The sequence below is a fragment of the Leuresthes tenuis genome, unplaced genomic scaffold (assembly GCF_036924035.1).
Source record: "Leuresthes tenuis unplaced genomic scaffold, fLeuTen1.0.hap1 SCAF_20, whole genome shotgun sequence".
NCBI classification, from domain to species: domain Eukaryota; kingdom Metazoa; phylum Chordata; class Actinopteri; order Atheriniformes; family Atherinopsidae; genus Leuresthes; species Leuresthes tenuis.
Genome location: NW_027325374.1, coordinates 5,735,161 through 5,792,313, shown reverse-complemented (window position 1 = coordinate 5,792,313; position 57,153 = coordinate 5,735,161). Strand labels below are relative to the sequence as shown.

Below are 57,153 nucleotides of genomic sequence, written 5' to 3'. Positions count from 1 at the left end.
GGAACACGAAGTCCTCACAAGTCAGCTGATGAAGAAACAACAACACTGCTCAATAGAGGTGCTGCATTCGTTGTTACTCGTATATATAACTGTCGCTTCCAACTTCCACTGCGGCACCGCTGTTTCTGCTCTGGTAAATGGTGTTAATTCAGGTAGTATGGACACAAATATACTGCTTTCATGGTAAAGTATATGCTTGAAAGGTAGGGCCAGTGATTGTCCCTCTTTAATCAGATATAAATCTCAAATAACGCTGCTCCCACTAGAATTTTCTGTGTGTTACTGATTGAGTAAAGGTACAGACCAGTTTGTGCTATGAGAAAATAAACGAAAAGGCAGAAAATGAGCAGAGCAAGCATGAAACTGATAAACATGTTTGTTGTCCGTAAATTGTCGTGAGATGTCACTTTTACTATATTCAAGTTGGAACATGAATGCATCATGTGTCTTTATGACTTCCCGTGATGCACCAATCTTCAGTTGGACTCGCTTGTTGCTAATTTTGTGTTATTTGGATGTTTTGGAGGTCGTTGATGCAGAAGCAATGGAAAGCGACTGTACGGACTGACTTGTAGGAACTGAATTTACACAAATTCACAGACAACACTTGCTTCATTTTGGATAATAAAGACAGGTTAGCTAGCCTGTTTCGGTAAGTATGCTAACTATGTGATAAAGTAAGAGAGTGCATGTTAGCTGATAATACCACATTAAGGCTTTAAGTAATTGCGAGTGTCGTGTTCTGATCCTCTAAGATACCTGTTATGTAAGTCGTGGGGTTTTCACAGCCTATTTTTTTGTTTTCTGTGTGTAATATCACCATGAGTGTGTTGTCTCTGATTGAGATCAATGCACACACTCGTACCCAAGTCAGAAGCTAACATCTAAACTGACAGTTTAATAGCATGTACAGTAATTGTAGAGATGATATATTATTTTAAACTAACTGTGAGTGGTTTTGAATTAAACTTGAAAGATACAAAGACTGCGCCACTGGAGACTAACATTTAGTTAAGCCTATATTTAGCTATAGTTTGGTGTTAGCAGTATTAAAAGTAGTTATATCTGTGTGATGATGTGTGGAAACCTGTTGTTAGACTCCTGATTTGCTCTCACAAAGCTTGTTTTTATGAGGAAGTTGATTCTGAACCATTTGTAGCTACTTCCTCGCAGACACTCTCTTTAATCAGTGCCTCACATGACTCAGTTGCTTAGTGGTTACTCACAGAAACCATGAAAAAGCAAATATCTCACAGTGGAGAGTCTCGTGATGAGGAAAGATATAAGGCTTTGCTGGTTACCTGAAGTGAAGAAGCTGCAAATGCCATTTGTGAAGTGGAACAGAGGAGCTCAGTTTTGAACTGTCACCTATGTTTAGGGCTGTTTATTTCTTTTCCTAACCCAAGAGTAATTGTGCGTGTTTGTCAGCGTGCAATGTGGGAGTAGACCTTCCCAAGAGGTGCCATGCTTGCCACACAGATGCCAGACATGCCACCAGAGACTAAAGATTTCAAACAGGTAAGACACAGGGATCTTATTAACATCAGCTTCACTTCTGCCTTGTTGTTTACAGTATTTTTCCTTACTTAGTTTTGTTCCAATAGTATTTGGCCTGAAGCATTTAAAAAGACAGGATGAATCAGATATGATTGCAGAGCAACAGCAGCGAAGTAACAAGCATGAAAGAATATAAGCAGATGTCAGGTTGTTGATAATCGTGTAAAGACACTTGTGCAATTACAAGCTGTAGCTTTTAACAGGGTTTCCCACCAACTTTTTTCCACAACTAGATTTTTGTAGCTCGGTTTCCATTTAATGCAAAGCCAATCTGAAGCAATCTTTTGAAAAGCTGCTAAAAAGAATGTTTCCATGAAGCGACCTGAAACGAATAAACGAGGCTGCGCGGTGTCGTAAGAGCGCGGTGGTAAAGGCTACATTGCGAGTGATGGCATGTAGAAGTGGTTGTTTCTAACCGCAAACAAACCTCAAAGAGGAAAGAACAAGAACTGCGGTGGATATCTAGAGAAAGACGGGGATCTTCTTGAGGATGTGCTGTATTTTCTGGGTATATCTGGCCGGTCAGTCATGTGAGTTCCTTCTTTGACGGCTTAGATTGTGAACAGCTGGTGAGTTTTGTTTATTTTAATCTTTGCCAGGTCAGACACAATTTGCGTAGTTGTCATTCTATTTGCCCACGTATCAATGTTAGGAGGAAGTGGATGTTCTCTCTTAACATGCCTTTTCACAAAGCTGGTTTATTTTGCTGTCACATGATCTTGTGAAGCAAGGCTTTAAGTAACACGGGGCAAACTATGTCAGTGTAACAACAAACTGTTTTACACACAAGTGAAATTCTGTGCTGGGTGCTTTGCTTTCAAAGCTTTCCTTTAGGGGTTTATACTCAACCTCTCATCTTCTTTTATTTGAGGTCCATACACATCTAAACTCACATTGCCACACGTTTTCCCACAGCCTGGTGTTACAGAAGCGTCCTCCTGTTGTCATGTTGGTTGGCTAGTGGATTACCTGTTGCGACACGTTCTGGTGAAAGTTGCACATCGTCACTATAGTTGCACACTATCAGGTGTCATTTAAGATAAGATGAGCCTAAACTATTTGGTTTCTTGTAGTTTAATGACTTTTTAAATGCAAACCAAACCTGCAGTTATTATATTTAACTGATATAGCTTCTTTCAAAACACAGTTCCAAAGTGCTTTATAGAAGGAAATTGAAATAAAGTGGTCGAGTAATTAGAAAAATAAACGTGCAGATATGCTTATGCATGGCCATGTGCATTACATGCAAGTGCTTACACATAAATACGCATATATACATACTCATGCACTTACAGAAATAACATAGCAGCAAAATGACAGAAAGATACCCGTCAGCGATAGAGTGAAAGCACATTTCAAGTAGTGACTTTTTTTAAAGAGAAAAAGTCTGTTACATGCAGGTTAAACATTCATTGATGTACAAGTTAGGTTGACTGGCTGATACATCAGTATCACCACAAAGGACAGATAAGAGGAATTCATCATCTTTATCCTTATCTTGTTTTCAGTGAACTGCACACATGCTGTAATGTCAGTTAGATTCACTCAAACAGTGGTCTGAGTTAACAATTCAGAGTTCCTCTGAGTTTTTTTCCGCTCAGCACTAGTTTTCTGCCATCAAAATGCTGCAGTTCCATCAGTGCATCAGTCCTTGTCTAGTTTGTGCTTTGATAGTGTTTCACGCTGAAAAGCTGCAAACGTGAAAGTTTGCTCATGACTGTTAAAAGGAATACATGTTTATTTCTATGCAACATGTCTTTCAGAAACAGAGCATCTTAAACATGCTGATTTGTCATCCAGTCATCAGAAACGTGTGACTGTTATGTCATAAATAACGATGGGATCTTTGTGTTAATTCTCCACCGTCTCACACGTGTGTGACATTTAAATCAAGATAACTAATCAGCAGCTCTGAAAAGGCAAAGACGTACTGTTTCTAAAATGGCTGAAATATTGCATTGAAATAAACATGTACTGCATACACAACATGATGATGATTTAATATATTTGCAGTGATGCTTTTAGTTCTAACTGTTAGTAACCCTTTTTTCTTTAAAACAGGTGTAAAATGTTGTTTTTTTTTTTGTTTGTGTGCATATCACTGGGCTTGCACTAAAATTCCAATATGATTGAATGCTGCAGATTTGTAGCATGAATGTGTGATTGGGAGCTGGGAGGACTAACAAGTAGCAGGTTTCTTTAGATGTTTTATTTGTTTTTAAGTTGTCTTGCCATGTCAAGCTGAGTAAAAAATGGTTTCTTCAGTGTTCATTGTCAAGACAGAAGTCCAAAGTTTTTTTTTATTCCTGTAAGTTATTGCTTAATGTAGCTTTGTTTGTTATGTGTTTATGTTCTGTTTTTCTCCATATCAGCTGACAGTGGGTGGCATGTGACAGTAGCTCTGTTTCATTAGAGTGTGGTCTCCTTTACCCTACCTACTCATCACACCAGGGTTCGGAAAAGAGGACATTTTCTGTCTGTTTTCTTACAGGACATGAAAATATGTCTTTTCTGTTGGCTGACAGGGTTATCCAACAGAAAAGACTTATTTTTGATCTCACTCCAAACCAAAACAATAAGAAAGCTGATGTTTATTTCCTTCTTCCACACATGGTCATGTAGATCAAAGAGAAGTTGGCCCAGTCACTCAAGGGCCTGCAGAAACGATATGTGACGTCCGACGCTGTGGTCACCAGTGAAGATGGGGATGCTAACCTCCTCTGCTGTGCCCTGGAGGCCGTCTTCATCCATGGGATCAAGAGCAAGTACATCCGCTCTGAAGCTGGAGGTCGGAACAGGAAGGCGGACCGAGGACCCCTCCCTCAGCCTTTTTTCTGGAGCCTCCTCAAGTCTGTCACCCACCGGTAAGTTGAAACAGGCAATAGGAATTATTTAGAGCTGAGGTGTGTATTTACAATTTGCTGCACTTTGCTGTCATGTGTCATGGTTAACTGATCATCTCTGGGTATCAATGTTGCAATTCGCAGTGATGTGATCACAGAGCTGGAGAAGATCAGCTTTGTGGGCACTGATGTGGGCCGCTGCCGAGCATGGCTGCGACTGGCCCTCAACCACGGCCTTCTGGAGTGCTACCTTGCATCGCTGTTTCGTGAAGACTCCAAGCTGCGGTCCTTCTATCAGCCCAATGCCTTGCTCCTGAATGGAGAGGAGCGAGAAGTTCTGCTCAGCTACCTCCAGGGTCTGGCCTCGCTCACATTCAGCCTGTCTTACAAGTCGGCTGTCCTCAACGAATGGACCACCACGCCTCTGGCTCTAGCTGGACTCTGCCCCCTCTCACAGGTAGACACACTTGACCTGCCACTCAATGGTGGAGACCTTCCCACCTCCAAGTCCACACGTAAGGAATCGTGGGATACCGTGTCCCAGTCGTCAGGCTCGTCGGACACATTGGATATGCAGAGAGGGTGCCCAGTGTTACTGAGCAGGGGGTCGGGTGTGTTACAAGGAGGAAGGACTGCGCTTAACTCATCTAATTTAAGCCTGGACACCACAGGGTCCTCACAGCTCTCCTCCAGCTTGAGCTCTGACAGCCTCCTGCAGGGGCAGGACCCCCGCAGCCCGGCAGGAGAGCAGTGGTCGTCAGGTGACCTGGACACACCCATCAGTGTTAACATCAGCACCAGGAGGCCGCAGAAAGAGTACGTTTGTGCTTTAACTTTGTTTGTGCTTATGTTGGAGCATGAGATAAAAGCAATTTAACAGAGAAGGTTGTTAATTTTCTGTGGGTTTTTTTTTTTTTTTTTTTTTGTCAACAAAACTCATCAACACACCAAACCAAAAAAGACAGTATTGCATTAAAACAATTGTTTTGTTTATTCAAAGCTTCACGTGCACCTTATTCCTCTGGGCTCCGGTTCAGTGAGCCACCGTGTTACACTGGTGATGCTGATGTGTTTCCTTTAATGAAAAGAAGGAATAAGTAAATTCACTAAAGGGGCCAGCGTGTATTAACCCATTAAAGACATAAAGTACTCTTTAATAGCTGCGTTTTAGTGCCAAAGTTTGGTTTGACAACAAACTGGCAGTATTGAGTCAAACCTCTAAAGTAGATGGCAACAATAAACACAGACTATTCAAGAGTTTTTGCTTATTTTGAATAGGATTGTCTTGGACCAAATGTTAAGCCAGAATTTCTATAAAGATATCATTGGTTGTGTGTCTGAGGTACAATGATATCAAGAAAAAAAGTGCTAATTTCACACCAGGAGTAAGAAAGAAAGGATGGAAACGTCACACCTGGTGTTATTGTTTTATTCCGATTTGTTGAACTTGACAGACTTACTGGAACATGTCTGTCCTCTCTACAGTGTGCTTGGTGATTTCCGGGAGAGTGGACACTGCAGTCAGGACTCCATGCGTGAAGACTCATTTGTCTCCAGCACAGGAGCAGATCAGCTCTCGGAGAATGCCACTTTCAGTGGTTCAGACAGTGAGGCCCAAGGCCCCGCTATGGCACCCCAAATCCCAAATTCTGATTCAGATCTCCCACCATCGTCCCTGGAGCTGCCCTCGTGTGACGAGCAACCTGATAACCAGCCCCCCCATGAAATCTGCAATAGTGACTCTTCTGAATTACAGTCAGAAACAGCCATTCTCTCCCCAGTCCGGGAGCCTGTGGAGCCTGCGGTGTCTGAGGGGGAAGCACATGTGACTGCTGTTGAGGACAGCAATGAGCCTCACCAGGAAATTAAGCAAACAGACAAGTCAGAAGAAAACAACCTGAAATCACAAGTGCACAAAGTTTCACAGCGTTCTGCTAGCATCCTCAGCAAGAGATCGTCCTCAGATTCCCTCTCAGTAAGTATGCTGGGTTTGCAGACAAATAGCTCTTGGTTGACAATGACAAACTAATGCAGCAAAGCAAACATTTCAAGGCCACCGTTCATAAAGTCTCATGATGTGAATTAAGTCTTTGCCTTATACACTCTCTGATCAGTTTGTAAAAGCTGTGGTTCCTGATTACAACTTATGAAGAAATACTGTGGAGTTTATGAATTGGAAACAGACAGAATGGTGCTTGCTCATGAATTGCTTTCTGGGTATTCCCATTGAGGAAATGACAGATAGGATGTTTGACACTAAATCCTTGGAACTAATTTGTCATGGTGGCAAATCATGAGGAGATCATGAGTAGTTAAATGAGTCTAACTGTGTCCCTGCTGCTGTGAAGGTCACGATGACCTGTCAGAATACCATCGCCAGGCAGAACAGAAATGAATCTGCTCTTCTGGCTGAATGTTGTGAATGAAATAAAACAGACAAAGTTGCTCTTCTTCACTGTCAGCTACCTGCTGTAAGATTAAAGTCCCGTTTCTTGTGTTAACATGTGATTTCCAAACAGCTGCGGGATATGTTGTAACCTTTTCCCCAACCCTCGCTGTTGTTGGCCATTCTGTTAGCATCAGCTCCGATGCACAGATATGTGCTTGTGTTTGTCAGAGTTTTAAGAAACTAACCCACAGACACATGATTTCACAGGAACAAATTTCACAAACTGCGGTCTGCTCGCTGAACAATGTCAGCTCTGTTGGGTTTTCTGTTTGTGAGTAAATATGATCTTTAAACCAGTGTTGGTTTGTATATGAATTATTTTCCAGCATTTTCTGAAACAGCTCTTGTCCTTTTTTGCAGCACTCACATTCTTGGATTTCTGAGGATGACATCTACAAGCCTCATCTGGAAGAGCTGCTGGACAATGATGACGTGTCTCCTCTTCCTCCCGCAGCTGAGCTCAGTGTCTCGCAGTCACCTCCCAGTGTCGTCCATCGCAGACAAATAGGTATTCCACGCAATCCCTTCAATTTAAGTGTAAAACTCAAAGGTCTTAAGAAAGTGTCTGCAAACTGACGGATTAAGACATTATTTTCCCTTACAGCGATGATTTTACATGTTCATATGCCCAGATTAACAGGACAGGCATTAACTACATTTCAGCGCCATGTTTACAAAACTGATCACGTTTTTCTGTGTTTGTACATTTTTTTCAGGCTCTTTCCATTTGCCAAACAACAAAAACTAATGAATAAGAAAAAGAAATGAGTAATAAAAAAAGCTTAATGGATCATTTGGACAATATGTTACATTTACACAGTTCAAAGGGAAGAAACAGACAGAAAAGGTTGGCAAAAGCCAGTTGAGTGACACGAAAATACTGAAAACGTTTCAATCAGTTGGCTCAGTTGTTTTAACACAGAAGCACAAACAAAGCGATAGATCGAGGCCGCCGGCACCTCACTCCTCAGCTGATGGACTCGTCTGTGCAGAACTTTTTACTCAAGCTATTAAACTTGACTGTGGATAGGAACTTCTAAGGACCCTACTTTAAAAAACACGAGAAAAAGGGCGATTATTCACACGGGACTCATACATGTTCAGTTGCTTCTAAATGATAGAAAACAGTGAAAGTTTGAAATGAGCTAAAAAGATTAAACAGAGAGATTCCATCTACCTATTTTCTACATTTATTTGTTTAAAATAACTTTTATTATGTTTTTAAATCATTTTACATTTGTGGGATGTTAACACCACTGTCATGAGACCAAAGCTCCATGTGAGTCCTTCATATTTAAAGCCAAACACATGAATTTGTTGTCATGTTGAATCAGCCACTGAGACGCCATCAAAAATGTTGAGGCAAAACGGTGTGGCGTGAGGCCGGAGACCAAAGTCATGAGCTGCTGTAGCTCAGCCCGGGAATGTGCATAACAGAAGTCAGTGTACTTCAAAGTAAGTCAAGTAGCACAGAGCGTTGTTTTAATAAAGAAAAGTGTCTGCTTACATTTAACATTAGTCATCAAGACATATTTGTTTCTTTGAACAAGTGAAATAACAGAATGGACTCAGTCCAACAGCTGTAGTGCACGAGGTTCACCGGGTTACCTTCAGTGCGAGCGCCTCACTGAATCCACTGAGGATTCACATAGGGAAACACATCATGGTGCATTAAGTGTCGGGCACAAAAAGAGGAACATTCCAGCATGATAAGAAACTCAGGAATGAGGCTCAAGCCACACCCTAAACGGAGTTATTCAAGCAGGTGATTTCCAGCAGGCGTCGAACAGCAAAAGCGCCCGTTGTTTCATGATTTCTCAGGTGTGGCCACGTTGCACTCGAATGTGATGGAAAATAGTTTTTCTTTCACAACGTCACCTGAGCCAGTTGGACACTTATTCAGCAGTAGAAACGAAGCTAGAAGAAATTTTAGTTGTATTGAGGAACATGCGGGAGTGTGTTATTATGAGGAAGTGGCTTGACTATAGATCCTTTGTTATGATGTTAAAAGAGCCCATATTTCAACAGCAGCTATTGTGTAATTTGAGAAATACTGAAATAAATGTTGAGCCTATGGGAATAATTTTCTGTGGTTTCTTGATTCCCTAAAAGTTGGTTCAGTTAATGAGAGACCGAAACATGTATGATGGCATAACATTTAGAAGGAAACAGTAAAAGTTTCTACTCTAAGTGTAATGAATGGCTTTATTTTTCTATGTTTTCTTTTTTTAATTAAACATAGTTAGAAATCATTGTTTTAAGCCATCTTAAAATGGAAATAAGCAAAGATCATGTCTGTGCCTGACTTTTTTCGTCTGTCAGGGCTGTCCAACCCCTTTCGAGGCTTGCTGAAGCTTGGCCACCTGGAACGACGGGGTGCGATGGGATTGTGGCGCGACTACTACTGCGAGCTTTCCCCCTTCGAGTTCCGCCTGTATCTGAATGCAGAGGAGAGGACGTGTTGTGACAACTGCTCCCTGCTGCGATGTGAAGATGCTCGCATCACCTCACCAGAGGGCCGCTTCGAGCTGACCTTTCCTGGAAAGAGATTTTACCTGCGAGCAGCCAATCACGATGAAGCGGAGGACTGGGTGGACCGAATTGTTGAGGCCGTCAACAAATGCCGACCAGCATCGTATGACGATCAGTGGGAGGTGCTGCGGCCACTCGGTGAGAATGGTGTGGATGAGCGCACAGTTTCATCTCCATCCTCTGCCCCTTCCAGCCCTGAGCGACGCCCATCTTCCTCTGATACAGAGACCAGCAGAGGTCAGGCGGAAATTCCTCCGCTGCAGGAATTCAACTGGACTCTGACTGGTGATTTGGAAACAGATGCTCTGAAAGAAGCTGTTTTGTACTTCTCTAAAGATCCCGAGGCCCGTACGTGGGCACCGCTGGTCTTCTCCCTCTCTTTGGAGGCCTTGAAAGGCTTTCAGGTACAAAAGGGAAGGAAATTATTGCAGCTAACCCACCCCATTGAGGAAATCCGGGATGTGGTTCCTGATGTCTCTCTGGGAGGACCGGACTTTTTCAAACTCCTGACTGTCAAGGAGACGCTAAGACTCAGGGCAGAGAACCAAGAGGAGGCTCGCACTTGGAGGACTTTGATCCGTGGAGCTCTGGACTCATACCTGGAAAGCGAGGATGGACTTTTGGAGGAGCCGGCTTCAATTTCGAGTTCCGGGCTGACAGGAAATCTGCACAGACTGGTGCAGCACAGACTGAAAGAAGATGGAGCACTTCTAATTCATCTTTCCACAGTTCCATCAGAGAGGGGGCTGGACACTCAGAGCTTCAGATGTGCAGGTCTGTATGTGACTTTGCACATTTCGCTTGCTGTAATTCTTTCTCTTCTCCATTATATGATCTCTTTTCAATACGCTGAAGGAGACACAATAGAATTCTGGCTCGACGTCTGAAGCAAAATATCATCTCTTTGGTCCATGCTTCATTCATAGTTTAATCCAACTGCAGCCCGCCAGAGGAAGCAGATCTCAATCTATTTACTTGGTTAACGCCAAGTTGTGCAGTGGAACATAAATGTGCTTTTACCTTTCAAACATGAAGCGACTCACATATCACTTCAGTCCTTACAAGACACACAAAATATGACCATTTTTAAGAAATATACTGATAAATAATAATGTTTGACCTCTCAAATAGTTTTTAGTTAATCTTTCTATTTCCTCCAGAGGGTGAGAAATGAAAGGTTTTGATGTTTCAGTTTCTCAGTAAACTCTCGTGTTTTAGAGGGCATTTTTAAACGAAAGTCAAAGGTTATTATAGTTCTGAGTTGATCTGAATCAGACTGAGATGTGTTAACTGTGTCATTGGCAGACTGTCCTCAGCAGATTGGTCCGTCCCGGGGCAGAGCCAGGTTATGTGAGTTCTCAGGCCAGCATTACTGTGACTCCTGCCACAAGGGTGACACCAGCATCATCCCGTCACGCATGGTGCACAACTGGGATCTCACTCAACGAGAGGTACAGACAGTACAAACAGTCAAACAGTTACTGAGCATATGATTGGATGCATTTGTCTATCGCAGTCTATCATGAGTAAACTCGTTCAAACTGAAAAGGGCGTCGTCACACCTGGAACCAGCCGTGTTGTATGCTTGGACGTAAGCGCCATCTTGTGAGGAATGCTCTCCTATTACCTCAGTTTAAGACCACTGTTGCCTGGTTATATTTGGTTTTGTTTGGCTAAAAACATGTGAATGTGGACCTTACTAAATCTCGTAAATGGGTTTTTGATATTGAAACTCATTAAAAATATGATTTTTCTTCTTTTTGTTTTTATTTACAGTGGAAATATATGTTTAATATTTGGTTATGAGGATCAGAAATGGACTGAGGTATGATTTTAGAGACTGTATACACAGTCTTAAAGTTAAAATTCAGGGTTTGTATAGACAAGCGTGCCTCAGAGGAAGTGAAAATCCAATATGGCGTCCAATCAAACTGACGCGTGGCTCTTTTTGGATGCTGATGATCTGAACTTTAAATATTTTGGCCACAAACATTTGCAAAATGAATTGTGTCATAAACCTGCTCTTGTGAATCTTGCAACAATCTAGCTGCCTGGAGAAGTAAAGAACCCCCCCCCCCACACACACACACACGTGCATGTACAACATAAGATGGGGGGGGGGGATTGTGTCAGTTGATATCTATGACTTTCTCAAACAGACCAAAATATGTTCTACTCACTTTTTATCATGTGGTTAGAACTGGTTAATTTTCAAAGAGTCAAATATTCATGACCTTTCCATCCTGTAGTGACAGTGTGAAGCTGCCATTTGAGACCATAATTCAGCCCTAACTCTTCAACCACTACATGTTCTGGTTTTCTACTCACTTCATATCATAAGAAGGCCCAATCAGACGTATCATCAGCGTCACACTTCCTCAGGCTGCGTGCTGTCCTCATTAGAGTTCTTATGTTTGTGTTTGTTCAGGTGTCAAAGAGAGCCATGCGTCTGCTGGCAAAAGTAGAGCACGAGCCTCTGCTGAACCTGGAGTTGTTGAACCCTGAGCTGGTAAAACATGCCGAGTCCATGGCTCAGGCCCACAGCCTGCGGCAGAGGCTGCGTCTGCTGGGTGACTACCTGCTCTCCTGCCGCAGCAGAGCGGTCAAGACACTCCAAGCCAGGTGTGTTTCTGTTTCATACAGTGTATCTGCAGGGAGTCTTTTTGGACCTTTTTCACATTAATGCGTTACATTTTTCCTTGTTTCTGTCTAGGATGGGGCAGCGACTGTACCTCCTGGAGTCGAGCCACCTGTACAGCGTCATGGACCTACGACAGGTATATCTCAGGCTTATCGACGCTGCACCAAACATCTGCCACCCTGAAACATCTAAATGTGTTTTGTTTTTGTTTTTCATAGATAGCAGAGGGCCAATATGCACCCTTCCTGATCAAACTGGTGCAGCATGCCTCTGACCACGTGTTGCACTGTGACCTGTGCACGCAGCGTGGCTTCATTTGCCAGATTTGCCATTCTGATGACATCCTTTTCCCCTTCCAGTTTGACAGCACCACCAGGTATGTTGACAAACCATCTCTAATGTCTGCTTGACAACAATTGTCACACCAACGACTCAAAACTGACGGCAGAACCGCCTGCAGTGTCTCCTCATGTTTGCTTTATCGGGTAAAAAAGAATTGAAAAGACAACCTCCAAATGCCATCTTCAACTTACAACATACGTGTGCACAAGAGGACGCAACTATTATTGTGCAGAATAATCCAGGAAGGGAAAAATCATTAGAAGTTCTGTTTTTACTACCCAACATGGTCTGAGCTCGGTTATAGGTTGTTTAAAAGTGTTCAGACACAAACCTTCAATTAAAACCGACTCATAATATGGATTATTTTGCACATGGATGCTTTTATTAAGCATTTAAGCTTACGCACTGACAAAACAACGTGGCTGAAGTCACATTAGAGTTCTACAGAGTTCAGTCACTGCTGAACATTCATTCACAGCGATCTCTCTGGCTGCCCGACCTCGTGTTGATTTAATATGTCAAAACAGCTGAAAAAACCCCTGAGGAGGTCTGACGGAGTTAATAGTGTGTTACACGCCAAAAAGACAAGAGACAGATGGTCACAGATGCTCCAGACGTTTCCGGTTCGAGTACGTAGGAGTAGCACATTCTGACTCCTCCGCTCTTCAGTGTATCCTCTGAGTAGGTTCAAACCAGCATTATCTTGCTCGCATCTCCCGTTGCCATGTCAACAAAAGGGGACTTAGGGCAAATACTCTGACATCAGACGGAAGAGATTATGGTGCACGTTTCAAGCCAAAAACCCCGGTTTTCCAGTCCACAGCTAAATGTTACAGTCGGCCAGTTTCAGTGCCCAAAACGGTTGACGGATGCAAATGTGTAGACGGATCTGCAGTTATTGAAATACAGAGCCTCAGCGAACACCTTGCGTCACGACTTGTAAGTGCATTTTTTATTTTTCATCTTTTTGTTGTCTCTGAACAAGGTGTAAAGATTGCAAAGCTGTATTCCACTTGGCCTGCAACTCTGTCGGGATGTTCTGTCCTCGCTGTCAGCGCATGAAGAAGTACCTGGAGAGGGATCTGCAGGACTGAGCGCCGCAGCCCATCACGAAGGTCGCCTCATTCAGGAAGCTGGACAACAAAAGTGAAACAATTTCTTGCTTACACATGAAGTAACCTCAAGTGCAATTAGGATTGCAATAGGCCTGTCTGAACTGACTTTTAGTCCTTCTAAAAGGAAGAGAAGGGGCTAAGAGCCTCAGTGCTGCAGTAGCTAAAGCGTTGCATTAATTTAGAGGTAAACATACTGACATAATGCAGCCAAATGTTACTGACGAGTGATTTTAATACCTCTGAATTCTGATTCAGCCACGCCATCAAAACCAGGACGGGACGGGAGTTTACGGCTGCTGTAAAACATTTTTACATTGTTTTTGTTTTTTTTTTTACTTCGTCTTGTGTCAAATAGAATATTTTTAACCATCAAGTTTACCAGACGAGCTCGACGCGCTGCGTTTGTGCGAGTTAAACATTCAAAATAACCAACGCAGTTCTTGAAATGTACCACTTAACAGAATTTGATTGTGCCTTCCCTTTGATTTGAGCTTTACACCATTTTCTCACCATGTGTCACTGTTTTAGGGCCAAAATGCATTACATATCTATTTTAAATGATCATTGCCATAAAAAGGAATTCCACTGATGCATTAGATGTTTGGATTTAGTGTAAATGTGAGAACTTTGAGGAATGTATTTTTGTTTTTCAAGCCGACAAACGGGCTCTGAAATGTGCGATTTAAGCTGTACAGCTCTGCTGTCCTGAAGTTTCAGAGGAGATTTAAAAGGATACTTGTTATGCTGCTTGTGTGTTGAGACACACTGAAATGATTCATAGATTTACAAATTACGAATAAATGTGTTTGCATTAAGATTTGGGGGTGAATCTGAAGTAAATATATATTTTGCTTATTTGCACTTAGCTCTGACTGTTAAATGGATATTTCAGCTAGAATGTAGCTGTTCTATCTCCTCACACATGACATGGTCCCTAATCTAACAAACCATGATACTCTCTTTAAGGAATTTCTCTATTTAATTTTCATCTCTTGAACTGTTGATTTTAATGAGTTTGGTGAGCAGAATAATCATTTATTCTTTCTTGAAGCTGCCACGAACCATTATTGACAAATGTTTACTTGTCGAGATCATTTTGATATATATGCAGAACATATCATGCAAGTGAACCATTCTGATTTCTGCAGTACTGTTTTTCTGGGTTTGTATTTATTTCATCCTATGTATAAATGGCCATACTGAAATAAATATCAGTGTGTGTTGGATTCTGTTCTTTTTTTATTTTTTATTTAAGGGTCCAGGCTTGTTCTTTCCATCAAACACAAACTATTTCACACGTGGAGATGAGCCTGCCTTTGAAAGCAGCCCATAGAGTCCGAGCTGCCTGCTGTAATCTGACAGAAGTGAGAGTCCAACAGAGGGTAGTTACAAAAGGAAAGTCAATGAAACCTACTGAGTAGAAAGGAAGTGAAATCGTGATTCACTTGTTCTAACCTGCAGCCCCACAGTCAGCCACTGTGTCTCTAAGTCTTTTTCAGCAGCAGTGGACAAGAAAAATGCACTTAAGTGTTCAAGAACAGTTGAGATAATTCAGTATTTGCATTTTATGCTCCTTTATGCCTTCACTTGACTACATTTCAGAGGAACATATTGGACTTTCTTGTCTACTTAACTTATCTGAAAGGCTTTAGTCACTTTTATGACAGTTTTGTACAACTGATAATATAAAAAGCTTTTAAATTACAACAAAAAGTTACTGGTTAAACCAGAGATTTTCACTTTGGCCTGAGATTTCTTACAGAAATTTCTATGTAGTGATCCATTTTACCATTTCATGAAAAATCTTTAATTTTTTTATGCTAATAACACGTCTCAGAAAGGTTGGGATGTGGGCAATGAAAAGCTGGAAAAGTAAGTGATACTAAAAGGAAACAGCTGGAGCAGTATATCTAAACTAATTACGTTAATTGGCGACAGATCAGTAACATAACTGGTTATTAAAAAGCTGGTTATTAAAAATCTGGACTAAAGATACAAAGGATCATCCAGCTTGTTATCAGCACTCAGCTCAAAAGCCTGCATATCTGATGGTATGGGGGGTGCATTAGTGTCTATGGAACTGGAAACCTGCACATCTGGAATGGCTTCATCAGTGCTGAACGGTATATCCAAGTTTTAGAGTGTTTAGACGTGTTTTTCAGGGAAAGCCTTGCATATTTCAACAGGACAAAGTTAAACCACGTGCTGCATCTATTCCAACGGCATGGCTTCGTAGTGGAAGAGTCCGAGTGCTTTCACCTATTAAAACATTCAGAGCATCATGAAACACAAAATACAACAAAAAGCTGTGCAACTAGATTCCTATATCAGACCAGAATGGGACAACATTCCTCTCCTATGGTCCAACAGCTGGTCTAATACAGTTCCAGATGTTAAAAGAAGGGGAGATGCTACACAGTGGGAAACGTGGACCTGTCCCAACTTTTATTGAGATGCGTTGCTGCGATCAACCTTTATTTATTTATTTATTTACAGTAAATGCTAAAAGTTCAACATTTGATAAGTTTTCTACATTTAATTACTAATAAAATACTGATTCGCGACTTGAAAATAAGTTTTGTCCGGTAACGTGGTTGAGATTAGCCTATCAGAGCATTTTGCCGTCAGAGCAGACAAAATCTATATTTTTAAATGTCTCTCATTAAGTTTTTTTTAACTTATAACTTTGACCTGATTTGTTACCTCTCATTAGAGAGGCTTCATATACAGTAGAGGAGTTTATGATCCTGATGGATGATTTCCCAACAAAACGAGCAACAAGAAGTCACAGGTGTGGCTGATTATATATAATCAGATTTATATATAATGTTACTGGTGTCCCCAGTTTCTAACATGTAGAAATTAAGAGTAATTATTAAGCAGAGAACAAGTAATGCTATACATACATATAACTTCTAATTGGCTTCAGAGCGGATAAATGTGATTTAAACTCTTAATTCTAAATTAACAAGGGTTCCCTCCCTCTGTGCCTCGTGGGTTGCACGCAGAGGTGAACTGGCTGATGGGAGGAGTAAGAAGGGACAGCTGCTTGAAAAACACGTTTGACAAACTCTCCAATCCAGTTGGCTCTCCTCTCCCAGTGGGACGACAGCTCGGTGCTTTTCGTGGAGCTATTTCTGCCTTCCTGCCCGCATCGATCCGCGCCTCAGGTGGACGTTGCTCTTATTTGAGCGGAGAGACTCAGGCAGGCAGGCGGACGGTCAGAGCCCGAGCGGTGGGGATGGATGCGGCTCTGATCAGCCGGCTGGAGAGGAGCAGCCACACGGCGTTCATCGACAACAACACGCTGTATGTGTGGGGAGGTTACCAGGTGAGCCGAGTCTGTGCGTGATTACTTCAGAGCAGGCAGATCTGCGAGGAGCCATGGCGCATAAACAAGCCGAGCAGATGTGTATTTCTTAGAAGATATCCAAGCGAATGCCTGAGATGACTCAAATCCAAACCTACCCCAGCTCTTATGCTTTAGATACGCATGTGTGTATTTAGATATTTACTTTTAAAAGGGTAAATAAAGGCGCTTCTAATCTGGAACCTTGGTTTTTATCTTTAGAGCCAGGGGATCTTTCTGAGAAAATTCCTCTGTAGTAAGTGCGCCTTGACAGGAAAACATCCCTAAAGCTTTTTTTAATTTGTTTTGTTGCTGTGGACATGGTATCTTTCTGTAGGAGCACAAAACAAGTCAGATGTTTACAGAAGAATGTTAAAACTTCTTACAGATTTGTGGTTTCAGCCACCAAAACACTAGTTGTTTTTTAAGTTTTTGCTGAAAATGGTGGTACAAGTGCACTGTTTTTTACTTCTCTGCTCTTCATTTCCTTGCAGGTAGTTGCCGGACAGGATGTCATGTTACCCAGTGATGAGATATGGCTCTGTGATTTAGACAGTGGGACCTGGTAAGATACAAGACTGTTTATCAGCTGAGATTAACCTTGTGTCAGCCTGACATTGAAGCTGTAATATGGGCCAGGAGCATGTCTGTCCTGATTTTTAAAAACTAGTTCTTAAAAAATGTGACAAAGATAAAGTGACTGCACAAGCTTGGTTAAGAATGTAGGGTGAGCTTGTTTAGAGTATTCTGGATCAGTTTTTTTTCTTTGGTTGTTTGGTTGAAACTCCAACTAGCCCTCACCAGTCATTACTTCACATTTGTCTTTATGATTTTACAGTGTTAAACTCGCTCTGTTACTCTTTTGGTTTGGGACTTTTCTTGTAAAACAGGGAGCAAAAGGAGCTCACCGGTGACGTCCCCCCAGAATTGTCAGGCTTCTGCGGATCTAATATTAAGAGCATGTTGTACATCTTTGGAGGGTGTGACCCTTCTGAATACTCAAACCAGGTGAGAATCCATGGACCAGCACAAGTTGGACTCCAAGTCACAGATGTTATCAGTTTTTTATTTTATGCTTTTAAGCGATACATTTTCCCATTGTTCTGTTGTCATTTCCAAAACCTTCAAATGCACAGAGCTGCTTTGAACAAGCTGGAACCCAAAGGCCCAATCCCAGATCCTCTCCTTTGCCCCACCACTTGACTCTACCCCTCTGCTTTGCAGAGATAAGGTGCCCTTTTTCTTTTAAGGGCCATCAAAATGACCTAGGATGCAGCAGATGACATGATCCTCAAAAGAAAAGGGGCCCCTTGTAAATCCAAAACTTAGGGTGGGGCTGATTAGAGGGGCCAAGGGGAGGAACTGGGAGTGGGCCAAAGCAGCATGTTGGAAAAGAAGCTGAATCTTTTTTTTAAATGTCCAACTGTATTATTTTAGTAAACAATGACTAAAGAGATGCATAATCCACTTACTTAATGTAATCTGGTGCTCAAACCTGTGAAATGGATGAAAATCTTGACTAGAATAATTTCAGTCATGCTAGCAGATGCTGATTTATTTTGTTGCAAACTCGACGGGTATCTCGACATCTATCAAACTAAATTTCCCCTAATCTGAATTTTATTACGCACCTGAGATGCTCTTAACTGACATTCTTGTTGCCATCAGCTGTAGTTTGTGGTTAGTGTTGCACAGCAAATTTTTATTTTTATTTTTTTGGAACACAAAGAGACTAAAGAGACTAAATGATGGCAAATATTATACTTGAATTTAATGTTCATGCTCCCTCACACAATATTATCTGTATAAATGAACCCACTGCCATCCTTCATCAGAAGTGCTCAAATTGCATCAAAGCCTCTCCTTTCACCCACAAACCTACAATTTTTATATATTTTTTTTCTACATAACAATTTGAGAAGGAGCTTGGTTCTTTTTCTGGTTCTTTATATGCATCCATGTTTTCCACTGATGTGAGAGAAGTTCTTTCATCTGTCTCATTACTGTGAAGAAGTGGTTTCAGGATTGTTTTTGGAATTTCTTCTAATTCGGCACAAACTTTCACCTGGACTTAAAGGTTAACTGACTAAATTTTCAACAGTCAAAGGTCAGGGTGATCTCTCAAGTGTGGGTTTTTTTTTTTTTGCCATCTGTCAAGAACTAAAGCAAATTACTTTGAATTTCAATTTGAAAATTGAAAACAATTTCAGGCCTTTTATTCAACATCATGAATCAGAATTAGAAGGCGAGGTTGTGACTTAATTTCAGATTTGGCTGAATCATGAATTTGTTTATCTCACCAACTTTGAAATAAGTTGCACACATTTTGTGTTTTTTTTTTTTTTTTGTTGTATTTAAGTATGGCTTTATATTAACTTAAACTGCAATTTGACAGCGGCGTATAAAAGGGAGATGGCAGTTGAAGGACCATGAATACCTGCAAGCATATATTGAATGGAAGTGGTAGTTGTTGAATTTAAACGTGCATTTGTGCTGTCTGATTAAAATGTAATTCAAACCAGCTCTTTTTGAGTGTAACTTTGTTTATTTTGCAGCAGAGGGGATGTTTTTCTGCTGCTAATGGCTTTTTCAAAGATTCACTGATATTTCTCTCTCAGGAAACGGGCTCACCTCTGTGAGTAGAGTGTCAGTCACTCAGAGGCACAAAATGGGACTACCCAGTGATAAAATGTATAGTCCCACCCCTTTTCCTGGCAGCTAGCATAGATATGAAAGTTTATCTAGAACTTGCTGTTTCAGCTAGACGCCGACGAAGTAACACAATTACCAGAGACGAATGTGGTGACACAAAATGTCACGTTGCAATGTTTGAAAAAGAGCTTTACAAGTCTGATTATTGAGACCGTGTTTCCAAATGAAGTTATTACAAGCACGGTGTTTGTAGTGTAGGGATGTGTGTTTTGTCAAGCTCATACCAGACTCTGTGGGCATGAGAGATTAACTATCTTGATCATCTGGACTGATGGCTCTTTAAAATGGGCAACAGCCCTTCCCGAGGTGGACTGGATGTTTGCAAAGAACTGCTTTGAACATTACTCAGATTTTTGTGATCATATATTGATAATAAGATGCAAATTAAATAATTGGTAGACGTGATGGTTCTCTTTGAGCATAAGGAATGGTTAAATGGCCCTCTCACTGGTCTGATATCTGTTTCTAGATGTTCAGCATTGACGTCTCTCAGCCGTGCTGCTCCTGGAAGAGGGTGACAGACACTAAGGGAACGACACCCTCACCACGTAACAAACACTCCTGCTGGGTACACAGAGACAGGTCTGTGGGAACATGCACCACATCACGTACACAAGCTGCCCGTGAAGAATAGTTGGATCAGCTTGTACAAACTGCTGAAAATGAGCCTCAGCTGAGCCCTTCAGCGGCTCTTCACACCCTGAAATTTGGGTCTTTTGTACATATTTAATTGAAAGTTGTAAGACCTTTTTGTTTTACGCCTCCAGCTGTCTTTAGTTTAACTTGTGAATGGATGGTTTTAAAAAAGAGCTACTGTCATTCTTGCAGATTAATCTATTTTGGTGGTTATGGATGTAAGACTATTGGGGAGGTACGAAACGCATCTTCGTCGAACTTCGTTGTGGAAGAGATGTCTTGGGTAAAAGCTAAGCTCCGCAGCGGGTTAATTTACTTTGATGCTAATGTTTAGTCTTGATATTTGAATTTTGCCTTTTAGACAACGATTGGAAACACTTTGTTTCGGTGCTGGGGATGGAACAATGAGGTCAATGTTTTTGACACTCACTCGGCTACGTGGAGCATGCCGGAGACCCAGGTGAGTAGAACATCCTTTTTAACTTTCAGACAGTGACTTAAATTTTATGTGACTCGTATTAACTTGATGCTGTTTCTGCATATGAAGGCATACAGTTGCCAGCAAATCATCATCCATGCAATAGTTTTAGTGGCATCTGAGCTGGTAATGCCTTTCAGTACCCAAATGAAAAGAACTATAGTCACTTGCTCTGGGGCCACTGAGGTTTTAAGCTTAATTTAGCTGTTTGGCTTTTCAGGGTGCAGCTTGGAGTAGAATTATCCAGCGTTGTCTTTATCTCAAAAGTGGGAGGTTAATCAACTTTACACATAAGCAATGGCTTTGAATGTTTCTCTAAAAGCTTCAGACAAAGAAATGCATCGATAGTGAAGCCTGGGGTTTGGGGGGGGGTATGAGATGGACTAATTATGGCACGATTTAAATGGACTACATTTAACCGTCTCCTTTTGCTGGCTGAGTTACTTCAGTCCCTCGATTTGTGACGCAGTGTTTTAACAACCCAAAGGATTGTGGCAGACCATAAACATTCATTGGAACGGTATCTCCCATCTGCAGAATTTTTAGGAACATGACAAGAGTTTATTTTGGCTTGTCCGAGATGTTTTGGAGCCTTGCAGGAGACCTACACAATATTAGTCGGGTGGTTTTAATGTTTTGGCTGATCAGTATGTGTTTTTGTTCAGGGCCCTGCTCCTACTCCCAGAGGCTGCCATGCCAGTGCCCTGCTGGGGAACAAAGGTTACATCACTGGTGGTGTGGTGAGCTGCTGAAAAACTCTAAATGGTTATAAGTGGTCAAAAGTGTGTGGACATCCCTGTCATTCTATCAAGCCTGAGATGTTTTAGTCAGTCCAGAGAGAAACCATGATATCTGACAGTGCTGTGCTTCCTACTTTGTGGTAACAATTTGGGTAAGGCCCTTTCCTGTTTCAACATCCCTTTCCTGTTGTGCCCACATGCAGTCAGATCCAGTTCATGTAAGACCCCAGCTGGCCTGTACAGAGCCCTTACCTTGACCTCCTCACCTCCATCATCTTTCAGATGAAGTAGTCCTTATCACTAAGCATCAGGCGGATGAGGACTCTGTTATCACAGTAGATTTATGTTGATCAGCAGTTGCATATGGTTGAGGTATCCCATACTTTTGGCCCTTTGTTGTACAGTTCTGCATACTGTAATGACGCACTATATACTTCCACGCTATAGACAAACTACCTCTGAACAATCTTTCCCTGTGTTTTGTTTGCAGGAAACAGCAGAGCTGGATATTTTCTGCTTGAACCTGGAGACCTGGACCTGGACTCGATTGTAAAACTTCCTCCGTGCATGCATCACTGCCTTTTTGTATACATTTTTATGCTTTTTTTGTTTGTTTGTTTTCAGTGGTTTACAAAGCACGCTTGCATTGTTCTGTTTTCCTCAGCGACGTCTCCCCCTCTGGTGCACCTCTGGGGCGCTCTCTGCACACCATGACTTCCATATCTGATCACATGCTCTTCATATACGGCGGCCTCGGCACAGATGGAAACACTCTAAGTAAGTCTGTGTCCCATAATGAGTACTGATGTCCAGCGGTGTGAGACAAAGTAATTCTAAAAGCAAATGGCCACTTCAAACAAATGTTAAGTCTCAACACATTCAGTTGACCCTCCTTCCTCTGTATGATAAATCTTAAAAGAAAATAATGTATTTTCTGCATGACTTTCATAACCGTTTATTTTAGATGATGCCTGGCAGTTTAACACAATGAAAAGAGAGTGGAGCAAGGTGACACACCAGCACAAAGACAAGCCCAGGTAACTAGTCTTATACAGTATCTTGCAGTGTGGAATTCTGCATATTTGACCAAACTTGTAGGTGTAACCATAACCACCATGGCATTATGTCACTGCTTAGAAAGTTCTGACTTTTGTGCCTCTAAAACACAAAACTTGATGCCTCATGTCTTGGAGTAAAACTTTCAGGTGATGTACCTGGTTGTGTTTTGAGTAAAAATGTCTGACTTCCATTAGAGTCTGTCACACAGCATCTCTGGGAAGTGACAGCGACGTCATGGTGTTTGGGGGAAGCAGCAACCTCTGCATCCTTGTGGATTCGGTATGTGATTAACAACTTTATTTCGCTTGTTTCACAGTAAGGTTAGAAGCTGAGTGTTGTGCAGTTCTTGCAAACTCTTCCCCCTGCAGACATGAGCAATAGACTGCAGCATTACAGTTTATCCTTTTTAAATATACCTTTAAACCTCATTACTTCTGTAAGGTCGTTTGTTGAGTGAACTAATTATAGCTCGGTGATTAAAACTGTTGCATAATTCCTTAGCTTAAGTGGTTTAAAGACTCAGGCTATGAAGTGCGCCTGTACTATGTGGTAATGATTTCACACGTGAAGCCAACAATGGGCTCTGAAATTTTTAATTTATCAGGTGTTTTCAATCAGAAAGCTAAACTTTAATGTTTAACCTGTTGATGGTCTGTTAAGATATCTTAAAAAAATGCTACACGAGGGCGTTAGGTGTGTAAACGACTTAAAACCATACAACAGGTGTTGAAACATTTCAGTCGTAATTCTCAAATGTTGGGTGCACTAAAAAAGGTTTTTTTTTAATTTTTTTTTTTTTAAAAACATTTTGTGATCAGGTGGCTGTTCTGAGAGCTCCATCAGAACATCACTGCAGCGACGTCCTCATCTTTCAGACCCAGCCGTACTCCCTCTTCAGGTACGAACAGCACATATCTGCATCCGCTTGAATACACAGCGTGGCTTTTGTGCTTTCCACCGCTTACTGGTCACATGCCGTGCTTGTTGCCATTGCATGCTGTGTACGTTCAGTCCCACGATTAAACCGTTTTAACGGAGGCCAGAGAGACCTTTTTAGACACTGAAGTTTTTGTTCAGACTGTGTCAAGCTAACTGCTTTGTTGAATATCTTCCTTTTTCAGGATCTGATCTTAAGTCTAAGAGGGAGTTCTTATAAAATTAGTCATTGAAATGCTTTTCTTTGAATTTTATCAAAAGGAGCACCTCTTTGTTGACTACATGGTTGCATTTCGTACTGAATTAAAGTGGAAACTGAAATTTTAGTGCCTTTGTAACACCTAAGGACCTTTTGTTAATGACACGTTGCTATTAAACTAAATACATCCATAGTGTACATGTCATAAATTTTCTATGGCAAGCTGAGAAACTGACGCTGCAAATGACGGCACAGAATTGCATGTCGGATATGAAACGTCTCGTCAGACAGAAGCAGTAACTTGATGAATAGAAACTGTGCGGGGAGTTGAGATCTGCACCTAAAACGAGGTGTGTTCCTTTTTATTTTACCAGACTGTGTGAGGATTTCATCGGACGAAACCCAGAACTGTTCAGGCAGCAACTCAACTGGCTGCCATCAAAGCTGCGCCATAAAATTAACAAGAGAGCGGCCTTCTTCTCTGCCATGAAACCGGTTCCTACGGCGTGATGAACTGTTTTTACAGTAACCAGATTCTGAGGCAGCCATGTGTGTTCATACTGTCTTAAAAAAAAAAACAAAAAAAAGAGTTGGTGCTAAAGCTTCATAGTTTTAAACTTAAACATAATTTGTAAATAAAGTCATTTGTCATTTTAAATACTCTTTAGATCAGGTTAAGTTTTACTCTGTGATTTGCTGTGATATCTATATTTTTATTTTATTTTTTTTGAATAAAGTTATTTCTAATGCTTTATATTTGTTCATTTACTTTATTTTACGTTCAAACATTTACATCGAGCATGTGTTTTAAGACTTGAATGAAGAAAACTACTGTGAAATCTTTGTTTTATTTGACATTAAGCCCAAAGCTGAGGCAGCACTTTACAGTTGGAAAAACGTGCACATAAAAGGTAAAGCTAGGGAAGTTAACAATTATGTATCTGTGAACTGTTTGAATCTGAAAAGTAAATGCTTTGATTCCTCACTTCCTCTTTGAGCTTATATACATCTCACCATGACCTGTACTTCTAAAATTTAAGCTTAAAAAAAACTTTCTGATCAAAGAAGTGAAGAAACAGGAGGAAAACTTACAATGTTTTTCTCCCCTAAATGGCATTTTTAATTTTGTAATAAGGTGATTTTTAGAAGCTCAACTGCAGCTTCACTTGGCAGGAGGACCATCTAATGTCTGTTCGGCAGGTCTCTGTTCATTTCACACAGGTCGGACGTAGTTTGCTGGAAGCATTCCCTTCTGTCCTGTGCGCTGGTTGCAGCCAAACATCCATCCCTCATCTATGGGCTCCACATCTAAGATCAGATCTCCCTCCTGCAGAGAGACTTCATCTGGTTCTGCTGCCATGTAGCTGTACAAGGCCTGGTAACGCTTCTGCATGTGTGGACACGCACACAGAGGAAATCACATGTAGGTGCATTGATGTACTATACAATGTAAGGTCTAATTGGTTTGTTTTGTAACTTCCCTCCTCATGTAACAAGTACATCCACATTCTGTACACAGACAATATGTTCACACCAAACAGAGAGGAAGGCACACATCTTTGGGCTACTTTTTTTTTTTTTTTTTTTTTTTTTTTTTTAAGGGGGGAAAAATACTTTTCTGACGTAAACCTGAGTTGTTTCAGATATCATTAATCAAAAAGACGCATAAAAGACTGAAAAACACTAAAATAAGAAATTTTGATTGTGACAAGCTAAAGAAATCACTAACGCCACACACGGATGCATGCAAAATGTTATGGCACAAAGTATGCATATTGCTTCTGTTTTACACTTGCATTCTTTTGACTTGGGCCTGCTTTGCAAGATTTGGACTAAATAGCTTAGTTTCAGCATAGATTAAGAATTTCAAACTATTCTACTGCCTGCAGGTCCTGAAACCTTTTTGCTCCAGTTTGTGGCAGTTTTTTTTTTTTTTTAGTATGGTCCAGTTCTTGCACACAATCAGCAATCTGCTCAGATTCAACCCACGATCATCAGTGCAGAACCTCACTGATGCTCTTGTGTTTGAATCTCTGCAGCCACTTTTTAAAGTCGAGTGGAGAGCCTTCGCAATAAATGAAGGCTAAAATGGCTGCAGAGTCATGTAATTTAAAGGAGAACCATCACATTGAGTGTAGGAGTTGCCACATTCTTGGAGTCATGGATTTCTGCTGAACCACAGGCGGCAGCTTCAGCCCAGCAGGACCTTCATTTGTCGTAATAGTTACTTCAGAGGAGTACGAATTAGCAAGAGTAAGAAAGAGTTCACGCTATTTAAAATGAGAATAAATTGCATATAAAAAGGTGCCTTCGGTGGCATTCTATTTAAACTTATTGCCATGATATCGCATGTGAACTTCATTGCATTCTTATACAATATGTTCTTGTAATAGCCTTACCCCTCCACCAGGTGGCGCTACAGTAGCGGGGCGAAATTGTCCAGCAGGCTGACTGCATCTTTCAGGGTTTGGTGGTTGCTCATCTTAGTTTCCACACAAACACGCACATGAGATGAACTCACATCTGCAAAATTAAATAGGTCATTGGATAATGAAGTCAGTATGTAAACATATTCCTCACCTTGTCTATTTTCAGGAGGAGGAGCATCACTTCGAATCTTGCTCTTCTCAAACTCTTCATGATACTTTATCTGCAAACACAGATACACGCACATTAAATCAATGTGAGGCCTATGAACCTCACATTGGACTGTTCTCCCTCAGCAGCTCACCATTTTAGGAGGTGCTGAAAGATGACTCGGCCAGAAACGCAAAAACTTCTCAGAAAAGACTTTAAAAGCTGCACAGATGTTTCTTTACAAAGTCAAACACATGATCAGCTGGTGATCTTTTAATCTAGAAGCTCATTTTAAGTAATTATACTAAAAGCATTAAATGTTATTTTTGCACGAATAAAAGTCTGAGTAGAACTTAAGATTGACAAAAGAATAAAATAATTGTAGCTTTATAAAATGTCTTCATAGAACTAAAAATTAAACTTGTCCATACATAAACATGTGAGGGTCTTTCATGCTGAACAAAGCTGAGCTTTCCCATTTATTGTCATTAAAAGAAGAGGTTCACTTGTTTTGTATATCATTATGACCCGGCTCGAAAGATCCAAAGTAAAATGGACTCTGAAACATGAACTTTAATAAAACAAGCCTATAATGCGACTTAAAGTAAATCTTAAAATCTAGGGAACGTATCGAGAAACAAGTTTACCTTTAGCAGCAAAAGACAGGTGATCATGTTTTTATCCACATCTCAAAGCCGATGGGGCCCACCTAATGACTTTTGAAGTGTTATTGTAAGGATATGTAAGATGGTTATCCGTGAAGGAAGGCCTGCTTCCTTCAGTCGTACTAAGTCATTCTTTAAAGGTTTGTTGTTTCTAAATGCACTCATCATGATGTCATAGCAAAAAATGTCTCTGTGATTTATATGAAATGCTTCTCCTGGAGAAAAAGGATTGTACCTCATATATCTAATGGAATAACGAGCTGGTGCACCACGGCTAACTGAGTAAGTCCTCCTCCTTCCTTATTTCCTCCAATATCGGTTTTCCACTGGCACCAGAACGGCTGCAGAGCATGATGCTGGCACCACTGTGATTATTAGTTTGTACTTAGTGTTGAATGCATTGCATTTACTCTTCCAAATCACAGCCAAACAACTACATTTTTGTCTCATTTGATCACAAAGTTTCAATCCAAGAAACTTTTTTTTTTTCTTTTTGTCTTGGCCATGTAGCTTCACATTTTTGTATTTTGAAGCAGGGGTCATCGCACTGTGTGCAGATCAGTCCTGTGAGTGTTGTAATCAGTAAGTCTCCAAAAGAAAGTTAACAGATTTGCAAATGAGACATTTTTGAAAGTGAGAGCGTTGACATTCCTGGGCTCATGCGTCATGTTAAGCCTGTGCCGATATAAGGAAAAACATCTAAACTTGTACACCAAATTCCTCTACTTTTCTATTAAATATGCTGCACAATCATTCTGCTTCAGGAGAAGAGCAATACCATGTCAATCATGTCCACACTTAATGTGGAAACTTTTAACCAGAGGCACAAAATTGTGCATAGTTTTATGAATAAAGTGTGTACACGCATTAATGCAGAAATGTGCAAACGTGCTATTTTCACCACATTTTATATAAATAAATCATCCTAAAATCTTATACATGTGCAAGATGTTGATTTTCACTTGCATTTTTTGTCATGAATGGATGTATACACACCCCTAATTGATCATTTGTGTATAAAAACAAAGTTTCCACCAGTGTGCGTTTTTGTTCAACACTGTCAAACTGTTTTATTTGGTGTCTCAGGTCTGGAATCATGAACATGACTACTTAATGGGGAAAAAGTAACAGAACTAACCAACACTGCTTTGCATGAAGATGACTGGGAGGGAGACAGATGTTCATGTTTTCTAAAAAAGAGAACATCTTACACATGGCATTTATGCATGGATGCAGTTATTTAGAGCACCTGCAACAAGAGAAGATCACTGCTACTATTCTAGTGAAAGAGTCTACTTTGTTTTAATTATTTTGCCTTCTTTTTCCACTCGACTATATTGGGTTAAAATGAAAAATGCACGAGGTGCACGCATTCTTATTGCACATTCTTCCTTTATTGTTCTGGTTTGTGTGAAGGAAAAGGCATATGCATGTTTTCTTTTGTCTTCACAGCATATACTGTCCACCAGGGGACACAAAGACATCAAGAATGTCTCAGCCTCTTTGGAATAAATCAAATGCAGTGGTTCTGGCTAACAGCTGGGGGAAGAGGAAAGTATTTGCAGGCAAAGGGGCATCCCCCCCGTGTCCCCAACAAACCTCAGGAGGAGTAAACTGAAACAGGACTGTGTGGGAAAAGGGCTGGTGGAAAAAAAAAAAAAACAGGAAGGAAGGAATTAAAGAAAGTAGGATAAAAGCAGGAAATAAAGGAATAAAAAGAACTTGTAGGTTGGATATGCAGCTTATTGCCCATCATTCCTTTCTGCAACTTGTGCTCTCGTGAGAGAAAGGGAAAAAGTTTGTGTGTTTCAGCGTGTGTGCGGACAGCAGTTGGGTTTGTGTCCACAGCTGAGAAACTTTGACCATATAGGGCAGCTGCTGCTCGGTGGATGGGAAGAAATGTCAGAAATGTGCCTGTGTGTGTCTGCAGAATCGCACTCTGACATCCTTCTCTGCCGTCTGGCGCTCTTGGTTCTCTCTGCTTATGTCTCAGCTTTGAGCACATCTACCACCCTGCTGTGAAATGTATTCTGTTACTGCCCGATGAAATGTTTCTGGTGTTTATAGAGACTTGTGTGGTATGAGCACACATGCAGCTTTTATCTGGCCATGTCACGATGTTGTGGGTCAGAAAAGTGTTGTTAAAGTGAGAAAAAGCTAAAGAACTTGAAATCTTACGTTACTGATCTGGTCTTGCGTCTTCTTCAGTCTCTGCATCTCTGGAGTGTCGGTCACCACGCTGAAACCTTTCCCCTTGTTCTTTTCAAAGTCCTCCTTGTAAAGGGCCTGCAAACACCAGTCTCATTTAGAGGATCAGTTTGGTTTATTTTTCCAATTTTATTTCCTTGCTGTGATTTAGTTGAGATAGCAAAAACGTACAATAAAAACTGAGATAACCTAGAACTATCCAGATAAAACTGGGTTACCAACTGCAAAATCTGTAATGCAATTTATAGTTTGCAAGTGACCATGTTTCCCAGTCTGACCTAACAAATGCTCACATGCAAAGCAAAGAAGAACGTTCAGTCTTGTATTCTTATCCCAAAATAAGCAATGAAGCTTGACTTTCATGACTGTACCCACTTTGGCACAGAGTGTAAAATGCTGCAGTTTCAGGTGAACATCACCTGCAAATGGTTACGAGTTAAAAACACAAGGGCTTACGCATTTTTACTGTTCACGGGTTTCCGTTCCCATGAAGACACGTAGATGCTGAAAAACTCAACAACAGCCTCACAATTTGAACCACGGCTTGTGAAAATACTCAAAATATTTCTGGCTCGGCTCGGCTGGAAGCGAGCATTTTAAAGAATAGAAACAGCTTTGAACAAGCAGTCCTTAACTGTGGATCTTATTTTGAAATTCCACTTGAGGTCTCCTTTGTTAACTTTGTAAAGTAGACTCAACATAACCTGAATGCAGCATTGTCTCAAAAACACAACAGAATCATTTAAGTAGGGATGCACCGATACCACTTTAAAAAAAAAAAAAAAAAAATTTTTTTAAACAGAATACAAGTACTTTTAGTACTTACGTCACACGTAAGCCACGCTGTGTTATGTTCCCACCCCTCACTTGACTGGAACATGTTAGAGCAAACACTTTGCAAGAAAATTAAGCTCCTATCACACTGTGGGTCTACATGATGAGATTAACTCGATTACAGCTATAGTTGGGTTATGCTCCTTATCTGAGTAAGGGTAATTATACTTGGATATATGGTGGTGAATGAATCGAATCACTGGCACAAAGCATGTCATACCCTGGTATGATAGTTGGCGCTGTACCCATTTCAACTATAGCTAATAGAGCCACTTCCAGTTGACGTCTTCACCACCAACAACAAAACTAAGGCATTCAAGAAAGATGGCGAACGGAGTTATCTTGGGGTCTTAATTTGATCGCAAGTAACCCCATCTGATCCGTTTTCTTGTCAGATTAAGCTGTCTACATGAACTGAATAATTCAGTCTTATTGTAATTTAGCCAATAATCCGATCCGATGGCACTCATGTAACCCCACTGACTGGTCGGTTCTGCAGTATCAGAACACATTTGAATGAAGACTGAGTACGAGTACACACACATGGTATCGGGGTACCGCTATCGTGCATAACTACATTTAACAATGCAAATTAGCCATAACTATAGGACCTATATAAATTGCAAAATTTTGAAGTTGGGAAAAGATAAATACAGTTAAAGGTCATATCGCACACTTCCATATCATCATTAAATAGAAAGAAAATAAAAAAATGACTGGATAAATTGCTAAAAGTTTTGTCTTCTTCATTCACTGAAACCTTTCCCCTTGTTCTTTTCAAACTCCTCCTTATGCAGCTTATTCACTCCATCCGTAGAGTTAATTTCAGTTTAGAAAACGGCTCGTTGAAACGTCTGAGGTTAGACATCATTTCAGCCCAGAGAGGACTGCATTCATTAAACATTATAGGGTTAAATATTTCATACTCGGTATGAGTCATAAACACAGTCACAATGTAATTTAAGCAGCTCTGTGTCATAGAGTCGTATAAGTTTTGGGCTTCAAGGGAATCACTAGCAGCGTTGAATAAAATCTAAATGTTTATTTGAGAGTAAATCTGAGATGCCAGCACACACACGCAGACACACTCATACATATTCGAACACAAGTGAGTCACATTCTTGCTATGAGGAATATGCTGCCCCTGTGAGCGAGCCTGACTGCCGAGACTTTTATGGTTATAAACAAAGAACTGGGTTGGTTGGATGAGACCAGAGAAGAGGACAGTTTGAGAGAGTATGAAACGGCTCTTGGAGCAGATCTGATTATGACAGTCATGTGGCAGATAAAACAATTATCCAACATGATTATTTGTACTAATTTTAACCAAAGATTGAACTGCACTTGAGCTAGTTTGAGTTGTTACAGCTGGCGTTAAAAGGAACTAAAGAAGGTAATCCTATTTAATTTATTTCCCCCTTTAACCATAGTTTTGTCGATAATGAATGGGAACAGTTATATATTAGAAAAACCAAGTTGTTGTTGTGTTACTTTATAGGCAGTATAAATATAAGGGGAAATAAAATAAACTGAGCTGTGGGGCGACCAGCAGAAATAGGAAAAGCATAGCTTTAGCTGTGTGTTTAGAGAAATCTAAGCCCCAAAGTTCAAAGAATTCAGTCAAAGTGCCATAAATCTTCAAAAAACCGAAGAAGTTTACAGACATCCCTAACTGAGGCTGCTGAGCCAGACTCAGATGTAAGGCCTTAGTCAAACCAGTAGCTAATAAGCCAGCAGCCTCCATGATTGGTGAGTCGTTCTGTGGGGGAACTTTACCAAAGGACAGCTATCGCTTTCATGGCAGAGTGAATAAATAGAAGCTTTTCCTCAATTGAATGTAAACAAAAGCCTGCTGGGAGTTTTCCAAAACATGTCTGAATGATTCTCAGAGGATATGAGCACAAAAAGAGCCACTGAGCATCATCTCATAAATACAGACTCTGCATTCAAACATGGAGATGCCAGCATCCTGCTGGGTTTTTTTCTGGTCCATGAGAGACTAGTAAGAATAGAGGAAAAAATTGTGCAAAAACCTCTTCTTACGTGCTCAGGATCTCAGGCTGAGCTGAAAGTTTACATTTGAACAAGACCACTAACCGAAGCGTGCCTGTGCAGACTCTGGCTGGATGCTGGAGTGACTCAGCCAGCGTCTGGACCTGAACTCATAAAACATTTTCATGAACGTACACTGATGACATTCAACCTCGTTGAGATGGAACCATTCTGTCAGAATGAATAAATGTGTCATGGTCAGAGGGCTGTTCCCAATATGTTTTGTACTCGATTTCTCACCCAACTGTAATATAAAGAACTTTAGCCGATGTTGCTCACAGGATATAAACATCACCTTTACTTACTTTTACACTGAACTCTCTGTCCAAACAACCCTGTATAACCCATAGGTGTCACTATAAACAGCTTTTATAGGGACTAGTCTTCTTGAGAAAGTTGTTCGAACAAAAACTTAGAGCAATAATTTGTCTTTCTGACAGAGAACAACTGGAAGTTGCACAAGAGAAAATTCATGAAACCTAACTTCATCTCCAGAGGTGCGGACTGATGTCAACTCTGATCATACTTTAATCTCTGCAGGGGGCTTTATAAACTGAACTTGAACTTGGACATGCAAACCAGCCGCACCAGACCAGCACAACATAGAATACAGAGGCTCGGATTACAGCACACACAGTGAGAGTGAGTGCTAGCTCATTGTCCAGTAAGCATGCTTTTACTGATTGCCGCTGTATCAGAGTTTAAACTCTAAGGTAAAAACCTTTAAGATTTGAGAAGACAAATACATTCTAGTAAAATCAATTATAGATCAATCTGGCAGACTTTAAACACTTTTGTTATGGAAGTGGCATAAACAGGCCCTTATATGATGGGAACATTGTGGTGAACACAGTGGAATAATTCAGTCAATGGTACAATTTGTCAACAACTTGCATTGTCAATCAATTAGTGATAAACTAGAAAATGTTTGTCAGTCCAGCATTTCTTCTTCTTGCTGCTATTCTAAGGATGCAAATATACCTTATATTTAGGCTTATTTGTGTTGTTTCTTGGACTTTATGGAAAAGCCTAGCTTAGTATTAATCCTGGGAACAGCTAGACTGGTTTTAACTACTGAAAAAGATAATTTATGGTCATTTATTGGTGCACAGATACAGGATGGTTATCTGATTATCTGATCTTAAATCCTGCAAAAATGCAGCCTTTAAAAGACATTTCTGTTCCACCTCTTGCAGGAGCAAAAGAAAAACTCCAGCAGGGAGTGACAGCACAATCCTTAAAGTTAAACCAGAAAGGAATCTCTTTAATTTTGCGTGACCTGGAGGACTTATCCCTTTGATCAAGTTAAATTTCTGGCAGGAACATCGTGATTAGATTAGAGCTTGAGAATACTGAAGGCAAGAAGGGATTTCAGTCGATCCGATGCCATAAGTGAGACTGAAAGTAAACAACTGAGAGTGTCTTTTTAAATCTTACCAAAAACAATATCGCTCATGACACAAGAAAGAATTTACACCCATTTCTAGGTATTTTCCCAACTGGTGGACTGTCATAAAGAACGAGCTGAGAGGTACATCCTCATCAGCTGCCGTCATACAGTCAGAGAATCAATGAAGGAGACAGATAGAGAGAGACAGATAACGCTGAGCCACAATGATAAAATAAGATCTCTGCCGGTGAGAAAAAGAGGCCCGACCTCACCTGGCTATTGAGCATGGTTTGTTGTTTCAGACGTAGATTCTCAGGGGTGTCGGTCACGATGGTGAAGGAGGTTTTGGGGTAATGCCTAAAAGAAAAAAAGAGATGGGGGGGTTAGATTAATTTACAGTCATATCAAATTCCTCACCAATCAGTCCTTTTTAACTGGGCTGGGCTGAAATTTGTGCCATGCATAGTTAGTCTCCTGTTCTTCTTTTTTGTTCTTATAATTTCTGTTTTGCCCCTACTTTTACCTCCTGCCTCCGCTCATCCTACCACCTATCTTTGCCTCCTCATCCCCGTTGTCTTGCGTTTTGGTCCTCCTCCTTCCTCACCACGACTATGAATCCTGACAGACGGACCCGGCAAGATTTGAATGAATAACATCAGAAACACATCCTACATTTCCTACCTCACTAATAAAATACAATGCAGGGAGCAATTTACATCAACATGTGGTAGAGTTGTACCATTTAGTGGGATTAAATGTGAAATTAAACTATAGAACACAAGCATTTTTACATTAATAAAATTAGCTACATTATATAAAATAATATCCATCAGAAAAATGTTTTAAGCCTCATTCAGACATGAGTTTAAACTTCTGTGTGGCTCTTATACCTGGAGAATGATGTGCTTCCAACAACATTTATTCACCAGGTCGTATAGCTACATACAGTTATTTTTCTTGACCTCGATAATCTCTCCTCGTCCATTATACAAATATGTAATAGTGTCTTCAATCTTTGGTTTTCCTCTTGTTAATCACCTGCCAAACTAATTTAATGTAGTTCTTATCAATAGATAACTTCACTCAAAAGTGATAAATTGCATTTATTTGATTAATTACCATGGCTGCTGTTCATTGATCTTTTAAACTAAATGGAGTTGTCTTACCCTCTGCCAGCTTTGCATTTGTAGTGTCTTCATACGTTTTATGTTCTCCTTTTTGCTGGTTTGGCTGATTGAAACGAATGTATTGATCACATTTCTTATACCATAATTAATTCAGCCTTTGTGTCTGTGAATACGTGGGCAGCAAAAATCAGCGTACGCTAAGCTAAATGGGATCTTCAAAGTCCCAAATCTGCAAATATGTGGCAGAACTCTAATTTCACGTTACACACAAGGCTGGCTGAAATCACATGATACATTCTGTCTGTTCACACTTCCTTTTCCCCCCCATCCAATCATTGTAGCTTCTCCTGCTCATCTGTCTATCTCGGAAGTTAATGTCTACTACACTAGTAGACATTAACTTGACAGACATGACAGGGTTTGTTAGTCATGAAACAGCCAAACACTTCAAAATCTTTTCAACTCTAATGCTTTAATGCTTTGAATCTGGATGCTACTCCTACTTGTTAATGGTAGCAGAATAATTCAAAGGGGGTTGACACAGAATCGGAAGTTGTGCTGCAGTGTTTATTCATTTTATCCATCAATGTGACGTCTGGTGTAAATACTCACATAGTGCAGTAAGGTTTCTTCTCAAAGCCTTTGTAGTTTGTCATGCTCAGGGCCATCTTGCATACCTCACAGCTGAAACAACCTTTGTGCCAATACTGGAAAGAAAAAAGAGGTTAGAGGACTGTGCAAAAGTCTTGATTCACCCCTCATTTCCTTACATATTGCCAGGAAAACAGATGTGGTGTTTTATTCAAACGTATGCACACATAAATCGAATTACAGTATTTCAGGTAAAAACGGCTTCTGAACAATTCTCATGAGTTTGAAAGTGATTATTTGGTCTAAGCTTCTTTATTCTCCAACACAGCCTGAACCCTCTTAGACAAGCTTTCTGTCATTTCTTTAAGCAGTCTTCAGGAATAGTTCTCCAGGCTTCTTGAAGGACATCCCAAAGCTCTTCTTTGGATGTGGGCTGCCTTTTGTTCTGTTCTCTGTCTGATGATCCCACACTGCTTCAATAATGTTGAGGTCCGGGCTCTGGGGAGGATTCATCCCTCCATAAGACCTGTTGCCACTGATTTTCAGTCCACTTCTTGTGTCATTTGGCATAGCTCAGCCTTTTCTCCCTGTTTCCCTTCCTTAAAAATGGCTTCTTGACAGCCACCCTTCCATGGAGACCATTTCTGATGAGGCTTGGGCCAACAGTAGATGGATCAGCTGAAGGTCCAGATGCATCTCTCAGGTCCTGTCAGGTCTTTGCTGGATTTTTTCCTCTTTCTTAAGGACATCACTTTCAGATCCTGTTCATCTGCTGTAGATAGTTTTTTAGGCCTGACACTTCTTCTTTTGTCCTCCACTTGTCCAGTTTCCTCAAATGTTTTAAGGACACACTGCACACCATGCTGAGATATGCCAAGTTTTCAGCTAATAGCTCTTTGGGAATCACCTTGTTGCTGCAAAAATACTCTTTCATGTCTGTCAAACTGTGCTACATCATTTTTTTTGTCAAAGAAATAAGAACACGCGATGTGTCTTGCAACAGGATGCTTGTAACAAAGTGCCAAAAGATCAAATCTAAATGAGGTTAAATGGTGCTTAAACGATTCATAGGTCAGTGTTAGGTGGCTCAACAAACAAAAAACACATTCCTCTGAAAAAGCTAGGTACAAGTGCTGAGCTGACAATGAGTGAAAAAGCAGAAAATGTCCAAAGAAAAACTTTGAAAGACCTTGAGAAAACCTGGAGAACTACTGAGAAAGACAACTTTAAAAGATTACAAGACAGTCTGGCTGCTTGGAGGTAAAAATATTTTTTTAAATATGGGGTGGCTCAAGACCTTTGCAAAGGACTGTAGAGTGTTATATATCAATTTCAGTAGTGGTCTCATAAGACCACAGCTGTGCTGCCAGCTGTTTCTAACATCTCTGCATTGAACAAGTGGGATTAAGATGTGCATGTTCAGTTAAATTGTTTCAATTTAGACAGATGTTTAAACTTGACTGAATGAATGATTAAAAATTCAATATTCATGAAAAAGTGTGTAAATAAGATTAAAAAATAGCTGTTTCCTGGCGTGTTTAGTCATTATCTTATTATAATCATTCTATTCTATACAAGAAGCCACAGAAATTACTTTTTTGCTCTATTCCCCTTTTTTATCAGAGGTTTGTGGCCATGGTTTAGATACCGGATGTGGTTTTTTATCTCTCCCTTAGTGTGTTTTTGTGTGAGACCATCATGGTTTGTGCACAAATATGGTCAGACTTATCATTTAGTTCAATGTTAAAACATCCAAAAAGAGGACTTCACTGCTTTAATAATACCAAAGTGCAATCTTTAGGGATGGAAAAACAACAATTAGTCCTCCAGTATGCCTTCATTTCGAGAAGTAATCTTTCATTTCTAAGTTTTAAATAGGAATTCAGAGCATCAAGAAAAATCTACAAGTCAGCAGTCAGGGTTAAATAATAATAATAAAATACAACAAAATAAAACAAATAACAATCAATATCTTTATGGTTTTAGGTTGGTGAAGAGGGTTAGACTTTCATCACCTTACCTTATCAAGGCAGTTAATTTTTTCTGTTGGATAAACTGGTTTACTGCATCTCCCACAGGGCGGGTTCATGATGGCTCAGCTTCTTTTCACAGAACAAAACCCTTACTTGTCCAATAAAAAAAGCTTTCAGGGATGAAATATTAACGTTGAGGAGCACAAAGGAGACCAAACGTCCTCCTGTTCGCCTCTGGGTATTTCAGTTAATATATATGGACGCTGCTTCACGCCGAGGAGGAGTTTTCATGTCTTCATGGTGCATTCACTTACCGTCGTAAATTTAAATCTTCAAAAAAAAGCGTAACATTTCACTGTGGTCCCAGAATATTTGTCATCATTAATTTCTGGTATATTATGCCAGAAATAGCATTCAATGCAAATTCATGTTCAAATTCTCGTAATCGTTATCTAAGGGTTTAGAAAATAATAACATGTGACCAGTAGCTCTATATCATTAGAGTATTTTTCGTATTTTCAATCTCAATTATAGCAAAGAAAGATTTTGTTCATTAATACAATCAAGATATATCTAAACGGGTTATTGGGCAGCACCTGAAGGCAGCAACATACAAAAAACCGTAAAAGGAGCATCTATTCACGCACGAGACAGTGTACTTTTAAGATGTTTGAAATTTATTAAGGACCAAACTCATATAAACTCATATATAACTCACATGACAGCAAAACTGTGATTGTAAAAGGCAAACTGACTGTTGAAATTTGTTCTGCAATTTTAATCACTATTCGTAAGTCAGTAAGGCCAATATGTTATATACAAACGTTACAATTCTGGAAATGGTAGGTGAATAACATCACAAACAATAAAACAAATCGATTAATTGTCCTATGGCTTGTGGAAAAGAAGAAGAAACGTTTGATAGTCGACAATCGATATAATCGGCTCCCTCTTCGGATCAAAGTGAGATATATCTGGATTGTATGCCATATATGTATATATATTCAGTATATCAGTATTCATATTATAGTCGCGCTATAAATTAGATACAGACACTCCGAATTCATTTTGTTTAAATACAGAGGACTTCCCCTGGCTGATACGACGGGGGTATAGCTCAGTGGTAGAGCATTTGACTGCAGATCAAGAGGTCCCCGGTTCAAATCCGGGTGCCCCCTATTTTCGTTCTCTATTGAACAGTTCATCGTTTTGTTGATGTCCACCAAGTAAAAATCAAAGCGTAACAGTAACGTAACTTATCTGATGTTTTTTGATGAGTTGTTACAAACAGTTTGAGATCACTCTCTGGGCTTGTATCTAACATTTAATGAGCTAAATGTTTTGTAGTCATATAGCTCCATCGTGTGGCCACTGTAATATTAGCCTTTTGGTTGGTACAAAGCCCTTAAAGTGAGTAGAAGTACTTATGTTTCACTCGATTATTGTGCTAACGGTAAAATATGCTTGGCGTAGACTGAAATACTCTTGGAATAGTGTCTACAAGTGTACCAGGTCAGTCATATGATAAATACAAAGTTCATGAATGTCATACAGGTGGGAGCGTCACCTAATTAGTCATTATCCAATCATCTTTCTTGTCTCGTAGTGTTTGGCATGGAAGCCACTCCCAGCGACACGTTCGTTTAGTGTCCATTACAACGCTGTCTAATGCCACTTCTAAGTTAAAAATATCAGACCACAAAAAGACTTAAAGGGATGAAGTCAGCATTAAGTCCATGTGGTATCACAGTGTAAGGTGTATATGTCCGAAATATCTCTCTGTGAGGCATTTTTTTCCAACCTCCTCCAGCTGGTGTTGTAATCCTCTTAATTCCACAAAAACTACAAACAGGTAGGTTAACAATTTCTTTTGCAACAGCAACATCCAAATTGCCTGCACGGATTGCTGTTTTGTGCTCTGATCTTAGTTGTTTCAGGGGTCCTCCAGCTATAATTGCTCTTTTGTACAACAAACTTATAGAATTCCTTTAAAGATTGACGTACGTGCCAGTGTCTCTTTTTTGTTGTTTTATTTGTTAAGAGGTATTGTCTGCATGTTGTCCAACTTTTGTTTTGGGACAACATGTTTTTTTTTATATGAAAGTCAACATAGTTTGAACAGTTGCATCTGTAACTCAAAAACTGAGCACCTAGAATATTGTCTTAAATGTTTGTGATGATTCTTAGTAGCATTCAGTACTGAATACCCCTCTACTCCCTCCTGTAAATAGAAGTGTGGATAACCCAGGTGTATCCTTGTCTGTGGTTAAATGCTTGTAATTTATTTGTTCATTACTGCATTCACACTTCAGGATCATGGATGACAGTTTCTCTCCATTTTCCCACAATCAAACCAGCAATAGAAGGTAGCACTGTTGTTTCCGTTGCTGTTCCAACCTGTTGAAAGTACCACTTGGAGTTATGTCGGATATAATCGCATCTCAGTGCATCCATCATCCATTTTCCATGCCCGCTTATTCAGGGTTGTGGCGGGGCTGGAGCCTATCCCAGCTGTCATTGGGCGAGAGGCAGGGTACACCCTGGGCAGGTCGCCACTCCATCACGGGTCCACATGGAGACAAACGACACAAATGACCATCCACGCTCACACTCGCTCAATTTAGAGTCACCAATCAACCTGACATGCATGTTTTTGCGTGGCGTTCGGCGTACCCGGAGAGAACACAGGCATACACAGTTTTTGCCATTACTACATCATGTCCTATTCTAGTTCCTGTCAGTTTGTTACATCAGGTTTGTCTGCACCTTGGTTTTTGTCTTCATGGTGTTCTGGCTTGATTGCACTTTTAGTTTTAGTTTCAAATAAACCAGTTCAAACTCCTGTTCACATTTTGGTCCTTTTCACATCACCTCCAGCAACTATAACATCTGAGACCTTGAACTGGATTAAGCAATAAAGCCTGAGATTTTAAATGATAATCTCACTGCTAAACAACGCCCCCTTTAAATTTGCTCTTGAGAAAGGTCTCGGTTTACTGCCCCTCAGAGAAATTAAATTACATTTAATTATGGATTCTCGAGGCACTCATGGAATCTCCTACTATAGTTAAAAAAGAAATGGAAATAAAATGTATCTAAAACTGCAAGACCAGCCACCACCAGTCTTAGAATTAATCATTTAAAGGTTTATTTGATAAGGACAGAAACAAAATACACAGACAGCTCTTAGTGCAGGGATCATAGTGTTTATAGCAGATGCTGATTTGCAACATGTGCCCCATGAAGGCTTTTGTAGAACAAATAAATGAAAAGAATAAAATGAAAGGAGAATAAGTTGAAACTATAAGGTAAAAGATCTGCTGCAGTTCACAGAGAGGTGGAGGAAGAAGTCAAACATTTGAAAAGAAACTTTACATAATAGAAATCAGTTCAATGGACAACTGGAAATCTTGCATTAGCTTATGATCCGGCAGCGAGGGCACCTCATTTACTTTTCATCAGGGATTTTAAATGCTCGATTGTAAAGGATTTCTATGGATTAAATCGCAGAGCAGCTGGCCTGAGACCAGACACTCCAGCTGAAGGATAGATGTGAAAATATCACAGAATTTAAAGGCAGCAAAGCGCCGTCCAACGTCAGTTTCACATCATCTTAAAGCAGTAAACGTTAATGTATCGAAACCTTTATTGTTTATCCTCAAACCATATTTTTCCATCATTTGTACTTTTATTTCACTCTTTCTAAGACTTAAATGTGTCCAATTCTCACATCCAAGGTCATTTTGTTTTCACCATGGAGCATAAATGTTCTTTAATTGTGTTGCAATAAAACGGATAAATTGAGTTGAACCACAGAGCAGAGCGACACATGAGCTGGTGGTTTTTGTGTTTGAAACAAAACAACAAAAAAAACAACCCTGCCATCATGACCTTAATCCTTTATGGGATGTAGAGCATGAGTTGGTTAAAAGCTTTGCTCCTCACAGCATGTCGGTCCTCTCGTGTAACCCCCCACAGCCAGGAGACGAAAGAGAAGGCAGAGCTTTGTACTCCTTCAACCCGTGACCTCCCTGCAGTCCACATCCCAGGCAGGACATTTGCAGGACGGGCCGTGTAAAGAGGGGCAGCTTGCTACGACACCGCAGCAGTATGGTGGCGTTTTATCTGTGTTGCAAAGACCAACTCCTGTCGTGTTACTGTAACACAGATTTTACAGGCTGGGATTACCAGAGGTGGGCTGTGGAGTCACTGGTTTGTCCTAAAATCATCATTTAGAGATCGTTTAGGAGCTGTGGTTGGTGCTCAAATGTAACTATGAGAAGCTGCAGATTTCTGTCCAACATTTACATCTGTAGACTATTGCTGATCATGATTATACTTGCTTGGTTTTAGGTAGTGGAATTTTGTCTCCTATGGCAGAATTAATGCAGCTACAACATAACATGGAGGGCCGTAATTTGGGGTTTGTAATCCCTGGTTTGGGAACCGCAGGGTTGTGTCTGCTTTGTGCAGATGATGTGGTTCTGTTGGCTTCTTCAAGCCATGACCTTTAGGGTGCACCAGAGCAGTCAAAAGTCAGCTTTTCCAAATCCAAGGCCATGGTTTTCAACCTGGGAAAAGGTGGAGCGCTCCCTCCAGGTCGAGGATGAGTTTCTGCTTCAGTGCAGGAGTTTAAGTACCTCGAGGTCTTGTTCACAAGTGATGGCAAGTCAGCTGGGAGCTTCATCAGCAGCCATGAGGAAGGCTGAAGTTTACTAAAAAGTATCTGTATTCACTGAGGGCTTTAATATCAAACAAAAACATTAATAACCTGATAAAGGTTTCAAATGAAAGACGAGCTATATTCGAATGTAAATGTCACATTTATGGGGCCAAGTAGAGTCTCATGTTTGTCCTTATTTTACAAATTATTAGCATTAGCTTCCAGTTATTGAAGCTAATGCATTATTTTCACAGCCCTAATCACGTAACATCGACCCTGCCTTATACAAAACAGCCTGGCAATCTCTATCTTTCACCATTTCTACACTACAAACGTACCGGTTACATATTTTGTTGAGACTGGGCTGAAAAGAGATCTTAAATCATTTGCACGCCTGACTTTTTGTAGATTGACATCGTTAAGTGAGACATGCTTTACTGTTTACGCCGTTTTCCAGTGGTTCACATGCACACTCTCACGCACACGTCACACTTCAAGAAATGGAGACCATTAAAGCCAGGATGGATTTATTGTGACATTATGACACCAGAAGCCCTTGAACTTTTTCTCTTTTTGTTTACAGTTGACAGTAGTTTCCACATGTGACATGTTCTACAGGAGGAGATATAATGCAATGCAAAGACCAAGGAAGGTGCCACGTTAAGCCATGACGGTTAAAAACAAACACAAGCATCGTTTGGCACACAAATGATTCATAACTGTTGCATTCTTTTCAGATTTGTCATGTTTTCCACGGTAACAGCGTTCTGAACAGTTTTACAGTAAATAAAATAGAAGCTACCGTGTTAGCACATGTTGGTGAAGACATCTCCACCACAGACACATTCACATGAACACGTTGTGAGAGGACGAATGTAAACCTCAGACGTGGTGTAAGCTTACAGCTGCAGAGCCCACTGTTTAAGCCTCCTCAGTGGCGATTCATAAACTACAACAGAAATTCTGCTCATTAGATGCACTAATGACCGTCTTTGTAAGCTGGAGAAGTGGCTTCTGTATTGAGCACAAGTGCATAAAACACAGGACAAAAATCTGATTAAACCCACAGTAAAATATCTTAAAATGTTAACAGCTTTAAGTGTGTTTATCTTAAAAAGGCAGATAATCGTGTAACGATCAGCAGCAGACGTGTGGAATGTGAAAATGTACAAACAATAACCGGACGGCAAAAATCAGAAATGTTAACTTCAAATCAGTTGGTGAATGTGATAAGTCCATTTTTGATGCATCATCTTTTTTCTTAATCTCAGCTCATTGAGAAAAAAATCAGCACCTTGCTTTGTGAGAAGCAAATTTGAGTCGTATGATCTTAAATCTTAAGCACGCTGAGCCTGGTTTACAAAAATCATTCGTATTAAAATGCACAAGGAAAATAAATGGTCCGATACGAGGAGGAAAAAAGGGTAAATGTTGCTTACAAGTCAAGAAATACAATAAAAAGTACTTTTATGGAAAATGTGTACAGAAATTTAACAACTGTTTGCTGTTAGATGAAATTAAGATTATTTTTTCCTTCATTTTTGTCAGTTAAATACAAGAAACTTTCACCTGTTTCTACCTCTACAGCTCACAAAAGATTGAGACTCGTGTTAAAGCAGCTCCTTCTCCTTAGTTCAGGTGAACTGAATCAATAAAAACATCTTACACTTCGGAGATTTTAGTTCATTTCCAGGCAGCAACGATAATTAGAAACTAAAATTAGGTGAGTTTCTTTACAAGTATCATACACAAAATGATTGGTTCACCTCTCTGATGTTTGATGATAGCTGTCATATTGCTGCTGCCTCTAATTGGTTTTAGGAAGATAATAACGTTCAGGTTACACAGTTGTAGTCGGATAAGATGATCACTTGCACAGATTAACAGAAAAAGGGAACCAGACAGCCATGTTCAGCCCTGCTTGCTTCCAACCATCTGTTTTTTCATTCTTGCTGGTATGGTTGGTGTTTCTTTTGAGGATCAAGGAGTTTTGCTTATCTAGCCGGCTAAATGGCCCACAGTTGTCACGGTTGATGGGCTGGATGACCATGACTCCTTTATCCCAAAAAGAAAAGGGATACGTTGATTGGTTGAGGCTAAGAGGGGAACTGGGACTGGGCCTAAATCAGAAGACTAAGAGTATGAACTAATATTACTGTGAATGTTTAAAAAGGCACAGAGAACACAGGAAGGAATGTACCGCGCTGCCGTTGGTCAATACGGACACAAAGTGGTCACATGATGGGAGAGAGGTTAAAGAAAATGGGATTGTTATATGCTGGAGCACTTTCTCACCCGCTCATCTTTCAGAGAGTTTATTATGAGGCTGGGTGAAGGTCTGAGGCGATGCCACCAACTCCTGAGGACTCGAATGCGCGTGTGAAAACGGCTTTTGATGCACTAAAAGGTCAAAAATGTCAAATTCAATTGGGTCTCACTGTTTAAATGAAGATATTGTTTAGCCACAGCTGAGCCGAAAGCATCTGAGTCTCGCATCATAATGTGTAATTCACAGCTCACAATGTAGCGGTCTCACAATAAAAGGCTGAAAAATGGTAAAATCACCCCACTTTCTGGACTACAATATCATTACAGGCCTGCATCCATCTTAGAAAACTGTAAAATGTTCAAGTTTTGCATCAGGTTTAACTGTCCCACATGCATACAAAATGTGACATGCCTGCATTTTCCTTTTCAAAGTGTAAGATGTTTACATTTTGATTTCTATCAAACAACTATTACGCGTTTAAAAACGCTTACGAGGAGGTGGATGGTTCGAGTTGGAGTCCCATCCGACCCAAAACAACTTTCAACTTCGCTGTGTCACAAGTTGGTGAGAGCTGAGCAAAAAAAACCAAACACGGTTAGCTTTAGATAATAAAAATCCGATTGGTATAAAACCCACAGAGATGGCCTTAATGGTTACAGGTTTGCATCATCGTACAAATGCTTCCCATACAAAACGGGTAATGACCATCTTATCGTGCCACAACTACGTCTTTGACATGTAGATAAATATGTCCTTTACAGGTTATCTTTCAAGACTGAGCTGCCATGAATAACAACTTCAAAGCAGACTTGTTTGAATTACTATCGCTGCCAAGATTAGCTAAAAAAGAAAAACGGCCCTATTCATACAACACCCGGACAAAAGTGACAGAAGATATTTAAGAAACTACCACAAGAAAAGCAGCAAACTGACACATTCAAAAAGCTGCAAATGATCGATACAGTTGCTTGAAAAGTGGAAAAAATGAGCCTCTTTTTGCCACTGCTGTCGTTCACAGGTCAAATCTTGGGAAGCAGGTTTGTGCCCCTGGGATCGGGGTAAACTAAACGGGACATTCTCAGAGCCGACATTAGCAGTGCAGCGTTTCTGTCCAAGCGTGCACAGATGTTCTCACACAGATGTGGGCCCTGCTTTATCACGCCACCTATGAACAGGGTAATGAAGGTGAGATAAAGACTGGCGTGATGAGGTGAAGAAGACAAAGTGTGTGGTGCATAAACACGGGTCTTTAAAAAAAAAAAAAAAAAAGAACAACTTCACACTCTCCTGGGAACATCAGAAGTCCATCTGTGGTCAGAGCGGACAGTTTATGGAGGCTGACCACAACTGACATTTAGTACATTCGTCTTCCTTCCCTTTTAGTTTCTATGCTGCGGGTCCATGTTCTGCCAAGGCTGAAAGACACGGTTTAAAGGAACAGCTCAGTAGTTCAACCCTCTGCTGCTGGTGGTTAGCTCAGATTAGCGAAACAACTGCGTCAAAAACTCCACACGACAGTATGCAGAAGAAGATGCAAGGTTCTTTTAGCATGTTCTATAAACCCAAAGGGAATACAGTGCTGTGCAAAAGTCCTGATCCAGTCCTCATTTCTTTATACTTTGCTTCCAAGCAGCCAGACTTTCTTATAATCTTTTAAAGTGGTCTTGAGCAATAGTTCTCCAGGGATTCTGAAGGGCTTTTTTTGGACATTGGCTGCTTTTTCACTCATTTTCAGTCCCATGCACTGATCTGACCATTATCAGAGGGATGAGTTTGCAGTGTGTCCTTAAAACATTTGAGTCCTTAAGAAAGAGGAAAAAATCCAGCAAAGACCTGACAGGACCTGAGAGATGCATCTGGACCTTCAGCTGATCCATCTACTGTTGGCCCAAGCCTCATCAGAAATGGTCTCCATGGAAGGGTGGCTGTCAAGAAGCCATTCTTAAGGAAGGGAAACAGGGAGAAAAGGCTGAGCTGTGCCAAATGACACAAGAAGTGGACTGAAAATCAGTGGCAACAGCTCTTATGGAGGGATGAATCCTCCCCAGAGCCCGGACCTCAACATTATTGAAGCAGTGTGGGATCATCTGACAGAGAACGGAACAAAAGGCAGCCAACATCCAAAGAAGAGCTTTGGGATGTCCTTCAAGAAGCCTGGAGAACTATTCCTGAAGACTCCTTAAAGAAATGACAGAAAGCTCGTCTCAGAGGGTTCAGGCTGTGTTGGAGGATAAAGGAGCTCAGACCAGATATTCACTTTAAAGTTAATTAGAACTGTAAAACTACAAATATACTGCATTTCTATTTATGTTTACACGTTTTAATAAACTATTTCTTGTTGTTCTGGAAGAAACGAGGAGTGGCTCGAGACTTTTGCACAGTACTATTAATGTCTAAGTGACAAATATAGAAAAACAATGGGCAGCGCAGCTGTTAAAAAGAAAAAAAAATCACTAATTTAAATGCAGGTTAAATGCTTCACATTACTGGTTGTATGTTTTAAATGAGTTCTTTTTTCTGTTATTGTTGCAGGTAAACAGAATGGGGGAATATCCACAGGCTGTATATTACATTTCTTAAGTTAAAATGACTATTTTTACTGCACACAGTGGTTTAATGCTGGCCAAATTCAGGAGAATCATTTCTGTTGGAAAATGAATCCCTAAACTGCACCTCAAATGTGGCTGATGGACGGATGAAAGTGTCAAGAAATACGCTCGTGGTCATGTACAAGTTAAAAGAAGAGGATTCAGGGTTTATATAAGTCAGTGCTTCGGGTTTAAGTAAGTGCTTTTTAACTTCTCCAGCTCATTTACATTACATTTAATTACAGTTTGTTCAGAGCTCTTATAAACAGACAAACATTCTTTTAAACCACATTTGACCAACTTTTGGCCCTCATACTGTTATTATAGACACTGGTCAGGAGTCTGAGCAACCAAGGTAATATTCAAAATGAAGTGAATTGTGTGCCTCATCCCTTTTTTCTCCATTTTGTACTCCAAACAATTCATGAGATCATATTAATATGTGCTGAGTCCTTCCCCTCTTCCTAAAGCACTAAAACCACAGATATATGACTGTTTTAAGCTGCAGATGGCAGTAAAAAGTCAGTAAGTAACAAGAGGAGCACTGAACAACCAGCTGTGACTCACTCATTCACGCCTTCCCTTGCTGTTGGTCATTTCTAATTATGGCACACTTTAATACACCCATACCAGCGAGTTAATTTGCCTTGGATCCTTTGTCCCTGGAGGAGTCTTTGAGGTAGCTGTTGTAGAAGAACCAGGCAAAAAGGACCAAGTAGCTGAGGTACATGAGCGTGCCGCACACGATGTTGCCCATGTGGGAGGGACAGTGCACCTCGTGCCTCCAGTAGTACACCAGAATCAACACGGCCAGGCCCATCGCCATCTGCAGGATCTGTGACGCTGTGATAATCATGGCGCAGGGGCGGGGCACCCGCCAGCCGGCCGCTCGGGCGGCGTAGTACGTGTACATGAGAGAGTGGACCACGTAGTTCATGGTCATGAACCAGCCGCCGCCCGCCACCTGGTCCTTGTAGGAGTACCAGGAGTAAATCAGCACGGTGATGTGGTGGTACCAGTGCAGGAAGATGAGGCGCTGCTTCCGCAGGATGATGAACACCGTGTCTCCTGCGAGGGACAGTGGAGAGGTCATCCACCACATTCAGAGCCAAGTGCGGGAGGTCAGTAGAATAGAGACCAAAATATGAAAGGTGGCCTGATAGTTCTGGTCAAAATGTACTAAAGCTTCCTGATTAACTCGCTCAAACAGAACTGAGATCACCAGTGTTTACATCCTGCAGTGGAGTAAAGGTCTGACCAGTGGGGAGGTGAGTATATCATTCCTGTGAGTGTCTCCATTTCAATCATGCGCTAAATGGAATTTTCTTGCCACCTCAGCAGCAATCAGCTCTTATTGCTCTGGGAAATGGAGGCAGATGCTGAGGTCGAACAAAGCAGGAGGAGACTAGGCTGCTGTGCAGAGGCGCTTTCAGCATCCGGAGAGAAAGCTCTCACGTTAATTGTCTCCAGGAATGTTAAAGTGTCCAAAGGAACATATCGACAATGTTCAAATAGAAGGATTTAGTCACTGCGGGTTAAAGACTACGTCAGGTTTAGCACATCGATATCTAGTGTGCTATCCTCTGTGGATTTCAGCTGAAATCCTTTTCAATAAGGGAATCAAAAGACTTGTCTTGTTAAAATTTGTAGGATCTGCAGGTGAAAAAAGGTCCAGAAGTCTAGAGTAAAATCAGACAAAGTGGACAGAATTGTGAATTTTTAGGCCATTAAATCTAAAATCATTTAGAGCGATCTATTAGCAGAAACACTTTAACACTTAATATGTTTTCATTAGCGTAGAACTGCGTCAACATAAGAATGGTTCTGTTTTTTTTTAGCTATTTAGAACCCACAACAGCAAAGATTGCTTTCTACTCCACACTCAATGCTACTACAGTAGCCCGGAAGGGACAAAGGAACTATGGCTCTGGGGCATAGTTTCACATTTCTAACAGATAAATTAATTCATTATCCATCAATTTTCAAACTGAGCGATTAGATATTAAGGTGTTTGTTTTGCCTTTCTGAGAAGAGGGGACAGAAACTTATTTCTGACGCAGCAAATAATTGATCTGCTGTTTCTTCTTCTATTGAATATCTATGACCAATGTTCGCTGTAATCAGCGAATAATCACATCAAACCCAACTTTTTTTGTTTGTCTCTCTCCACCTGGATGCTTTTCAGTGAACTCAAAGCCAGGTTAATTCAGTCTAAATCCACTAATGAACAGTTGCCTCATACACTTCAGGTGTTTCATGGGTAAAACTTAGTTCACTGGTTGGACATTTGGGTTCATATCAGGAGACACGAGAAGAGGTCTTACCCAGCTCGGGGGCCTTGCTAAGAACGAAGGCGTAGGCCCAGAACTTGGTGACGGAGGCGCGGTAGAAACTGATGTCACACACCGACTCTCTGAAGCCGCCATTTGTGAGGACGTGCAGCATGTACGACCCCGTCCTGACTGCTCCGATGATGCTGCAGAGCGAGCACACAACATGCAAACAGTTTAGGAAAACTCCACACCAGGAAGCTTGGAGGTGCGATGTGTTGAAGTACAATCATTCCTCTGTTTTCACAGCTCATTGTGTTGTAACTGTGAAGAGGCGTCATTTGGACAGATGAGTGCACGGATGCGTTAAATCCAGCGAGGAATGTGATGGTGCCCGTAGTGTCACCCAACTGGTTTCAACATTTTCCATTTTTTCTCAGAGCACATTCATGACATGAGATCAAAATGTTCTGGTGTCCTGTTACGATCCCTCTGCAAGGACATTGGGTGACTTTCCTTCTCCTTTGGGTTTCTTTTGAAGAAGCGATTAGGAATGTCGGCTCCACCGAGGCCCGGGCGTCTCCCTCAGATAGATAAGAGATAACTTTACCTCTGACAGTTCCAGCTCGTCTGACACCTTTTCAAGCATCCACACACACCTACACTTGTGATGTACTGAATCCCACACGGTACATTTGTTTTCTGCTGGCGTTTGCCTCCTTTTCGAGCTTCGAGTTTTGAGTTTGAGTGCGACTCACCTGAAGACCGCCAGGCTGAGGGACCAGAGCGCTAACGGCCGCCGCAGGTTCAGTTTCGGCCTTTCCCTCATGAAGTGCTGACCGGCGAACACGAACGCAGCATACAGGCCACAGAACATGAATGACTTGCTCCTGGAGAGGAGGAACACACAGTGAGCATGAGCATTAAGACTTTACACTGTAAAACACTTTATTTACCACATACTTCTACTTCAACTACCTGCTTTATAAAATAATATTCAATGACTTGGATTGATTTGCCTGTTTGTTCTAGTTTTATGAATCAAACCCACCTGACAAGGGCATTTAATTATTCTGCTGCTACCTCAAAACAGTCTTATTTGACTTAAAGGCAGAAGCTTTTCATTTTTATGTGAACCTTTATGTGACGACGGTTGTGACATCTCCCGTAATGTGACGCCAACTAATGAAGATAATTATTCTGATAAATGAAGCAACCAATCACAGCTGATATGAGACGAAATATGCAAACCGTTAACTTGCATGACTGACTTTTTAAAAAAAGGGGGGGTCCTTCAGTTACTGAAGATAAACAGCAGAAATCTGCAGTCTCCCGCAGATCTACAAGTGCTTTGAGCTTTATCAGGAAACAAAAAACAAAAGAGGAAGATGATGACTTCCTCTAAAGACAGCCTCGCTGAACCCTAAATCATCTCCTCTGGCTCTGAAACATGAGCTGAAACGCAGATGTTCTCTTACATAAGGATATTTCACAATCGGGGTGAATGAACCAGACAGCTGCAGTGGAATTAAAATGTGACTAAATCTGACTCCTGGCTCGTGAGGCTATTTGTCAAATCAATACAGGTATGCTATGTTGCATCAAACTAAGTACATCTAAAGAAATATAAGCTTTACAAATCAACCGACACCACCCTTCATGTGCTGTCATGGCGAAGGATTAACAGAGATTAGCTGCTGGCTCTCTGACCACTCAGACAGCTGGTGTTGGGTGATGAGGCCATTTTCAGAGGACAAGGCTCCGCCCTGCTTATGAGGTAAAGCTGATACAATTTCAATAAAAGCTGACATCGAACTGCCTTCGAGAAAACAAACGGTGACCCCGGTGTCTGTCTTTACATCAGTAACGAGAGTAAAGAGATGTTTGGGAGTACGGCGGATGACTAATCCAGATTGGCACGATTCATATTAGGATGCTGGTTGACCCATTTGGAGCCAAAGTGGTTTCTGATCACTATTCCCAGTTAGTTAAAGGCTGCTGGGTTGCCAGGTTGAGGGGGCCTAGCTCCATCACTGTTGAGGAGTCCAAGCACATAACTGGATATATGCATGAACCAGGCAATAAAACTACTTAAACTTAATAACTCTACTTAAACATCATGATGCAATTTTCAATCTAAAAGGCGAAATATTAGCCTGAACCAAGTCAGATTCTTGTTGTCGTTACTAAAACTAAATCAAAACCTATCAACAGATTAGCTGATTACCTAAATAAGCTGAAGAAGAATGTGCTATCTGATCCTGAAAGGAAGACGTGGCATCAGTGCAAAGTCGTCTCGGCCCTGCAATCACATTTCTGAACCTAATCAATGACTCCTTGTTCGACACTTTCCTGACATCAGTCTTAACTTTGAAAGCCTCTTCAATATTCATAATAACACTCTTGTGATTTAACTCTATCTTAGCCTTTAGGGAGGAGAATCGAAGGGAAGTGATCCCTGGAAAAGCCTGGGAGGAGATTTTATGCATGGCAATAAATCTTCTATAACCACAGCCCGGTGGTCAAAGACCTTTGGTGTATCACCAGCTTGCGGTGGGTGTCGTGCAAACCTCATGCACTTTCTCGAGCTCTCCTCATTCCTACAAACACCCTGTCAAAGATAACAGGAAAGGATAGTATGCCTTTTGGGGTTATGTGATCTTAATACCATTATTATTTAATATTCTGTTATGGTTCCTGAGCGCTCCTCTGCACTGTAAAACATCAGGTACCTTTTCATATAAATACATTGTGCTCCCAGGTCTTATATGTCCCATTTTTAAACATCAGAATTAGCCCATAAAACATGTAAATATAAATCAATCGGCTCTGTAATGACACTGAAAAGAAGGGGGAGGGAGGTTTGATGGAGGAGGTCAAAAGAGGAAGAGTTTAAGGTTTAACTAGCAAACTATACGTCATAGAAAGAGGTGCATTGACTAAATAGATAGCCTGTTATCTGCAAGGCTGCATCAGAAAAGAAGATTTTAGGAGTGTGAGGCGGGTGTTACACTTTCCCCTGAGTTTCACCAGCCTTTGTTACCTGAGGTAACAAAAACACAACCAGACTGTGTGTCAGTGTTGCTCAGACACTTCAAAGTTGGACTAAAAAATGTGGTCTTACAAGGTGGAGCTGCTCAGTGAAGATTATCACTCCTATCACAGGAATTTGTCTTATTCATTTAAATACTGTGTCTTATATTTTGCTGCATAAACGGAGGGATGCCAGGTTCTCTTTGTTTGCATAGATATTGATTAAATGATAATCGGCCCACATAATCGAGCACAACTGAGTCCACATCGTGCATCCTAAAGGTTAAGATAAGATTATCTCACTCTCTAAATGTAGCTTTGTGTAACTTTTATTGGTTGCAGCTGTGCACATTTTAAACGGCTTTAGAGGATAAAAATGTGAGACGCCGGGTCCGCATGTAGAGCAGCCTGCACAGGACACGAAGTACAGACTAAAGCCCGCCACCCACCCCTCTCTGGCGGGGAGCAGGGATTGGAGACCACCCCGACGTTTTAGCTCAACTTCTCAGTTTTGTGAATATTTTTTTTTCGGTCTATCTACTCACCAATTTTCCTGCATCCATTCCAGAGCCCTTGTTTCATCGAAACGTCGCTCGAAATCATAAGTGCTGAGCTCAGTCTCGTTCATTTTCCTCGGCTCTGGACGTTTCTGGGTGGATTTCGAGGAGATTAAATGAATTCAATCGACCTGTACAGGTTGCTGACAATCTAAACTGTGACTGCTCGTTTATCTCGCTGTTTAATAACCAGTGAAGCGCAGGGAAGGAGGATGCGGTCCTGTCAAATGTACTTTTCCGCTGTCACTTTCCCCAGTGCTGCTAAGCTAACTACCGGAAAAGGAGTCTGTTCCGGTTTGGACTTTCAGAATAAAAGAACCCCAAAGTCTGACAGTAAGCTGTTGTTGATATAAAGTTATAAAACTTATGAAACATCAAAACAACTGCAAAGCCAGGTCAAATGTGTTTATAAAACATTTCTAAAAAGTACTGCCAGTTGACCAAAGTGCTGTACATTAAAAAACATCACAAAACCAATGAAAAGCCAAGAAATAAAAATGTGTTTTAAGACGAGACTTAGAAACAAGAATTATTGAAGGATGGTGAACATGGAGAAGCAGTCGATTTCATACTTTTGGGGCTACAAAAGCAAAGGCCTGGTCTCCTTTGTGCACCAATCTTAATCTCGGGACAGCTAAAGAGGTTAGAAAAATACAGAGGAGTTGACCCATTGAGTACCTCATAAGTAAACAATACAACTTTCAAATTAAACCTAAAATGCACATCTTAACTAAGATCCAAAGTAGAAGCGCTACATAATCCTTATTTTAGCTTTGTCCTCGTTAGAATTCAAAAGGTTCAAGGCCATCAAAGTTTCAAAAGAAGGTGAACCTGAACACAAAGAAACAGGAAAAAAAACATGATTGGACACAAAACCAGCAAAAAGTTTGTTTAATTTCTAAGAAGAGGCCCAATAAGATATGAAAAGTGTTGAAAAAGAGTCAAGAGAGTTAAGAGTTAAGAGGGAAATATATGATATGCCCCCACATGATCTAACTAGTAAGAAATATGACTCCTTTGAGCATTTCTGCATCATTCTTCAGTATTTACTTTTAAAGCAACACAGACCTCAAGGAGGAAGGGTGAATGGCGTGATTAAGTGCAGTGCTTTAAACCATGATATTTTCAACTGAGTTATGTTCGTCACACTTTTCTAAATCACCTCTGTAACTTCCTGGTTGGGGTTAGGCTGTGACAGGTTGACAATGATAGATTTAAAGTGTTTTGAGTTTTGAACACCAATTATATTTCTCTTTGCCTCTTAACGGCTAATTAAACATCTAAAAATGCTAATTATAATCTGTGAAGAAATCAGCTGCAGTCTTGACTTTTTATATGAAGGTGAATGTGTTTATTTCCGGTGTTCTACATGCTGTGTGTTTGGTGGCTTGATGTGGATAGAAAGCGCACGTTCTCGCCCTCAGCAGCAGGGAGACTGGCGGGGGGCGTGGCTTGGTTGTGACGTATAATCATCCTGTGTGAGGTAAAGATTGGAGAGCGCTGACCTCAGACAGAAGACAAGAGCACTGAGACTTGCCCGTAGTCAAGGCAAATACTTTGTATATCAGTTTATATTGTCCATATAAGGCATATAATTCAATTCTTAGTCGATAAAAAAAAATATTGTCTGAATTGGTAAATAAAACATGTTACAGTGCACATAACAAGAGCGCACATACAAATAATGTGCTAAAAAAAACTGTTTTATATAACCTTTATGGTTATACATGCAATACATATGTCTTTCTGTGTTTTTTTTTCATCTCATGTCCATGAGCTGGAGATCTCATTTGGGAATTTAGGGAGCTATGAAAAGATCATTTTTCACTTTTTTTCAACTTTATTAATCACCCAGAATCACAAAAATTGTCCTCAATGGAGTTTATAATGATTTTCTTATGATGGTTGCAACCCTGACATATAAATATTTAGGGTTTTTCTTGTCAAAAAGTTTCCTGTGAGATAAAAAAAATATATATTATTATTTAGATTATATCTCTTTCCACTCACACACTTGCTAAGAAAGTATTTTCTTGCTGGCTTTTGTCCTTAATCCAGTTATCTGTACTAAAACTAGAATAGTCATCGATGTGCTCTTTGATCCTGCACTAAAGCACAGTGACTCACTTGGATTACTATCAGAGCAGCTCGGTATGAGGTTACATAATATGTGTTCGCTTGCCACGTTTCTCACACTAAACATTGGACTTTAGCAAAAGTGGTCCGACAAGTCTCTGCCCGCTGAGCTGAAAATTGCATCATCATGAAGAAAAATCATCAGTGTTACTTGAGAGGGCCATCGTGCAAGTTCAGCTTTGTCACCTTATCTTAAAGTGTCACAATCCACATTAAAAACCTTTATTTCAAGTTAATTATTATTAAATGGAATAGTTGTTCATTTGCAACATGTGCCATCGTATTTGTGGGTTCATAAGAATAAAAACCAGTCACTCGTAGTTTCAGACTATTTTTCTATGCATATTTATGAGATTGAAAGAGTGAGGGGGGAGCCATGTACTGGACAAAGCATGAAGCCATACTGAGCTTGTAAACGTCTTTTCTTCTCTGCCATGAAAAAGACGGTGTGCTCTGTTTCCCAACTGCAGAGGATTGATTGATACAGTTTTATGAGACCACTTAATTACTCTTCAGTTTCGGAGCAGAGCAACCGCAGAAGGATAGAGGAGGTTTTGTGAGTGTGTCGGGGACTCAGAGAAAAGAAACAACACAAACACAGAGAGCCTTTCAGCAGCTGCTGCTCTCAACCTCGCTGCCCTCTGATCCACTTCCCACAGGTCTGCTGTCTCCATGTCCGGCAGCAGGTGACGGCAGAGAGCAGGATAGTTGGTGCACAGTGTCCACGATTAGAGACAGCCATCCCCAAACAGTGTCATTTGGAGAGAAAAAGCACTTTTTATCAAAGGATTCTTCCCAAGTTTGACTTGTTAAGTTAAAACCTTAAACCTCAATCACAAGTAAAAGTCCTGCATTTAAAGTGTTGAAATAGCAGCATGTAAGTATAATCAGGGAAATTATGAACAAACCAGTCTAAATGTTAACATATCTCAAAGAAAAAGGCGATTTAAAAACTCTAATCATCATAGTGTTGGCTTTTTGTTGTTTTAGTTCCGCTTTCGTTTTGTTTGATTGCTTCCAGAAGTCATTGTGTTTGCCTTTTGTCTTGTGTAATCCGAAAAATCTCATAAACCAAAATGTAGTCAAACATTGAAAACAAAGTGAGGCAATATGTCATAAATTTGACGGCACCAACACAGCTTTAAAAGTGCTACAAAAGTGAGTGGTACTAAACAGAAACAGCTGGGGGACCATGTTGAAACTGATCAGATTAATTGGCAACAGGTCAGCAACTCTGTGCCAAAAAGAGCACCTTAAAGAGGCAGAGTCGGTCCGCAGTAAAACTGGGTAGAGGTACAGTAATCTGTACATTCCTTTCCCAAAGATCCAACAGCTGGTCTCCTCAGTTCCCAGATGTTTAAAGGCTGTTGTTAAAGGAAGAGGGGATGCTGGGAAACATGGACCTGTGTTGCTGGTATCAAATTCAAGATTAGCTAATGTTTTTCATGCATAGTAAAATGTCTGACTGTCAACATTTTATATGTTTTCTATGTTCTATTGTAAATGAATTATTGGTTTATGAGATTTGCAAATCATTAAATCCTGTTTTTATTGATATTTTACACAACATCTTTTTTTTTTTTAATTGGGGTTGGAGTATCTCTGTCAGGTGACCAAATGTGCTGTGACAACATGCACATTTACTTTAATTCAATTCACCATGAGACATTCATAAATTATGCATTCAGATGTCATGTTTTCTGCCAATAACACACTTCTGCCTCGGCAATTTCTGCCTAATTTCTACTCAGTCCTCTGAAACATTTGGCTTTCAATGATTTCCAGGTCACAGGCTGGAGGAAGGAGGAGAAAGGACAGTGAGGTAGGACTTTTTCTCCTTTCTTCTTAGTCATATGACCAAGGAGGCAACAAGCTTTTACTGAAATTATACATCTTGACTTTAGAGCTGTCAAGTGACAACTTATTTAGTAACACCTTCCTTCAATTCACAGTTAGACATAATGTGACATGTCTGCAATATGTATCCTTGCTCAAAACTCCTAAACAAGTCTTGTCAATCTTCGATCCTCCTTCCTCCGGGTTCCCTTCAGAGACTGAGACGTCCTTTGTTTTTTCTGTGCTGAGATTGATTTCTGCATCTTAGGCAGGAGGAAGGCTGAGAGGAGAGACCAGAACACAAATTAGACAAATATGATGATCCTCTTGGTGTATTTCATAGGTTTGGGCCTCCTGTCTGATTGTCTGATTTGCCCTCAGTCTTCATCCCGGTTTAGTTATCTGTGTATTCGATAGTCTTTTTTTTCTACAACTAGTAAGTTTTATTAAAGTCTGTTACCTTACCTAAAAGCCCCTTGTGTGTCTGCCTGTGGGTGTTCATTTAGTACTCCTGTTTGAGGAGATAGAATCACTGCTGATGAATAATTTGGGGTATTTGTGCAAAGATGAATAACTCTATATGGCAGTGTTCCTCAACTCCACCCCTGAGGGGCCACAGTACTGCCCTGCAATACACCTGATTCAAATGTAATGGCTCTCCTCAACAGTGAGTCATCAGTGCATAAGCCTGTTATTGACCCATTAAACTTAGCCAGGTGCTGAAGCAGGCATACATCTAAAACATGCAGGGCAGTTGCCCCTGAACACGGGAGTTGAGGAACTTTGCTCCAGGATT

At 40.6% G+C, this 57,153-nt stretch overlaps 4 protein-coding genes and 1 non-coding gene across 5 annotated transcripts; 3 read left to right on the top strand and 2 right to left on the bottom strand.

Annotated features, from left to right (window-relative positions):
* The first annotated feature begins 423 nt into the window (after nt 1-423).
* plekhm1 (pleckstrin homology domain containing, family M (with RUN domain) member 1) lies at nt 424-14,705 on the top strand. Its single transcript, XM_072373089.1, has 12 exons — nt 424-652; nt 1,429-1,518; nt 4,180-4,421; nt 4,545-5,216; nt 5,886-6,375; nt 7,210-7,357; nt 9,172-10,155; nt 10,687-10,832; nt 11,810-12,003; nt 12,095-12,158; nt 12,241-12,398; nt 13,350-14,705. The coding sequence occupies exons 2-12, from the start codon at nt 1,465-1,467 to the stop codon at nt 13,456-13,458; spliced, it is 3,261 nt and encodes a 1,086-aa protein (XP_072229190.1). The 5' UTR covers nt 424-652; nt 1,429-1,464; the 3' UTR covers nt 13,459-14,705.
* A 1,851-nt stretch (nt 14,706-16,556) lies between these two features.
* LOC140278139 (kelch domain-containing protein 1-like) lies at nt 16,557-24,246 on the top strand. The gene is made up of 13 exons (XM_072373077.1): nt 16,557-16,810; nt 17,323-17,393; nt 17,719-17,836; nt 20,010-20,122; nt 20,369-20,459; nt 20,538-20,636; nt 21,320-21,394; nt 21,885-21,943; nt 22,059-22,171; nt 22,359-22,431; nt 22,648-22,732; nt 23,272-23,351; nt 23,963-24,246. The coding sequence occupies exons 1-13, from the start codon at nt 16,721-16,723 to the stop codon at nt 24,096-24,098; spliced, it is 1,203 nt and encodes a 400-aa protein (XP_072229178.1). The 5' UTR covers nt 16,557-16,720; the 3' UTR covers nt 24,099-24,246.
* A 174-nt stretch (nt 24,247-24,420) lies between these two features.
* Nucleotides 24,421-37,237, bottom strand: LOC140278148 (LIM and SH3 domain protein 1-like). Its single transcript, XM_072373085.1, has 7 exons — nt 37,053-37,237; nt 35,054-35,148; nt 33,587-33,671; nt 29,009-29,116; nt 26,169-26,238; nt 25,988-26,070; nt 24,421-24,975 (listed from the first exon to the last, which is right to left on the bottom strand). Exons 1-7 carry the CDS (start codon nt 37,119-37,121, stop codon nt 24,802-24,804), a joined length of 684 nt encoding a protein of 227 aa, XP_072229186.1. The 5' UTR covers nt 37,122-37,237; the 3' UTR covers nt 24,421-24,801.
* An 874-nt stretch (nt 37,238-38,111) lies between these two features.
* On the top strand, nt 38,112-38,183 carry trnac-gca (transfer RNA cysteine (anticodon GCA)). Its single transcript has one exon. It is a non-coding gene; the product is annotated as a tRNA-Cys (tRNA).
* A 3,995-nt stretch (nt 38,184-42,178) lies between these two features.
* Nucleotides 42,179-52,642, bottom strand: LOC140278064 (very long chain fatty acid elongase 6-like). The gene is made up of 4 exons (XM_072372947.1): nt 52,374-52,642; nt 49,554-49,685; nt 48,850-49,001; nt 42,179-47,593 (listed from the first exon to the last, which is right to left on the bottom strand). The coding sequence occupies exons 1-4, from the start codon at nt 52,454-52,456 to the stop codon at nt 47,163-47,165; spliced, it is 798 nt and encodes a 265-aa protein (XP_072229048.1). The 5' UTR covers nt 52,457-52,642; the 3' UTR covers nt 42,179-47,162.
* Nucleotides 52,643-57,153: the final 4,511 nt, after the last annotated feature.

Bases quoted from the DNA above. Each gene is read 5' to 3' on its own strand.
- LOC140278139 (XM_072373077.1), top strand. From the start codon at position 16,721: ATGGATGCGGCTCTGATCAGCCGGCTGGAGAGGAGCAGCCACACGGCG. The intron at 16,811-17,322 runs GTGAGCCGAGTC...ATTTCCTTGCAG, and splicing joins ATGTGTGGGGAGGTTACCAG to GTAGTTGCCGGACAGGATGT. The intron at 20,123-20,368 runs GTCTGTGGGAAC...TCATTCTTGCAG, and splicing joins TGCTGGGTACACAGAGACAG to ATTAATCTATTTTGGTGGTT.
- plekhm1 (XM_072373089.1), top strand. From the start codon at position 1,465: ATGCTTGCCACACAGATGCCAGACATGCCACCAGAGACTAAAGATTTC. The intron at 1,519-4,179 runs GTAAGACACAGG...ATGGTCATGTAG, and splicing joins AGACTAAAGATTTCAAACAG to ATCAAAGAGAAGTTGGCCCA. The intron at 10,156-10,686 runs GTCTGTATGTGA...TGTCATTGGCAG, and splicing joins TCAGAGCTTCAGATGTGCAG to ACTGTCCTCAGCAGATTGGT.
- LOC140278064 (XM_072372947.1), bottom strand. From the start codon at position 52,456: ATGAACGAGACTGAGCTCAGCACTTATGATTTCGAGCGACGTTTCGAT. The intron at 49,686-52,373 runs GTGAGTAGATAG...CCTCCTCTCCAG, and splicing joins GAATGGATGCAGGAAAATTG to GAGCAAGTCATTCATGTTCT. The intron at 47,594-48,849 runs GTAAGACCTCTT...TGTCCCTCGCAG, and splicing joins TAGCAAGGCCCCCGAGCTGG to GAGACACGGTGTTCATCATC.
- LOC140278148 (XM_072373085.1), bottom strand. From the start codon at position 37,121: ATGAACCCGCCCTGTGGGAGATGCAGTAAACCAGTTTATCCAACAGAA. The intron at 26,239-29,008 runs GTAAGATTTCAA...CTGTGTTTGCAG, and splicing joins CGCAAGACCAGATCAGTAAC to ATAAAGTATCATGAAGAGTT. The intron at 24,976-25,987 runs GTAAGGCTATTA...CCACACATGCAG, and splicing joins TAGCGCCACCTGGTGGAGGG to AAGCGTTACCAGGCCTTGTA.